General features: G+C 46.7%; 1 protein-coding gene across 1 annotated transcript; it reads right to left on the reverse strand.

The window, feature by feature from the left end:
* Positions 1 to 14421: 14421 nt before the first annotated feature.
* REST (RE1 silencing transcription factor) lies at positions 14422 to 36188 on the reverse strand. The gene is made up of 4 exons (XM_056111421.1): positions 35854 to 36188; positions 32345 to 33251; positions 22973 to 23056; positions 14422 to 16426 (listed from the first exon to the last, which is right to left on the reverse strand). Exons 2-4 carry the CDS (start codon positions 33237 to 33239, stop codon positions 14553 to 14555), a joined length of 2853 nt encoding a protein of 950 aa, XP_055967396.1. The 5' UTR covers positions 33240 to 33251; positions 35854 to 36188; the 3' UTR covers positions 14422 to 14552.
* Between the last annotated feature and the right edge of the window lie 35901 nt (positions 36189 to 72089).

Here is a 72089-nt window from a genome sequence, read left to right on the forward strand (position 1 = left end):
CCGACATGGCAGCACTGAGAAGGATGAGAAAGGAGAGGCCGACAAAATCTCAAGGCCGACCTAGGCTGCCACAACGAAGGAAGACAAAAATGATCGTCTGTACTTTCAATGCACGTACGCTAGCATCAGATGCATCCATCGAGGACCTGATGGTACAAGCGCGAATGATCAAGTACGACATCACTGGTCTGACCGAGACAAGAAGGCACGAATCTCACCATGCCGTTTTCGACACTGGAGAAGAATTGTTCCTCGGAACATGCGATAAAAGAGGTGTTGGAGGCGTCGGTGTCCTTGTCAACACAAACTTGGCCAAGAGCATGGATTCATTCGAATGCCTAACAACCCGAATCGGACGTTTATATTTGAATAGATGTGGCTCATTGCCTGCAGTTTCTATCTTCGTTGTCTACGCACCAACATCTCATTATGATGAAAGAGAAATCGAGAAGTTCTACATGGAGCTAGAGAAGTTCTATAAAGAAGACCACACCTTCTACAAGATCATTGTGGGTGATTTTAATGCCAAGATAGGACCGAGAAGATCAGCTGAAGAACTTCACATCGGGACCCATGGCCTAGAATGGAACGAACAGGGTGAGAGACTGTCAGAGTTCATCATGTCGACCAAGACCATCCATGGTAACTCACAGTTCCAGAAGGCAGAATCTAAACGATGGACATGGGAGTCTCCCGGTGGACAATTCCACAACGAAATAGACCACATCATATTCAATCGACGGTTTTGCCTGACTGATGTCGCTGTTGTCCCAAAATTTCGAACGGGATCGGACCACCGTCTCCTTCGTGCAAAATTCTACTTCACAGAGCGGGGAGAAAGGGCTGCAAAGTTCAAAAAGAGAACTCCCAGAATGACCACCAACTGGGAACTCTTTGGTACTATTGCGGCAACATGGGAAGATGCCATTGTTGACAACATTGACGAGGAATACGATCGACTGGTTCAGCACCTCCATGAATGTGCGAGGAACGCCAAGAGAGAGATAGCCACAAAAAGTCGCCTATCTTCGAAAACTCTTGAGCTAATTCGCCAGCGTGGTTTGGCGCATGCCTCAGGCAACCGCAAGCTAACGTCCGAGCTTGCAAAGCAGTGCAGAGATGCGATCAAGGAAGACCTCAAAGAGAGAAGAGCAGAAGTACTGGTAGATGCGGCAGAAGCTGGGAAAAGTATTCGTAAGGCCCGCCTGTCCTTCGCCAACTATAAGACCAAGATGACTGCCCTCCGACGTCCTGATGGATCCATCACATCCTCCAGAACGGCAATGGAGAAGATTATCCATGACTTCTACTCAAATCTCTTCGATAGCCATGTCCACTTGCCAACATACCAAATTCCACAGGATGGGTATGTTGTTCCCAACGTTCTCCCTTCCGAAATCCGACACGCCATTTCGTCGGTAAAGAAACAAACAGCACCCGGCCCAGACAAGGTCAGACCTGAACACCTGAAGAACCTGCCGTCAGTACTCATCAATACACTGGCTCGGCTCTTCACTCGCTACCTGTCTGAATGCAAGGTTCCGTCCCAATGGAAAACCAGCAGGACCGTACTACTGTTCAAGAAGGGAGACATCCATGACACTGGCAACTGTCATCTACAAGTTGTTCACTCGAGTCATCCTGAATAGGATTGGCAGAACATTAGATGAAGGACAACCATGCGAGCAAGCAGGGTTCCGCAAAGGATTCAGCACCATCGACCATATCCACACAATAACCAAGCTCATTGAGGTTTCTCGGGAGTTCAAGATGCCGCTCTGCTTAACGTTCATTGATTTAAAGAAGGCCTTTGATTCTGTTGAGACGGAAGCGGTCATTGAAGCCCTAGCCAATCAGGGCATTCAAGCCCAATACATCAGGATCCTCCGTGAGCTGTATTGCGGATTCACAACCAGGATCTCACCATTCTACAAAGAAGTGATCGTTGATGTCAAGAGAGGGGTGCGGCAGGGTGATACCATTTCACTGAAACTCTTCAGTGCCACCCTCAAGAACATCATGCGAAGACTGGAATGGGAAGGAATGGGAGTGAAGATAGATGGTCGGCAACTACACCACCTCCGCTTTGCTGATGACATTGTTTTAATAACACCAAACATCAGCCAAGCGGCACAAATGCTGGCCGACTTTGACCGTGAGTGTGGAAAGGTAGGACTACAGCTGAATCTTACGAAGACAATGTTTATGAGAAACAGCCTTGTTCCTGACGCCCCATTCGCTCTCAATGGAACGACCATCTCTGAATGCAACAGCTATGTCTACCTAGGTCGAGAGGTCAACATGACAAATGACCTTGGCACCCGAGCTGCGCAGGAGGAAGAGAGCGGCTTGGAACGCCTTCAAGAACGTCGAAGAAATAGCTAAGAGGACGAAGAACCTCCGGCTCCGGGCACATCTCTTTGATTCCACTGTTCTTCCTGCATTAACATATGCCTCAGAGACCTGGGCCCTACGCAAACAAGATGAGAACGCCATTCAGGTCTCCCAAAGAAGAATAGAAAGAGCTATGCTTGGAATATCACGTTTCACTCAAATGAGAGAACGAATCCGGAGTTCTGACATCCGTCGACGATCAAGGATCAGGGACGCTGTCTCATTTGCCAAGGTGTCGAAAATCAGATGGGCTGGTCACGTAATGAGATTTAAAGACGACCATTGGACTAGAGCTGTTACTGATTGGATTCCACGGGATGTCAAGAGACCGCGTGGCCGCCCACCTACCAGATGGTCAGACTTCTTCGTCAAGATCATGAACGATCGGTTTGAGGCCCTTCATGTTCCTGGAGCGAACAGATGCCATTGGGCTACACTAGCACGCGACAGGGACAAATGGAGACGTTACTGGCGCCCGCTTGAGCAAATCAACGACTAACGGGAAGTTAAGTGATTAAGTGAAGTGATGAAAGGGGATCTTGGTCCCTTCCAGGCACACAAACAACATTTTCTTCATTTTTTTTGAGCCACGCCCAAGGATGTTCAGAGGTTACTCCTGGCTCTGCACTCAGAAATTACTCTTGGTGGTGCTCAGGAACTATAAGGGATGCGGAGGATAGAACCCAGGTTGGCTGCATGCAAGGTAAGCGCCCTACTTGCCGTACTATCTCTCCAGTCCCCTTCCCAATTTTTTAATAAAGCTTTCTACTGAGCCAGAGAGACAGAACAGGGGGTAAGTCACTTGCCTTGCATACAGCTATCTCTGGTTTGATCCTTGGCACTATATGATCCACCAAGTACCACCAGAAGAGATCTCTGAGCACAGAGCCAGGACACAGAATGTATGGCCTAATCCTCAAACACCTAAAGCTTTGTTTTTCTCAGGATAATCAACAGAAATGGAAATATCAAATGAGGACAACTTTTTCTTAAAATATCAGATTTTTTAGGGTGTTTGCTTTGCACATGACTGACCCTGTTCAATTCCTAGCATCCCATATGGTCCTCTAAGTACCGCCAGGAGTAATTCCTGAGTACATGAGCCAGGAGTAACCCCTGAGCATCGCTGGGTGTGACCCAAAAAGAAAAAAAATCAGATTTAAAAAATAAAACACTCATGGGCCAGAGCAATAGTACAGTGGATACAGTGCTTGCCTTGCAATGCAGTCAACTAAGGTTCAATCCCTGACATCCCATAGGGTCCACCAAACACCGCTAGGAATAATTTCTTTTTTTTTTTTTTGCTTTTTTATGGGGGGGGGGGGGGGTGTCACACCCAGAGATGCACAGGAATTACTCCTGGTTCATGCACTCAGGAATCACTCCTGGCGGTGCTTGGGGGACCATATGGGTTGCTGGGAATCGAACCTTGGTCGGCTGCGTGCAAGGCAAACGCCCTACCCGCTGTGCTATTGCTCCAGCCCCAGGAATAATTTCTAAGTGCAGAGCTAGAAGTAAGCTCTGCATGCCCCCCTCAAAAAATAAATAGTAAATAAAATACTCAGAACCAGATAAATAGTACAGGAATTAGGGCACTTGCCTTGCACAAATTGGATCTGATCCTGATTAGATCTTTAGCACCCCTTAGTCCTCTGAGCATCAGTGACCACCATATTCTCAACCCTCACAGTTGAAGGGTCCAAGACCTCCTGAACACCACCTGCGACAGAACACACACACACACACACACACAATCACACAGACACAATTTTTCTCTAAATAAAGCTGCTATGTAAAGCTGAGACTGAGAAATGTGTCGAAAATGGGGAAATGTGTTTAGCATGGGAACTTGGACAAGAGACTGTTAGCAAAGGAAAACAATGCTTAACAGTCCCATTTTCTCACCAACTCTCCCTTCAGCTTGGGCCAAGTCACTTCTAGGTACAGTTGCTCCTTTGTTCATTGGAAGTTGCTGGGTTTTTTTTAACTAGATGGAGGGGTATAATTAGGTTTGTATCCATAGCCACTGCTGAGTAACAATCCCCACCAAAAGTAGTTGACTTTTACTAGGGGGTAGGGAGAGCTTTGAGTCACACCCACTGATGCCCAGGGATTACTCCCAGCACGGTGCTCAGGTAGCCATATGTAAGGCCAGGAATTAAACCCAGGTAGGCCACGTGCAGGCCAAGCACCTTACCTGCTGTACCATCTCTCTAGTTCCAAGAACACTGACTTTAAACAAGTAATTGCTTGAGTTTGGCAGTTCACTCTAAGACCACATTCACTGACATCACACCATGTCAGGCACTTCTGAGATGGTTCTGACATCTGGAAAACCAAGGCCTTCCCTCGGCCTCTTCTTCAAAGTTGTTCACAAAACACCCATGTTCAGAAAAGCATGAGACTAGAATGTGCAGACTCTGGAGGTCTATGCAAGTCACAGTGAAGATTCAAGTTCACTGGAAGGAGTATGAATATTTGTGGCAATTTTTAGCCACCATAAGGTTCAGGGGCCCTCGGGCAGTACAGAGCGTTAAGGCATTCTTGCACTCGGCTGACCCCAACTCAATCCCTGGCACCACACACATGCACACACACACATACACATACACACACACGTGCGCGCACACACATGTGCACATACACACACACACACACACTCACACGCTCACAGCACCAGCAGGAGTTATTCCTGAACAGAGCCAAGAATATCCACTGAGCAGCACAGGGTGTGGCCCCCAAGCCCCAAACCAAAATCTACCATGGGAATCCGGTACATACAGGAGCACCTATGTATGAGGACAGGGCAGGCTGTGGAATTCTCATTTCACCAGATCTTTCAGAAATACTTTGATGTTGGGAGCTGAAGAGAGAGCACAGTAGATAAGGTGTTCACCTGGGTTCGATCCTCGGCACCCTATATGGTACCCTGAGCCCTGCCAGGAGTGACCCTGCCAAGAATAAGCCCTAAGCATTGCCAGGTGTGGCGCAAAATAAAAAAATATTTAACTTTGGTGTTGTGGGGACTGGATAGTATAGTGGGTAGGGTGCTTGCCTTGGACAGTCAACCTGGGTTCAATCCCCATCACCCCATATGGTCCCCTCCCCACCCTATCAGCCCTCCAGGAGTAATTTCTGAACAGGAGCCAGAGGTAGTCCCTGATCATCACTGGGTATGACACCTCCCCCCCCCCCCCAAAAAAAAAAAACCTTCGGTGTTATGTTTCTATGTGATTGGGTGGTAGTTGTTTCCCCCCCCCCCCCCCCCCAGGTTCTTGGCTCGGAGACACCTGGCAATGTTTGGGGGACGATGTGGTGCTGGGGATGAAACGCAGGACTCCTGAATACAAAATGTGTTCTACCCACTGAGCTTTCTGCAGCCCTGTGTCTTCCTACTTCCGTTCCATTGCTGTAGTGATGAGCAGGGTTTGCAGGTACCAGGCTCTGCTGACGGAAGTTCACGCTCCTTTAGCTGAACTACTCATGGCACGCAGGTTCTGGCCATAGCATTTTGGGGTCACTGCTGCACTCGCACACATGCTCACACTTCTTGGCTGCGCTGCTCGCTGGTCAGCTTTAGTTGGGCTGCTCACTGGTTGCATGCACCTAGTTGTGGTGCAGCTGGAAACTGGTTTTTGTGCTACTACAGCAAAGCAGCCCAGATCATGCACAGCGCACGTGCTGGCACCAGGGATTGATTCCATGATACAGTCTCAAGGCATGCATTTTTAGCCACTAGGCTCTTCCTTGAGAAGTCTCTGTGTACCTATTACTTGGGTAAACTTTAAATTGAAGCTCAAACCCTACCCCAATGCTAGCCTCCCTTCACCCTACACCAAGGAGCAGTTATGTCATCTCAGGAAGTCAGTCATCTAAGAAGTCTTTGTCATGGAAAAGGTTACAAAAACACAAAAACAAAGAATCCTATTAACTCCTCAAGAAGGAAAAAAGGACTGAGGTTTGAAGAGGAATCGAGGCCAAGAATCTCGAGATCTTAACTCTTCTAAAAACCTTTTCTGGGGCATCAGCGATAGATAGTACAGCAGGTACAGAACATGCCTTGCACACACTGACTGGGTCTGATTCCTGGCACCCTATATGGACCCCCTTCAAACATCGCAAGGAGGGGCTACAGAGATAGCACAGCAGGTAGGGCGTTTGCCTTGCACGCGGTCAACCCAGGTTCGATTCCCAGCATCCCATATGGTCTCCTGAGCACTGCCAGGAATAACTCCTGAATGCAGAGCCAGGAGTAATCTCTGTGTATCGCCAGGTGTAACCCAAAAAGAAAGAAAGAAAAAAAAAATCATTCAACAAGCGTCAAGACTTAGAAACTGTTTCAGGCTAGGGTGTGGCTAGGTTCAAATCCAAGAATGTGTGGTGCCCCAAGCACTGTGGCAATGAACTGTGGAGCAACAAGCCAGGAGTAGCCCCCCAGTATCCCTGGGAGTGCTCCACCTCAAGAATTGTTTCAGGAACGCGATGGCCACTCAAAACCTCTACTGCAAACTATAACACCCTGAAAGAGTGAGCAAAAGGGAATGCCTGCCACAGAGGCAGAGTGGGGTGTGGGGGTGGGAGGGCTACTGGGATCAGTGGTGGTGGAGAATGGGCACTGGTGGAGGGATGGGTACTCGATCATTGTATAACTGAAACCCAAGCATGAAAGTCTGTTAAGTCTACAACTGTACACCTCATGGTGTTTCACTAATAAAATAAATAAATAAAATTTTTTAAAAAAGAATTGTTTCAGGAACAAGGGATGTGACTGAGTGCCAGGCCTTGGGTTTGATCCCCTCACTGCGTGGTCCCCTATGCACCAAGGGATAAAGATAGCCCCAAGGGCCCTAATCATCACCAGGAGTACCTCCCGGCCCCCAGAGTGACTTCAGTACCCCTTTCAGCATTAATCACCTACCAACATTTCTCAATGTCTGTCCTTGCCTTCTAAGCCCATACTAATCCTGTTAAAGCTAAGCGAGACTAAGGCGAACAGTGTGTGTTTAAAAACAGAGGTTATCATGCAGCCCCGTGTATTCCTACACCATCCCTTTAAATCAATGCTTCACGACAACTCTGCACTGGTGCACAGAGATCTCACAAGTTTAATTTGCTAAGCCTGAGACTTACCATTCGCTTGTTTGAATAACGTCAACAGGGATCTTTGAGTCAGTGCCACTGACAAGACAGAATCAAGACATTTCTAGTTCTTAAGCCTCAACACCAACAAATAAAACTTTGGTTTGCTTTTGGATCACACCAGGTGGTACTCTGGGCTTACTCCTACCTCTATACTCAGGGATCACTTCGTTGGGTCCCTCGGGACCAGATGGACCCATCAGACCATACCCAACACACTCTGCCATAAAAACGGTTCAGCTCCACAACTGAACCTCATCAAACTGCCGAATTCCAGCTCTGAAGCTCCTGGTCACCTCAAAACTTCATAGTACTGTCAGTCCCGTAGGATCGCACAGCAAATCTGATGGGAAAGTTGCATAGAAGACCATCACACTCAATGAGCCTAAACAGTAACAAAGGCTCAAATAGCACCAACCAGCACAGCAGCTCCTCAGACAATGACATCACTGCAAGATATAACAATCATCACAGGCTCTTCTTGATCTAAGATTTAATAATTCCATTTTTCTTGTAACAATATTACATAAATTTGATTGCAAGGGGGGCAAGCTGGGTGGTGACTGTGAAACTGCACAGGTGGAAGAAAGGGCATGCTGGTGGTGGAATTGGTTTGGGAACATTTATTGCCTGAAACAACTATTATAAACTGTTAGATCACAATCTTATTAAAAATTTTTTTCTTACAAAAAAAAAGACATACTCCTCCCCAAATTTACCCTCTAAAAGATCAGTATTCAAGAGGAGAGACCTACTACACTATATTGCAATCTTGGAAGGTGGCGTACAATTTATATCCAAAAGTATCGAAGTCAGAGAGGTAGTACAGCGAATAGGGTGCTTGTCTTGCAGGACGTGGTCAACCTAGGTTCAATCTCCAGAATCCCCTGTAATTCCCAATACCACTGAGCAAAGAGCCAAAGGTATGCCCAGAGCACCCGTAGGTGTGGCCACAAAACAACGAAAATCAAAAGGAGGAACCTTTGAACATAAAACCATCTGGGGCCAGATAGTATAGCAGGTAGCTCGCCTTGCACATGGCCAACCCAGTTTCAACTCCCACACTACATATGGTCCCCCGAGCCAGCCAGTCCCTGAGCATAGAGCCAGGAGTAAGCTCTGAGCACTGCCAAGAGCAAAAACACAAACAAGAAATCTGAATTAATCCCACTGGTTAACGTGGAAACTCTCATGGAACTAGAATTAGGAGATAGGCTCCCAGCAGAGCTTTTAAGTATGATCAAACCAGAGTTGGCCAAATGCAGTAAGGCACCTTAAACCGAGTATTATCTCAAAATCGCTCCACATAAAGGTATTTTTGAATGTATCGTATAAGCCCAGTTTCATTGTCCTGCATCTTTTTCTCTTTAATTTTTATTAGTGAAATACCATGAGGTACAGTTGTACACTTAAAATTTTTGTGCTTGGGTTTCAATTAAACAATGATCAAGTACCCATCCCTCCACCAGTGCCCATTTTCCACCACCACGGATCCCAGTATCACCCCCCCCCCCCCCCGCCCGCCTCTGTGGCAGGGTATTCCCTTTTGTTCTCTCCTTTTGTGTTCTGTGGTTTGCAAAAGAGGCACTGAGTGGCAATCATGTTTGGTCTATAGTCGACTTTCAGCATGCTTCTCCCATGCTTCTCCCATCCTGGGAGGATCCTCCCCCCAACACCCTTTATTTGGTGCTCCCTTCTCTATCTGAGCTGCCTTTTCCCCTAGCATGTGTGGCTGCCCTCCAAGCCATTGAGCAAAACCTCCTGGTACTAATCTCATCATTGGCCTGTATCGTAACCTGAGTTATGTACTTTTATATTTAATCTCTTCTTAAATCACTTTTACTGAGATACTGGGGATTCACAGTACTTTGAATCCTACTTTCCACGCATAGGTACCTCAACCCCACCTGGGCCCACTTCCCTCCACCAGTATACCCCAAGGAACTCTCCCAGTCAGCCCCTCCAAGTAAGCTGAGTTCTATAAAATCTTCAGTTCTGATGACTTGTAATTCCCTTACTATATGCTGGGGGTGGGGAGAGAGACAGTAAAGGGGGCCCACACCTGAGAATTCTCTAGGGTTACTCCTGGCTATGCTCAGGGAAACATATGGATGCCAGAGATTGAACCCAGGTTTGCCGCATGCAAGGCAAACATACTACCCACTGTAATTTCACTCTGGTCCCTGTATTGTTTTTTTATAGTCTCACATATAGGGGTGTTTTTCCCCAACTGTGGTGGCAGTGACACCTACACATATAAACAAAGTTACTGATATGTACACCTCTAGAGAAGTCCATGTTTGGCTCTCCCCTCATTTAAACAGAACCACCAGAACTGGTTCCCTTTTTGAGTCAGGAGTAAGCCCAACAGTGCTCAGGACTTACTCCTGGCTCTACCCTCAGGGGTCACTCCTGGCAGGCTCAGAGTGTGGGTCAGCAATATGCAAAAAAAGCTACCCTATCCAGTTACTCCTGCTCCAGTCCTAGTGGGGGCATTTTAGGCCACACACAGCCACGTCTTAGGTCACTCCTACTACCCATGCTTGGGAGATCAGTTGTAGTACAGGAATTGAACCAGTGGTGGTTGGATGCTTAGCTAGCCTCTATGCTATTTCTCTGATTCTCTAGTCCTTTGTGGTTTTCGCCATGCTGGGATTAGAATCCAGGGGCTGGCCTGTCCGTCTCCCGATTCAAGTGATTACAGGGGCCACATTTGGTTGAACCCGGACCTCCAACATACAAAGCATTTTCTCGGTCTGATGAGCCATCTGCGGGCAAAGCCACAATCAGTTCCACTTAATTGACAAATCTGGTAAAAGCAATCTGGAAAAAGTTGGGCATCTACAAAAGATAATGTTCCAGGCTCCATGAAAACCACATTTCCTTTGTACAGAAACAGTTCAGGAGCTCTAGAAGTTCCCTCCCTTTAGGAGAGCAGGGCCAAGACCTATTACTTGAGTTGGCTTCTGCTTGCAAAGGCATCAGAAATAAGCATTCGCCCATGTCAATGACAGTACTTGATAGGATACCTGATGTGATTCAACTTACTTCCACTTTAGGACATCTTTTTCACCCCAACAATGTGATAAAACTTCCTAACACCAGGCCTGCTAACAGTGAAAACATAGTACAGGGAGCAGAGCACTTGCCTTGAACACAAGGTACTCCATACAGTCCCCCAAGCCTGCCAGGAATGATCCTAGAGCTCAGAGTCAGGAGTAAGCGCTGAGCACCACCAGATATGGCTCCCCCACCCCCCCCAAAAAAAAAAGATGGGGGGAGGGGGAGATATTTGCAATTGCAGTAAAATTAATTGGTGTACCAATAATAAACAAAGGCATAAAAGGCTTTTTAAATCTTTATTTCAACATAACTATGCTTACAGAAATACACTCATACTGGTTAATAGAATGCAATTTAAGTTTAACTTATCCTACACAATTTGGACCAAAACCTTGGTACATGGTTTAAGCTTTTTAAAACAACAATTTCCAATCTGATTTTTCATCTATTACAAATGTATATAAAAGATCCTCCATCATATGCTGCTAAAGCCAGCAGCAATAACCTTGAGAAATTAACCTTTGGTTTGTCTCTGAAAAGTAACATGTATTGCACTGTAAAAGTTTATAAAATTGGTGCAACAAAACATTGCTGTAATGTTTCAATGCCAGTTTACAAAGTTCATTAGCTAATGGATGATGAAAGGGTGGGGAGAGCCTATGTACATTATGGTACTGTAAAAGCTATCTCATTTAGTTAATATTGCATGTAGATCACAAGTCTACACAAACCAAGATTCAGATAATTCCTTGAATCTGAATTAATACTATCAGCTCAGTTCATCTGCTGAGGTCAACAAGGGAACTTCACACTGTTTTCCTAATTTATACAAAAAAGAAAATTTTCTTCCCCAGCTTTTCAGCCCAGAACTGATATACTACAGGCAAGGCATTCGTTCCTTCCATTGTCAACATTCATGGGGTAACATCTGATGAGGTCTACTTGGGTTCAAATTTGTATTAGCACACAGATGCAAAGTAGTCCCCAAAGGTAAAGACCACGTGACTTTTCTAAAAAATAAAATGGTCCTTTCTTGGAAGACTAGAGCAAAACATCCAGCCAGTTATAAAGAAGCCCTATCAAAAAGATGTAGCCACTTGTACATTACACCTCAATTTTTAAAGCCCCCCCAAAAGCAGCTCTGAAAAGAGGAAAAATATAACTTAAAATATCTTGAAAACCAATGTGAATATAGGTTCAAAAGATAGTTAAGAGTAACATTTCAATAAGACTACCTAAGATTAGGCTTATAATGTATTCTACTATTTCAAGTTTATCTCTATTTACTAAACATCAATTTACAAATAAAATGTTTGCTCTTTATTCTTATATCAAAAGGGAAAATGCTAATTTTAATTCTATCCAGTAGAGGGGACAGCAAGAAAACACAAATATTCAAAAGGTTCCATGCAAATATCACATTTTTCAAATGGAAGAACTCCCAACTAGACCAGAAGTTCATATTACTAATATGCTTTTCATTGAAGCAATTTTCAATAAGTACAAATACATGGCATTAAGGTTCAGAACCTAATATAGGCCTGACAAGTCCTTATTTTCTGGAAGAAAGGCCTCAAGTCTCACTCAATTTCCAGTAACAATCTTTTTTCACATATCAATTTCGTAACAAGGGATTCTCAATTTCCTTCATATTTTTTTAGCATTCTAGTCTTAAAAATTAGATATGCAATCTGCCCAATTTCCTACAAGTTATTTTTTTGTAGTATGAAACTGTTTTTCTTTTTTTTCCCTAAACTGAGTCCCAATATCCAATCTGTATTAACATGAATCTTTTTATATTTAATGTAAAAGGTAACTTACATAAACTGTACCATGAACATTAAAACTAGTTGTTAGAAAGACTTAACTAGCTTTATAACTTAAGTTTTAAAACATAAATATTTGCAGCGTGATCTTCTGTTGACAATGATTGTCCGAGCCAAGAATTTACCTAAAATTAAACATCATCTACAAATTCTCATTCATGCAAACAAAACACACACCATCAACACACAACTTACTCCTCACATCTAGAATCTTCTTTACATCTTTGGCCTCCCAGTCAATTCTAAGTTCGTATGTCTTTTAACACAAACTTCACTCTGATGTTTAACCAGTTACCTACCCACACTTCCCTAATCTCCCGTCACGCTGCCCAAAAAGGAAACCTGCCTCAAACAGATCACCAAATCAAAGAAAATAAAGTACAAAAAGTGGTTTCTTCAAAATACTCATGAGACAGAATTATTCACGATCCCCTACTGGGATCAAACCTTACTTGACTGCAACGCTTAAGTATTATCCCAAAAAAAATCCTCTGCTGGGCTCATGTTTTTTTGGCAACTGGCCAAACATACCAAAAACTGTGGGAGTGGACACTATTATACAAAATGCCCTCTGCCAGGTTCTCAACTGATAGCTGCATTTCCTCGAGGCCTCACATATCAAAAGAGACTGTCCCGCAGACAGCCAGGACACCCACAAGGCTGTGGAGATCCCTGAGAAAGTGTGATCTGTAAGCCTGGACTGAATGTAAAGTCAGTTCACTACTCTTTTTCTCTGGATTTGTATCAGGGAAAGCAGCGACTGGTGTACCAGTGCTCAAACTACCTTCCTCATCCTAGGTTTTCTACGTGAAAGCTATGGCTTTAGAAATCTCTCAACTAATGTTCTGAGGAATTTTGAGAAAATTATGTCTTCTAAATCCAGGTCTGCAGTTTCAAAATAGCACTTAGAATTTCATAATCAGCTGAGTACACATCGTGTGAACACCAACCATCTATTTTTAAAAAGTCTTAAAAAGTTTGCCTAAAAATATGACTTAGCACTATACATTTAGGAAGTACCTGTACCAAAACAGGTTAAAAAAAAGTTCTGATGGTTGATATTTGAGATTTAAAAAAAAAATAACAATAGATAGCCGCCGTGGTTTGTTTATTGCAAAGTTCAGACTTAGAGCTATGACTGTACTATCATTCATTTAAAATAAATAACATGAAATGAAGAGTCTAGCATCAATAGAGGATATGAAAATCAAAGGATTGAAGCTGCATGTTTCATTTGCTCACAAACTTGCACACACCAATATTCTGCAAAAAAGACAATTGCAGCAAAAGAAAAAGAAAACTGCCCTTTTGCAAACAAGACTAAAAGCACCCCCTCTCCAAAGAGGCCAAAATAAACATGCATATATATGTATAAAGTGTTACTATTCAACAGAAATGCTATCTCTAGAAAAAAAATTTAACTGCATAGGTTAAAAAAAAACAATGTGCAACATCTTAAGCCATTAAAGCACCAAAAAAAAAAAAAATTAAAAAAAACCACACACCAAAATCATAGTTTTCATGACGATTAAAATACACATACAAGAAATATTGATCAAACTCAGGAAGTAAATACCTGGACTGATACAATGTCCACTGTTGGGAGAATTTTTCTTCAATTTAAATGTCTCTTCTTATCTCTAAAAAAAATTTTAAAGTGCTAACTTTATATAAAGCAGGCAAAATTTTCAAGTAATTTGCTATTTTAAGTAGGCCAATTTTCTTAGAGCTAAACAATGAACTAAGAATAAACTAAAATGGGACAAGAAAGAGAGACATAAGAAACTAACCGATGACCGCGGGACCAGCAGTAGCATGCTGCAACACCATCTCAACCTTCTCATTCACTGAGCTAACCGACTTAGGTGTCTGCTGGCTGAAGACACTCCCTTTGATTTGCTACAATGTGTGTATCGACAGTCATAAGAGCCAGAAAGGCGGGGCGGGGGGGAGAGCGCTACCTAAAGGGGGTGGGGGGTGGGAATTAATTAAAACATTGAACACTAATGAGAGCGATATTTAAAAAAAAAAAGAGAGAGAAAATCCAAAGGTTGTCGTCTACTACAGTAAATGAATACAAAATGTAAGAGGTCTTACAGAGGAAGAGCGGAAGCCTGGTCCACAGTGTAATCACTCCTGCCCTTTAGCTGCTTTCTCTAGGAAGTACACATTGACCAGGTGGCGATTGAGGTGTTTGCTGTAATCCTTCTCCTTCCGGAAGGACCGGTCGCAGAAGATGCACACAAACGCTCCCGCGGCGCCCCCCTTGCCCGGCCCGGCGGCAGCGGCGTCAGCGTCGTCGTCGGGGGCGCTTTTCTCACTCGCGTCGGGCGGCACGGGCCGCGCCCCGTTCAAGCCCGAGTCGTCGCTGCCCTCGGACATGTTGTCGCTGAGGTCGCTGCCGTCGTGGCTGTGGATGCCCTCGTCCTCGTCCATTTCCTGGGCGTCGGTGGCGCCCGTGGTGGCGGCGGCGGGCGGGGGTGCGGCCGCCCGCTTGGCCGCGCCATCCCCGTTCTCCAGGGGCGGGGTCGGCGGCGAGCCGGGTTCCGGGGCGGGGGCCGTACTGGCCGGGTCATTCTGGGCCTGACTCTCGACGGCGTCCACTTCCATGTCGGCATCCACTTCCGGGTCGTCAGCGGGCACCGGGGCGTGGGGCACCGCCGAGGGCGGTGCAGCGGGCTGGGGCTGGGGCTCAGCGGGGGCGGCAGGCTGCACCTCGCCCGGCGTGCCCTGACCCTGCGCGCCCTCCGGCCTGGCTTCCTGCTCTCGCGCGATCTGGGCCTCAGCCTCGGCTTCCTGCTCTCGCGCGACCTGGACCTCGGCTTCCCGGCGGGGCCCGTCGGGCGCTGGGGGGGCCGCAGCGCTCTCCTTCACCGGTACCAAGCCCACCTCCCCCAGGACCTGCTCCTTCCGGGGCATCTGACTCGGCTCGCTCGGCTTCTCCTTCCTACTCTCCTTGCGAGGCGACTTTCTGGGAACGGGCTCGGTGGACGGTGGTGGCGGCGGCGGCTCCATCTGGGCAGGCGCATCCTGCCCTCCGTCCATGGGCGCCTCCGCGGGCGGCTGTGCGGGCGCCGGTGCCAAGGGTGCCGCGGGCAGCGCGGGCGGCTCCGGCGCAGACGGCTCCGGCTCCCTCGGGGCCGGGGCCGGGACCGGCTCCGGCTCCGGCTCCGGCTCCCACTCCGCCGCCTCCTTCTGAGCGGGCCCCTTGGGAGCGGGCTTGCTGCCCTTCCTACCGGATTTGCCCTTCAGCGGCTTCTTCTTCGCGCTCCTTTTCGGCTTTTTCGTCTCCTCCACCTTGCCGGCAGCCTTTGGCGCTTCCTGGCTGTTTTTGGGTTTGCTTTCGGCCTTCTTCTTCTTCTTCACGGCCGGTTCCTGCTCGGGCGCTGGCTCGGGGCAGGGCTGGGCTTCGGCTTCCAGCTTCCTTTTGCTTTTCTTGGTTTTGCAGCTTTTCTCTGGGTGACTCCTGGGAGGCGGCTCCGGCTCTTTCGCTTCCAGGGCCGACTTGCGCGTTCTCGTGGTCACTTGGGTCGGGGCGTGACCAGGTTTTTTCTCTTTTGAGACATCCCTCTTCTCCGCTTTTAAAGACTTCTCATTTTTCTTCCCAGCCACATCCCCTTTTATTTTTGCCTGCTCCGTTTCTGGCTTCTCACTGGGGGCGTTGTTGTTACTGGGCAAGTCGGCCTCCCGCTTTTTGGTTTTCTTGAGTTTGACTTTTGAGACATCCATTGTTTTGTTGGGACAGGTAGGATGCTTGGACTTGAAGTGATACTGCAGATTACACTTCTTGGAAGCTGCATAGTCGCAGACAGGGCAGTTGAACTGCCGTGGATTCACATGCAGCTCTACGTGTTTTTTGAAGTTACTTCTATCTGCTGTTTTGTAGTCACAGTGCGGGCAGTTAAGAGGTTTAGGGCCATTGTGAACCTGTCTCGCATGGCGGGTTACTTCATGCTGATTAGAGGCCACATAACTGCACTGATCACATTTAAATGGCTTCTCACCTGAAGGTTAACGAGATATTGAGACACACATTAGGAAGTGAAGAGTTTATGAAAACGTAATTTACAAGGAAAAAAAAAGAAAAACACTTCACTGAAAAGACTGTACCATGCACCTTACAGTGATCCATATTTATTTGTATACCCCATGATGTTGACTCTCAAAGCAAACGAAGAATCATCCTGGTAAATCATCACCTGGTAAAAGTTCATAGACTAAGGCTCTCTCAAGAGCTAAAGAACAGTGGCTCATTAATAAGTATACAACAGTAACTGTGTTAAGCTCTCTATAAACTTTGGGGCAAGAATACAAATTTCACATCTCTTATCCTTTGTTTAAAAAAGGTATGAGTATAATCACTAATCTTTTCAAGGATAAACCTAGATTTTCAAAGAAATATTTCATACTCTATACTCGCAGACTTTTGTAAAAAGTTTTTAAGCACTGCTATGAGCCTCATGGAGTGAAAGGGCTTTGATATTTACTTAACCCCTTTGCACAGTACAGCAAGAGTTGAGTCAAGCTTTATTCAGCAAAACTTAAACAATGCCAGAGTAACTACTTCTTAGGAAAAAAGCTGATCTTTCCTAATCTTACTTCAAAACAGGGAAAGGAACCAGGCAAATGACATGGAGCATACAAATAGACATGGTACGTAATATTTGTATATTACGTATAAATAAGCATACAAAGTCATAATCACAGGTACATATATAACCAAAATGACCCCCACCCCCAAATTAAAGGCATAAGAGTAACACATTCTATCTGAATACATACCCATCTAGATCACACTTTAGTAAATATTACCAAATGGTATCCATACCACACTGGTCCAATGGAATGCATAGTAGGAAAATGGAAATTGACATTTATGAAAATTCATGTCAAACATTCTCAAATTCATATCAAATTTTACTTTTTTCATAAAGCAAAGCCATTCAGACATTATAAAAACCATGTAGTTCATAAGCTTTACATGATTAGAAAATGTCTGATGATAAAATTACTCAAAAGCAAAAACATATCCAGGTATGTAAGTCAAGACTTGTAGAATAACTGGACTTGCTTTCCATATTATCAATAGGATCTGTAAGAAAGGTTACTAGAACATATTCTTTGTCCCTCTGTACTTGGCGCTATCTTGTCCTCTCCAATGAATAACTTCAATAGAGGTAAACATTTATTTAACACAAACACAGCATGGAGAAAACTGATTTCGTAATAGTTAAAAGTGTTTGTCAGGGAGATAAGATGGCTCAATGGGCCAGTGCAGGCCAAAGAGCAGTGAGTAGGGCACTTGCCTTGTGTGTGGCTGACCTAGGTTCAATCCCCAACATCCCATGTGGTCACGAGTTACACCAGGAGTGATCTCTGAGCAGAGCCATGAGTATCCCTGAGCATCTCCACGTGTGGCCACAAATAAAAGACAATAGTCAAGCTGTTCTAGCGTACAAATACCTGAAGATAAAGTAAGGGTTCTACAACTATGTAAATCTTTGCAACACCTCCACCAAGAAAGAACAGGAAAGAGGAAGGATGTCAGTGTTCCAAGCATTACAGAAAAGATCCTCTTAAAATCATTATGTAGGAACACCAACACGAGGGGGGAAAATGTCTGTAGGTTCACTAATACCCAATTTTCTTTTTCATCAATCCCCCAACCCACCAGCAAGCAAGCACATCAACCCAAGAGAGTGAATACCATAACTAAGCTTATGACCCCAGCCAACAACAAAAGGGGAATATGGGGGTGGGGGGAGTAGCCATGCCTGTTTCCTGTTTGCAACTTACAAACTATTGGCAGTCAATGAAAGACAATAGCTTGGTTCTTTATTTACACGATTTTATTTCATAAAGAGGTAGATTCTTGAGCCATTTTCAAAGTTGTAATGTTTGTAGGCGGGCGGGTTTTGGAGGTACTTTTGTTGCTTTTTTTTTCAATGTCAGGTCTCACAAGGTCACATCCCACAGCCAGTTGTTTTTGTTTTTGAGGTTTTTTCTTTTTTTTTTTTTTGCTTTGGGGGCCACACCCAGCATTGCTCAAGGCTCTGCATTCAGGAATCAGTCCTGGCGGTGCATGTCAGGGATCAAACCCGGGTTGGCTGTGTGCAAGGCAAACACCCTATCCACTGTACTATCACTCTAGCCCCCACCCCAGCCTGTTTCCAAATAATTTTATTATTTAAAATTTTATTAATTATTGCTCCAGCCCATTTAAAATTTTATTATTTTAAAAAAATCAAGCTGATTAATTTTATAATTTTAAAATCTTAAAAAGAACGAAACGTAATTTGTCATATGGATAGAACTGGAGGATATCATACTGAGAAAACTCAGAAGTAACGAGATAGATACAGAATGATCTCTCACAGGTAAGGCTTGAGGGATACACAGCAAGGTAGCAACAAAGGGGCAAAGAAAACTTGAGAGAACTGAGACACATAAATGAGTTTGGGGGACAGCCAATGGGAAAATGGGAGAGGAACTGGGAATATTTGGGGAGGAAGATACGCACAATGGTGGTGTGACCTCGAAATTACATATACAGGGAAACCACCACTGATATTGCAAATCACAGTATATCAATAAAAATAAAGTCATGAAGTACAATAAAATTAACCAAAAACATTTTATCCTCTCCTAAACCTATTTGTCTCTTGATCAACAGATTCAAACTTAAGTATCTTAGGAGTACTACATTTAGAAATAAAAAACCTCAATTTTTTGCGGTATTTAACATACAGATAAACTGAATAGTTACTACTCATTAAGACAGATTCTACTCCCCCTAGTATCAGGAACTGAAGGGGAGGAGTAGCATATGCTAAAAGTGGGCCACCAAAGAATGACACTCCTAGTCCTTCATTAACAAGACTTTAAATACTCAGGGAGGAGGCTGGAGTGATAGCACAGCGGGTAGGGTGCTTGCCTTGCATGCAGCCAACCCGGGTTCCATTCCCAGCATCCCATATGGTCCCCTAAGCACTAGAGTCAGGAGTAACCCCTGAGCATCACTGGGTGTGACCCAAGAAGCAAAAAAAATAAGTAAAATGTAAAAATGAAAAACAAATACTCAGGGAGATAGTTCAATAGGCTATCCTTGTGAAAGGCTTCTAGTATTTGCTGAACTCCAAAATGGGCCAGAAAGATAGGTCAATGAGCAAATCACAAGCTTTGTACTCAGAAGGTCGAGGTTCAATACCCAGTACTGATGGTCCCCAAGCGTTGAGTGGTAGCAACTCCAGAGCTGGCTATAGGCCGTAAGCACATCAGATGTGGCTTTATTATGTATGTATTTAGACAACCATATTGATATAGCACTGTCCCCCCGTTATTCATCGATTTGCTCGAGCAGGCACCAGTAACGTCTCACAACAAATTGTGAGAGTTGTTGTTACTGTGTTTGATATAATGAATACGTCACGGGGAGCTTGCCAAGCTTTGCCGTGTGGACGAGATACTCTGGGTAGCTTGCCAAGCTCTCCGAGAGGGGTGGAGGAATCGAACCCGGGTTGACTGTGTCAGCTGCGTGCAAGGCAAACGCCCTACCCGCTGTGCTATCACTCCAGCCCATATTTATATAATGTAGAAAAATTTTAATGAAATGTCCTATCTATGTGTATGTATATATCCGTATATACATACAGACATATGTAAATATATACACATACACACATATATATAAAAGATAAAAATTTTATAAAACAAATATAAGCCAGAGAGATAGCAAAGCCAGTAAGCCATCTGCCTTGCAAATGACAGACCCAGGCTCATGGTGTGCTGGTCCCAAGAGTGATCCCTAAGCAAAGCCTGCTGTGGCCCAAAAAACAAAAAATAAAAATTATTTAGCAAAGATTACTAAGTGACAGAAAACATCATGAAAAATGACAAAAAGTATTGTTGATTCAATTAACCCAAAAAGAAATGGCATCATTCCTATCTCTAATGTGACCCAGAACACTCATGAACCAGCTATATGTGACTTCAAATGAGACTATGGAAGAGAACTCAAGCATATAAATCTCCAAGAGATACAAGGTAGAACTGAGAAAACTTAAATAACATAAGCAAGTAAGATCAAACCAAAAGAGAAAACATTCTACAGGAAAAACAGCCGCGTTTCTTCAATTGTTATTTCCTCCCCACATTTGCAATGTGATAAAACAAACTACACCTCTGGATAGTTATGAAGAAGAAAAATCAGTTAAATCCTGTTAAGTCTTTAAATATTTAACCAAAGGGCTAAAGCTCTAGCTAAAAGACATGATGAATACCCCTAAGAAACTTGAGAGAGTATTCAAGTCACCCTCAGAACTTGCAACCAAAAAATGCCTCAAGTAATAAAATCCAGTTTCTGATTAAGTCACCCACCTCAATTGCTCAGGAAATGTAGAAGGTACACTAAAGTTTATTAACATGATAAGTATGCTCAGCATGAAGCTGAGTATAGCCTTATACTTAAAAATTATTGGGTGGGAGCCATAGTCCAGCGGGTAGGGCCGTTTGCCTTGCATACAGCCGACCGCATTCCGTATGGTCCTCTAAGCACTACCAGGAGTAATTCCTGAGTGCAGAGCCAGGAGTAACTCCTAAGCACTGCTGGGTGTGACCCAAAAGAGAAAATATATATATATATATATATATATATATATATATATAAAAGTCAGAGACTCTTTAATAACTGCTAAAATCAGAAAATGTATCAAAATTCTTAACCAGGGCTACAGAGAGCACAAGAGTAAGGCAAGGTACTGCCTTGCAAGTGACTGACCAGAATTCAATCGCCTGCATCACATATAATTCTGAGTACTACCAAATATGAATCCAGAGCCCAGAGTCAGGGATAAGACCAACCACAGCTGGGAGTGGCACCAACCCCCGCCCCGCAAAAATTCTTAATCAAGGCCAGACAGTACAGTCGTTAAAGCACTTGCCTTTGCATGTGGCAAGACCTAATACAAATCCCCGGCACCAAACATGGGTCCCTGAGCACCACCGGACCATTCAAAGCACAGAGCCAAGTATGTCCCTGAGCACTTCTAGGTGTGGCCCCAAATTAAAAAACAAAATTTCCTTATCACTGACATTATATAACATTCAATATGAAATGCAAGCTAAGGGCTGAAGCGACAGCACAGCAGGTAGGGTGGTTGCCTTGCATACAGTTGACCCAGGTTCGATTCCCATCCCATATGGCCCCTCAAGCACTGCCAGGAGTAATTCCTGAGTCAGGAGCCAGGAGTAACCCCTGCGCATTGCCAGGTGTGACCCAAAAAGAAAAGTAAATAAATAAATTGAAGCCTGGGGGCCATTCCCAGTCACACTTTGCCCTCCTGTGGTGCCTTCCTTGAATGCAGTCGACCCCAGCTTGATCCCCGAGACCACAAGTGGTCCTCTGAGCACCAAATGGAGTGACCCCTGAGCACAGAACCAGGAGTAAACCAGATACAGTCCCTTGGTCACTCCAACCAAAGAACAGCTTTCTCCCTCCTAGAAGTACTGTGAATACAAACTTATATTCCATTCCAAAAGTTTCTCTAAAGGGCTGGAGAGTGAGTACAGCAAGCCTTGCACTCAGCCAACCCAGTGGTTCAATCTCTGGCATCCTATACACTCAATTAACGCCGGGAGTTAATTCCTGACAGTCAAGAGGAGTAACCCCCCTGAGCATCACCAGTAAGGCACAAAAAGAAAAAACAAACAAAAGTCCAATAACAGACTCATTAAGAATATCCATTCAGAGGGCCAGAGATACAACAGCAGGTAAGGCACTTGCCTTGTCTATACAGTTGACCTCTGGCTTTAGGGCACCCTATAACCTCTCACAAACCCCACCAAGAATGATTTAGCACAGAACCAAGAGAAAGCCCTAAGCACTGCCACTTATACCCGCCAAACCCCCCAAAAGGAGTCCACACTGTACAGAAGATAGGGCACCTGCATGCGGTCTGAGTTCGACCCCTAGCACCCCCACATGGTCCCCTGAGCCACCAGGAGTGGTCCCAGAGCACTGAGCCAGGAGTATTGCAGGTTGCAGTGCAAAAGCAAAAACAAAACAAAGAATTTTTATTTAGGAGCCTGAAATGTAACTCAATGCTACAGTGGTAGAATGTAACTCTCACATGCCTCAGGCCCTTGAGGTCCCGAGCTCTAACACATACACAAATGAAATTAAGTATGAAATAACACAATATAAAATGTCCATTAAGGGGCCGGAGAGGTAGTACGGCAGGTGGGACATTGCCTTGCATGCAGCCAACCCAGGTTTAATCCCCAACACACTGAGCACTGCCAGAAGTAATTCCTGAGTGTAGCCCCGGAGCACTGCCAGGTGTGACCAAAAAAGCCAAAAAAAAAAAAAAAAAAGATATTTATAAAAAATAAAATGTCCATTTAAATATAGCTCCTCAGTAACGGAGAATGCTGACTTTGGAGTGTAATTCCTAAATCATATTAAAGGTGTAATCATAATAATAACTGGTCTCAGGTCTAGAACTTCCGGTCTAGAACTTCCTTGTAGAGCAAAGTTCCCATTTTTTACTAACCTGAATGAGTACGCATATGTCTAGTTAGATGAGTCTTCTGAGAACTTGAATAATGACACAGTTCACATTTATATGGGCGTTCTCCTGTTTAAAAAAAAAAAGTTTTGTTTTTAAGTAACTTTAAAACGCCAGTACAACTGTCACTAACAATCAATCATTGAGAATATTTCACCAGAAATATTTTTCAACATTGAGCATTATTTCACCTGGAATTTTTTTCTCATACCTGATAAAACTGTCAATGTCTATTATAAATAATGTAAATGAACTAATTCAGATTTCACAAACTAAACTTTACTAACCAATCATTGGCTTTCTGAATTCTCAAAACACTTTCCATTTTCACAGTAGCGCTACATATTACACACTAAACATCGAGTCATTATCTTGACAAGGAATCAAGCAATCTTTAAGAATTATCTTTTTTAAAAGTACAGCAGGTAGAGCACTCGTCTTTCACATGGCTGACCCAGGTTCCATCCAGTGTAGAGTCCTAAGCACCCAGGTGAGGTCCAAAAACAAAACAAGCAAACAAGTATAAAATAAAGAATCTACCATGCGGGAGGAAATCTACTCAGGACCAGAGAGACAGTTCAGTGGGAGAAGTATATCTGCATGGAGGAGGCCTGGGTTCCTCTATACTGGAGCAACAAACCAAGCTGAGAGCAGCCTCTGAGCAAAACCAGGTGAGACACAAGTCAGGCGAGACAAAAGAAACACGGAACTTCACTTTGGTTTTCTATTTCTATGTTAATGTATAGCATAGATAATGTAAATGATTAAATTTAAAACTCACCTAACTATACTTTGTTAACAGAACAACAAAATATAAAAAGTTAAGAACTAGGGGCTGGAGCGATAGCACAGCAGATAGGGCTTTTGCCTTGGGATGATCTTGAAGAACTTTATAAAAATAAAATTTAGTATCAGGCTGGGGGGCCAGCCCATATATGGTCCCAAGCATCACCAGGAGCAATTCCTGAGTATGGAGCCAGGAGTAACCCCTCAACGTCACCAGGTATGACCCAAAAACCTAAAATAAATAAAACTGAACAATACAAATCTTAGGCTGGGGGCAGGAAGGGCGCTTGCCCTTGCACCAGGCTGAACCAGGTTCAATCCCCAGCATCCCATATGGTCCACTCGAAGTAATCCCTGAGTGCAGAGGCAGGAGTAAGCCCTGAGTATTGCTGGGTATGACCCAAAAAACAAAACTGCGCTTACTAACAACTGGTTCAAGGGTCACGCATGGCAGTGTTTGGGGGTGGGGGGAACTATATCTGGTCCCAGCATGTCACAGAAGCAGTCCCATGCAGGGAAAATGCCTCGACCTCTATACTATCTCTCCAGCTCCAGGAGCAAACACTTGGGTCAGCCTATGGTTCAAATAGTATAATGAAACAGTTTTATAAAAACAGGTGAGTGTTGGGGCAGGAGCAATAGCACAGCGGGTAGGGCGTTTGCCTTGCACGTGGCCAACCCAGGTTCAATTCCCAGCATCCCATATGGTTCCCTGAGCACTGCCAGGGGTGATTCCTGAGTGTAGAACCAGGAGTGACCCCTGTGCATCGCCAGGTGTGACCCAAAAAGCAAAAAAAAAAAAAAAAAAACCAGGTGAGTGTTAAAAACTAATTATACTCACAAAGCCATATGGACTTAAAGCATTGAAAAAAATTTTTGGCGTGGGGGGAGTGGGGCGGGCGATCACACCCGGAAATGCTCTTGCTCTGCAATCAGGAATTACTCCTAGCAGTGCTGGAGGACCGGGACCAGGGATCAAACTCAGGTCGGCTGCATACAAAGCAAAGCCCCATCCGCTGTACTACAGCTCGGTTCTGAGCATTGACAATTTAAATTTGTTATTATCTAATCGTAGCCATAGCATATGAATAACGACCATGGGCAAGTAATTTGGGAGATCAGTTTCCTCATCTATCAAAGTGACCTTTCTCTAGAATTTAGAGAACTTAAGATAATACTTGCAGCGAAGCATTTAAAACTGTGCTTGCAACAAAGCAAAGCCCTCAATAAATCTTTTTGGGGCCACACCCAGTGATGATCAGGGGTTACTCCTGAACTCAGGAATCACTCTAGGCCATGTTCGGGGGACAATACTGGATGCCAGGGATCAAACCCAGGTTGGCCCCATGCAAGGCAAGTGCCCTCCCCACTGTTTTGTTGCTCCAGCCCTAAATTAGTTATCTAGTTATACACGTATTACATGTATTTCTATCTCCTGTTACATGTATTTATATCTAACAGGAGATAGAAATACATGTATCTAACAAAGCAGGAAAAAAGAAATCCTGCGAAGGGAGGGGGCTCATGCTGAAGCTGTATGCCTTGCATGTGGAGGATGTGGGTCCCCCACAAAAAAAGTGATGAATGGGAAATACACTAATCTATAGTTGGTAGCTATTAGATTTTAGATCAGCTGTAAATAACTCATGGTAATACTTTGAATTTGGGGGAAATGGGGGTGTTGGACCACACCCAATGTTATTCAAATGTTACAGTGCAGTACAAGATCAACCCTGGGCCTCTACGTGCAAATTAAGACTACTACCCCATTAAACTAGCTCTCTGATCCCTAACCGGGGATACAGGTAAATACAATTAAATGTGTTCCATAAGGAAGATAACTTATTTTTAAAATTCTAAGACACATAAGTGGCCAACAGAAATGCAACCTATCAGAGGACCAGGGCGGGAGTATAGCAGGTAGGGTGCTTGTCTTACAGCTGCCCTGGGTTTGATCCCCAGTACCCCATTTAGTCCCCCAGAGCCCTCCAGGAATGACCTCTGGGCACAAAGCCAGGAATAAGCCCTAGCGCTACCAGTATGACCCAAAAAACAAACAGAAAAAAACAACCTATCATTAACAATAAGGATAATGTAAGTCAAACCCAGGATGAGATAAAGACTTGACACCCACTAAGATGGCTAAAATCAGAAACAACAAATGTTAGTTAACAAGCATTTGTTATGATGTGGAGAAACTGGAACTCTTCTATGCTGTTGCTGGACTTGTAAATAGTACAGGCACCTTGGGAAAAGAGTTGAGCATGTCTTATAATGGTTAAACATAGTTACCATTCAGTCTAACCATTCCACTCCAAGGAATATACCAGACAGAAAATAAAATTTAGTCTGCACAAAGAACTGCATTTAAGAAATTCATAGTATCTATTCATAATAGTCCTGAAGCGGATATTCCAAATGTCAGTTAAATGAAGAATGATAAATAAAAAGTCATATTTCCATACAAGAAGACTATTTTGGGGGAAAAAAAAAGAATACTATTTTGGGGGGCAGAGAGTTTTCCTTGCACATGACCATCCTGGATTCAATCCCAGACACCCCATATAGTCCCATCTTGCCCCCACGCCACCCAGCACCCCTGGGAATCACCAGGAGTTATCTCTGAGTTTAGAACCAGGAGTAAGCCCTGAGCACTGCCAAGTGCAGCTCAAAAAAGAGAAAGCAAAAAATTCTGAACCTCTAGTTTTATGTAACCTTTAACAGTAAAAATGGGTTACACTTACCATGTTTCCCTCAACGGATTGTTCTGAAGATTATCACAGAAGGAAAGGAAAAAAACACATAATACAAGGCACACAAAAAAGAAACCCACTAAGTATTTCGGTAAATTAGACTACACAAATAAAATAACTCTTGACTCTCCTTTATCATCTCTACGCTTCAGTTAACATATGTATTTTTCACACAACACGCGTATGCCTGGGATTGAACCTGAGCCTCCTGCAACCAAAGATTAGACTAGCTAGCCCACTGTGCTATAATCCCACATCTACAAAATCAATTTTAAACATTAAGCAAACGGGGCTGGAGCAATAGCACAGTGGGGTAGGGCGTTTGTTTGTCTTGCAGACGGCCAACCTGGATTTGATTCCCAGCATCCCATATGAATATGGTCCCCTGAGCACTACCAATAGTAATTCCTGAGTGCAGAGCCAGGAGTACCCCCTGTGTATCACCGGGTGTGACCCAAAAAGCAAAACAATAAATAAATGGACATTAAGCAAAATAAGTAGCACTCAAATGTAAAATGAGGTAAGTACACCCAATACAGCTATGTGAACCTTATTGTGGTCATATCAAAATTATTAAATTAGTGTAGGATGGGGGAGATAAAAGTATACAGGGGTAAGCTGCTTGCCTCGCTGGCAGGCCAACCAAGGTTCAATCCCTGGCACCTCATATGGTCCCCACAACATAGCAAAGGGTGACCTCTGAGTTCAGGACCAGCCTGATCATGCCATGACCTGAAATGCAAAAACAAGAACTTGACATGGAGAAAACGTTACTGCATGATGCTATAAATTAACGTCTCAAAGCAGCAGGCCCAAGCATGTGGCTGGGGACAGAGCAATGTCTTAGAAGAAGGCCCTATATGGCATGATCACTGAAAGTGAAGCACCCGAACCATCAGTCCCGACAGTGGGTCAATTATCACCAGGCATGTCCCCCATGGGGGAGCAAAAGAACACATGCCTTGATAAAAGGTACAATCCTGGGCATCTTCTGCTTCGTACCCCTGAACACCAAGTAGGGAGTGGCTAAAAAATCCAAAGTAATGCTATGAGGCCAAAGCACTAGTACAGTGGGTAGGGTCTTTGCTCTGCAACAGGCTGACCTGGATTCAAGTCCTCATGTCCCATAGGGTTCAATCTTTCATATCCTGTACGATCCCCCAAGCATCTCCAGGAGTAATTCCTGAGTGAAGAGACAGGAGTAATCCCAGAGCACTGCTGGGTGTGACCCAAAAAGCAGAAAGATAGTAATAATTAACAAGCCCAATTTGTTTTGGGGCCACACCCATAGGTGCTCAGGGATTACTCCTGGCAGTGTTCAAGAAACCATATGGGATGTCGAAGATCAAACCTGGGTCAGCCAGACACAAGGCAAGCGCTGGGGTCACACCTGGCGATGGTCGGGGGTTAATCCTAACTCTGGCTCAAGAAACCACTCCTGGTAGTGCTTGGGGGGCCATATGGGAACCCGGGGATCAAACCTGGGTTGGTGGGATGCAAGACAAAATGCCCTACCTGCTGTACTATGGCTTCAGCCCAATTTTTTAAGATAAAGGGATTAAACATCTAGTAGTAGTATGCTCAACTTGACTGGCAGTGACCAGTTATACAAATATTACACACACGTATGTAAGTGGGATGAAGCAATAGCACAGCGGTAGGGTGTTTGCCTTGCAAGCCGCAGGCCCGGCCGAGCCGGGTTGAATTCCTCAGCCCCTCTCGGAGAGCCCCACAAGCTACCAAGAGTATTTCGCCTGCATGGCAAAGCCTGGCAAGCTCCCCGTGGCGTACGACATGCCAAACACAGTAACAACAAATCTCACAATGGAGAGGTTACTGGGCCCGCTCGAGCAAATCAATGAACAATGGGATATATACAGTGCTACAGTATATAAGTAAAAAATTTCATCAAGGTAGATCAGCGATGACTAAATAGCAGACCGTCTGCCTTGCATGTGTGCAGCCAGGAGTTCAATCTGTGGCACCACATGGTCACCTACCTTGGCACCACTTATAGAGGCGTCAGCTGAGCAGCCCCACCCCCCTAACAAAAATCATGAAGATACACACATAAACATCATGTACTTTACTCTGACAGCAGCTACTACATGAACACTCCATATTACTACTACTATGTAAAGTCCCATCTTTAACATAAAAGAAATACTTAAATTAGGGGCCTGACATACCACAGCAGGAAGGGCACGTGTCTGGCACTCGGTAGACCCAGGTTCTATCCCTAGCTGGGCTTGACTGCCAACACCCCGTATGGTCCCTTATGCCCCAACCACCTGGCAGAATCCCTGAGTGCAGAACCAAAGTTAAGTCCTGAGCACTGCTGGGGGTGGGCCCAAAAATAAGCTTAAATGAATGCCAGAGAGGTAATTCAACTGGCTGAACCTATGCTTTATATGCTAGAGAGGCCTGAGTTCTATCCTCTGACATGATCCCCCCCAAAGCCAGGAACAAAAGTGATCCAAATTCAGAACACAAAAAAACACACACAACATGAACGTAAAGTACATATTGATGAAGTTACATACGCTATCTGGGGTTAGGATGCTTCAGTCCAATAGCGTCTCAACTACTTAGTGGTTAATGGGGTATGATTCCCAAATAACTTCATTCCCTAGGCTCTGTATTTCTGCAATGTTTAAACTTTATGTTCAAAATAAGATGGTTTCAAATCCAAACCATAAAGACAATCAACTACTAGTTATTATTAATTTCAAAAAAGTCTACAAAATCTCTTTTAAAAAAAATATTTCGTTCTATTTATGTTTTCATGCCTCCCAAGCAGTGCTGGAAAGGTCCAGCGGGTGCTCCTGGCTACTCTATGCCAAGCAGATGGCAGGGACGCCCCCCCCCCCCAACATGGCGCTGCGCAGGGCCTGCTGGGCAAGGGTATAACCAGTCCACCTGGAATCTCAGGGTTCTCCAGGGCTACACACAGAAATGGCTGGGGGACCATAAGATTCAATCAGCCTTGGCCACAAGCAAAGCAAGCACCTCAAACGCTGGAACTTCTCTGCAACCCCAACAAAATCTTTAGATTTCAAAGCTTTCAAATGCCATCTGCACGTCCGGAGCAGTGCGTTTGCCTTGCATGCGGCCAACCTGGGTTCGATTGCCGGCATCCCCTACAGTCTCCCAAGCACCGCCAGGAGTAATTCCTGAGTGCAGAGCCAGGAGTAAACCCCTGTGCATTGCTGGGTGTGACCCAAAAAGAAAAAAAAGCCATCTTCTAGGGAAGGCTTAGAAATCTTGCTATAGATGTCTTTCTTGAAGTCTGTATCGGAGCTAGAGCCATAGTATGGCGGGTTAAGGAGCCACCCTGCAAGTGGCAAACCCAGGCTCTCTCCAGCACCCCGTATGGTTCCTCCTCCACCAAACACCACCAGGAGTGATCCCTGAGCACTGAGGCTGAAGTTACTGCTGAGCACTGCCAGGTGTGGCCCAAAAACACACAGAAAGAGTCTACTGATTGTGTCCCACTTGTGGGGTTCAGTCCTGGGGTTCAAATTCCTGTAAAGTGACCCAATGCAAATAGCACCCAGTTTCTTTCATTAAGACTCAAAGAGTACACAGACCTAGTTTATCTTGGGGGGGGGGGGGGCGCTGAGGGCCTGGCAATGTGGAGGGGCTGTCCACACACCACAGTACTTAGGGATACTCCAAACGTACAGTACCAGAGGGATCCTGTGAGCTCTTTTTGGTCCCTTGATCATTTCACTTTTTGAGCCATCAAAGGTGCCAAATTTGGGGGGCAGGGGGACACCAGCGGGACTGCACAACACTGTGAACTGTGAACTGAACTCAGAGCCTCACACATACAAAGAAAGTGTCCAACCACTGAACCGACTTTCCAGTTTTTAAAGATCCCAATTCTTACCCCCCCCCAAAAAAGGGGGATTACCAAAAAAAAGCAAACTACCAATAGTTACAATGTTTTGACAAAATTGAACCCCCCCCTTTAAGATATTTAATAGAGAACTTCAAAGTGAATGATGGGAGAGGTATGAGAAGGAACCTTGGAATACTTGTGGAGGGAAGCTGACACCATTGTTGATGAAAAATTATGTTAAAAACCCAACTATGGGGGCTGGAGCAATGGCACAGCAGGTAGGGCATTTTCCTTGCACAAATCCAACCCAGGTTGATTCCCAGCATCCCATATGGTCCCCCAAGCACCGCCAGGAGTAATTCCTGAGTGCAGAGCCAGGAGTAACCCCTGAGCATTGCTGAGTGTGACCCTCGCCCCCCCAAAAAAACCCCAACTATGAGTAACTTTGGAACTCATGGTGCTATAATAAAATTGGAAAAAAATTAAAGTGAGTAATTAAGGCGTGTTGGGGGAGAAATGAGTGAAGGATTTCTCTGAGTCAGGGGCTGGAGAGAGTACACTTGCCTTGTACATGGCCAATGCAAATCTGACCTCCGAACCACATATTGAAGGTTTAAATTAAGCACCACCAGGAATGATCCCTGAGCATACGCAGGAGTAAGCACTGCGCACCACCAGATATGGCCCAAGAAACAAAACCAAGGAATTTTTTTTTAAATAAGGATTAATTCATTAAAATTGACTGTGATGACGCTCATTTAACTGAATATACTAAAAGCCCTGAATTGTGACTTTAAATGAATGAATTGTGTGGTAGAGGTGGCCAATTTCAATAAGGCTGTACTTTTTTAAAAAAAAAGAAAATGAATTGCTAAATGTGATAAAATATTGGTAATTCTGAGTATAAGGATTAAGTTCATGTGTACAGTGCAGGATTCTCCCATTCTGAAATGTTTAAATTTGTCACATTTTTAAACACTTTATTTGGGGGACTGGAGCGATAGCACAGCGGGTAGTGCATTTGCCTTGCACGCGGCCGACCAGGGTTCAATTCCCAGCATCCCATCTAGTCCCCTGAGCACTGTCAGTAGTAATTCCTGAGTGCAGAGCCAGGAGTAACCCCTGTGCATGGCTGGGTGTGACCCAAAAAGCTCTAAGTAAATAAATAAATGTAAAACTTTTTTTTGACAGTACATTAATGCTTTCTCTGGAAAATATTTCAAGTGTGGTAATCACACCAAACTTTAAATAATTAAATTCTCACATTCTTACTCTGGAGACTAATTGTTCCATTCAGGAACAATGACACACAAAAAAAGTAAAAGGAGCTTTAAGTAAACGTTAACATCCTACTAAATGAAATTCTGAAAGGGTTAATCATTGGGTTTTCCTTTTTGTCTAAGCTCTCAATTCCATTAGGAAACTATACAGATACTATCAACTAAATCTATAGCTTTTTTTTAAAAAAAAGTCTAGTTTAGCTACATGAACTACACAAGTTCTTAGGCTATTTTATTATGATCTGCCTTGGCTGCTCTTTCAAGTAAGTGTTACTTACAGACATGTTTCTTCACTTAATCCTCAAATCCTGTATATTAATACCCACCTACCCCCATAGAGAAATGAGGCCAAAAACAGACCTTCAATAATGTCTAAAGACAAGAATTATGTGGCTGGAGAGAGAGAGTACAGCAAGTAGGATGCTTGCCTTGAATGAGGCTGACCGTGGGTTCAATCCCCCACATCATCCCTTATGGTCCCCCAAGCATCAACAGGAGTATTTCTGAGTGCAGAGGCAGGAACAATGCCCAGGGTGGCCCAACCCTTCCCTTACCCCCCCCCAACCCCAAGAAAAAGAAAAAGAAAAAAAAAAGGTAGAACCAGGATTTGAACCCAGGGTCCCAGAAAACCCAGTTCTTGGAACTGGACTACCCACAGAACCATCTCAAGGACAGCACAGATGTACCCTCTTACCTGTGTGCGTTCGAACATGTTGAACATAATTGTTCTTTCTGTCTGAAAAGTAGTTGCATTTTCCACATGTGTACACTTTCCTTGGAAAATGGTTTCTCAAGTGCTTCCTCCAGTGATACTCGCTTACTGTGGTGTAGGTGCAGATGATGCACTTGTACACTCGCTCATTATCCCCGGCTCTCGTGTGGTGTTTTAAGTGAGCAGTGTAGTGATCGTATCGATTGGTATTGTAGCCACAGCGATCACAGCGAATGGGACCCTTGGAGAAATCCCCCTCTTCCCCTGTGGATGCGCCAGACTCCCTTGCTTTTGCCTGCTTCTCTGCGCTCTCCTCCACAAAAAACTTCTTGGCACTATGAACTCGGATGTGATGCACAAACTGCTCCTCGGATTCGGCTTCATACTGGCACGGCTTACATCGGAAGGGTTTGGTCTTCAGGTTCTTGCACTTGTCCTCTGCTCCAGGTGCTTCCGGGGGGACTTCTTTACTTGCGCTGTAAACTTCTGGGGCGGCGGACACCTCAAACACAGGCTGCGGTTCTACCACACTGAGTTCCAAACTTTGAAGCTCCACGTTGCCCAGTCCACTGGGCTCACCTTTTATTTCAGGAGACTCCTCCAGTCCCTCCCCATCACTGTCGGAGAAGTTGTTATCCCCGACAGGCATCAACTCGGCCATCTGCCTTTCTTCGCCAACCAGGTAATCACAGCAGCTGCCATTGACTTCCCCAGTGAGGGCCACGTTTGCCAGCATGATGAGCTGCGGGGCGGCTAGTTCCGCTTTAGAGAGGTCGTGCAAGTCATACATGTCGTTAGACAGGGCCATGCCGATGTTGCCGCTGCCAGGGAACAGCCCTCCTCCTCCAGACGCCTGCCCCATTACCTGGGTGGCCATAACTACTGTGTTCTGAATCAAAGACAAACAAGTTTAAACACATCTCTGGCCTAAAACCAAAGCAGCACCCACAACGTCTTGCAACTTAAAAAAGCAAAATAAATAAACCTTCTAGCATAAGCTTTACATTCAATAAGCTTCACTAATGACTAAAAAGAACCCTTCAGAAGAGTTCTGTAATTGTAATTTTCCTCTGCAGTACAGTCACAAAACGTCTCTCTTAGCCTTCCCCCAAATTCGGTCAGCTGTTTTGACAAAATTCCATCATCAACTCCGATCTACCACTGGCATGCCTTTCCTCAAGCACTTTTAATTGTTCTGGCCTTCTTCAAAACTACTCTGAAGGCCAATTAAAATGACTTTTTAAATTAAATATAGGAACAGAACACTCCTATCCCTTAAATCCACCTTTCAACAGTTTACTGGTCTGCACGAGAAAGGGGAGAAATCTAAAAGCCATAGCTGGCCTTTATTAATAGGCACAATCACGTCTGCAAAAGAGAATCCTGTAATAATTGGCCGAGCAAATTGAATTTCATATGAACTCAACCGACTCCGGATGAATAAGCTACTGTGGGGGAAAAAAAATGCTCCACTTTGTATCTACTTTTTTCAATGAAAAAAAAAAAGTTAAAAAAAAATAACTACACAACTCCCCTCCTCTTTTTTGTGCATGTGAATAATTTTGGTGCACTCCAAACTTGTCGCAAAAAAAAAAAAAAAAGACTGAGAAAGACTCTGAGCCCACCCACCCGCTGCAAACAATCGTTGCAACTCAACTTGTCCTCAGCAACTTTTCTGGCGTGGTGCTGGCGGCGGCCTGCCTGCCTGCCTGCCTAGTGGAAGCCATTACAAGATCACCTTCTTCTTGAAAACACGTTGGGCTTTTTGAAAGAAAAAAAAAAGTCGGCCCCACGTTACTCGCTTGCTGCTCTCAAACGAGGTGTTCTCCTCCTGCACATCAGGATTAGTCCCCCCCCCAAAAAAAGCAGCGGGCACTAAAACTTTCAAGAAACAAAAAAAAAAGCACAAAAAAAAAAAGAATCCGTTTCGCCCAGGTGCACAAGCAAACCGGGAGAGCAGCACGTAGCAGCAACGGCAGCAACAAGGAAAAAGGCGCTCGGATGCCATCACAGCGACCCAAACGGAGGGCAAGCAAAGCTGCACCAGGGCTCGGGTCCCGGGAGCCCCCGCCCTGGCCCCTACCTGCCGGCGGGCCCCGGAGGAAGGAAATTTGCGCGCGGGTCTCGCCGGAGCGTCGCGCACGGGCCCCGGGAGCCCAACGTGTTGCACGAATTCCTCCGTGCTGCTGCCACCCGCGCCGGGCCCGGCGGCGGCATTCCTGCCTGAAATAGGCATTCGGCCATTTTCTCCAAATACCCGACACAAAGCGGCTCTTTGCAAACTCGGGCGCTCTCGCTTCCTCTCGGCTCGGCCGGCTCGCGGCCCCCACGCTGCAAGCACCGACTCCGCTGGGGAGTCGTCGTCGGCCCCTGGCCCCGGGTCCCGGCCCCGCGAGCTTGTCCCCGGGCTTCCCAGCGCTTGAGAGAGGAGAGAGGATGATTTAAAAAAAAAAAAAAAAGAGGGAGGGGGAAAAAGAAAAAAAAGAGATGGACATATCTGGGGTGCCGTTGGGCCGAACCGAGTCTTCCCCAAGTCGCTAGGGCCGCCCCACCCCCACCCCGTGCCGGACACCAGCAGCGCCCCCCGCCCCCGCCCCCAGCCCCCGTGCGGGAAAGAAGGAATAAAAGTTACCGCGCGTCGTCGCCTGCCGGCCCGGCTTGTCCCGGCGGCCCCGGGCTCGCCCTCCGCGCACGGCCCGCCCGGGACGGGGCTCCTCGGGCGCCCTCCCGAGGCCTCGGGGGCCGGAGCGCCGGCCGGGGGGTCCCCCCGCTCGGCCCGCGCGCGCGCGCGCCCCGGAAGTTTGCGAGCTCACTCCCGACTCCGGGTGCGGGCGGCGGGGTGGCCGGGCGCCCAAGGCCGCGGCGGCGGCGAGGCGGCCCGAGCGCAGAAATCGCTGTCCAGCCCCATGGGCGGACCCGCCCGGGCCCCCGGGGCTGACTCAACCCGCCCGGGCGCAACTCTCCACGGCGCCTTCCGGCGACAGGGAGAGGCCCGGGAGGGCGGGGAAGGGGCGCCGCGAGGGCCGGACGGACGGACCGACGGGGGGCGGCGGGGGAGCCGCGGGCCGACCGCGAGCAAGTTTCAGGACCCGCGCCCCGAGCAGCGGCGGCCGCGCCGCCGCTTCCGCACCCCGATTCCCCTCCCGAGGCGCGGCCCCGCCGCCGCCAGCGCGGAGGCGGCGGCCCAGCCCGGGCAGCGGCGGCCCAGAGGGGGGTCCCGTGGCGCCGCACCGCTCCCCACCCGACGCCCCCGGCCCAGCCCCCGAGCCGCGGCGCTGTAACCCGATCCCGCCCGGCGCGGCCGCCGCAGCCTCGGTATCTGCAAATCAGCCCTGGACAGCGCCTCGCACCGCGTCCTTCCGCGCCCTCCCCCTCTTCCTCCTCCTCCTCCCCCCCCCCTCCTCCTCCTCCTCCCGTGGCCGCCGCCGCCGCCGCCCGGACGGCCCTCCCCCACCCCGATCGCACCCCCCGCACCCCCGCACCGCGCTTACCGGCCGGCCTCCGCGAGCACGCACGGACGGCCCCGAGGCGCCGCTCCTTCTCCGACTACTTTTCTTTGTTGCTGGAGTTTCGGGGGAGGGGAAGGGGGGAGGGGGGAAAAGTTAGGCGCAGGGGCCGGAGAGGCCCGGACAGGCCCAGGAGCGGTGCCGGGGAGAGGGCTCAGGCCGCCGGTCCTCGCGGGGCCGTCCCGGCCGCCGCCGACGCCGGGGTCTGGGTCCCGGGGCCTCGGCGGCGCTGGCTCTGCTGCTGGGCTGCGAGCTCACGGCAGCCACACATTCCAGCACAGGAGGTTGCGCCGCGCACCCGGCCCGGCCCGCGCCGCCGCCGCCGCGCCGCGCCGCGCCGCCGCCGCCGCCGCCGCCGCCGCCCGCCGGACACGCCCCCTCCGCCGCCCGCCCGCGCGCGCCCGCGGGACACGCCCACTGGGCCGCTAGCACCGCCTCCTGGCACGCCCCCTCCGCGGGCGCCCGCCCGCCGGACACGCCCACTCGGCCGTCGGCCCCGCCCAACCGGCCCGCCCCGTTGGCCGCCCGCGGGACACGCCCACTCGGCCGTCGGCGCGCGTGGCCGCCGGCGCCGCCCGCCCCTTGGCGTCGGGGGCTGTGCTGGGTCCTGACTCAGCTTCCCGGGCGCGCTGGGGGGAGCCGCGGGGAATCCGCCTGACCCCCTCGCTCTTGCCCCTCGGGTCAGGGGAGAGGCGAGACCCTCTGCCTGTCTTGATTTCTTTTACAAACAAACAACAGAAAAGTCCCCCCCCCCACCCAGCCCCGGCGTGCCTGCAAGAGAATAGAGCTGTTAAAAGAAACCTCCCGTGCTCTTTAGAAACTATTGTCACGCGCCTTTCAAGCCTAAAGCGCTCGAAAATACTCTTCAGAATCTCTTTAAGGCTCCACCCGGAGCCGCCCTTTACCAATTAAGCTCGCTTTTAAGCCTCCACGGTGAAGATACATTTCAAATTTTAAACAAATAAAAGGAGGAGAAAGCAAACAGTTGGTGAATTGCTGGAGAAAACGTTTTTTTTTTTCCAGGAGACCGTGAAGTCAAAACAATTAAAAGGAGAAGTGAGGGAGCCAGCCCTTCGACGTGGCGAGGTAGCCAGCCCTCGCTGCGCCTTCAAAGCACGGTTTCGGTGGAGCAATTACCCCCAAATTACCGAAGCGAAAGAGACGGAGGTGGGACCGGGAAGGCGCCTGGCGACCACGTGCGGGGGAGGTATCTGACTTCCGTTGGTAACTTGGAACGTTGCAATCAACTCCAAAGAGAGAAAAATTAATTTCACGACCCTGTTCTTCGCCAGACTTTGATACTTCACACCGGTCTTGTCCTCAGAACAATAAAAACTGACGCTGAATCCCTCGATTTCATTGAAACCTTCAAAGCCCTCTCTAACTGATCTTCCAAATAACAGTTCCTAGTGGGGGGTTTTCTTCAAATTTTTGTAATGCACATATGTATTTCTCTCTTCACTTTCTAGCTTACATGTTTTCAGTTCGGGAGCTATGGGCAACCAGAGTGGTAAAATGAACTAAGAATTAGGAGACTTTCAACAGAGAGAAAGCAGAGGGAGAGGCCGGAGCGAAAGTACAACGGGTAGGGCGACTGCCTCGCACGTGGTAGACCCGGTAGACCCGGGTTCCATCCCCAGCATGCCATATAGACCCTCCAGCACCGCCAGGAGTGCTGAGTGAGGAATAACCCCTGAGCATCGCTGGGTGTGGCCCAAAAACAAAACAGAAAGCAAAAGGAGGAAAGCAGTCCGTGGTGAAAACACAAGCTTAAAAACCATGTACTAGGCAGGAAAGATAACGGCTAGGGAGCAAGCAAGATTTGCATGCGAAAACCTGGCGTTCTGTCCCCCAGAAATGCCCTTTGTCAGCAATCACAGAACAAAGCAGAATCATCCCCAGCACCCTTGGGTGAGCCCCCCAAAACAAAAATATTTTGTGAAGGTTATGGCTCAGCCATAATACACAGCATCATATGTATGAGGACCTGGGTCGCTTCCCCAGTAACAAACAAAATCTATTGGGATTTTTTTTTAACTCCTCCACCTTTCCCAGTTGCCCCTCTTTCAAGTTCCTTTATTTATTTATCTTACGATAAGGCTTCCAGACTCCTCAGTTTCCTAGTCTACTCTTCAGGACTCTTCTCTGAGAACCAGGCAATCCATTAGTAATTAATGGAGTAGTAGATGCAAGCAAGCTAGTAACGACCCAAAGGTGCTTCACTACCAATGTTTTTGATGATAAGTGCAAGCTGCCCCCATAGTATCAAACTTGCAAAGTAATCATTTCATTAAACCAAAGAAAGGAAAATTCTTTTTGCCTTTTACAAATTATTCTACACTTATTCCTTTTACTTTTTTTTTTTCTTCTTTAAAATTAAACTCACTTAAACTTAGGGAGGGCTTTTGTCCTGCGCAGGACCAGCCTGGATTAGATCCCGAGTGTCCCATGTGGCCCCCTGACTACCACCAGAAGAAATTCCTGAATGCAGAGCCACAAGTAACCCCTGAGAATCTCAGGGTGTGGCCCCAAAGTAAACAAACAAACAAAAATACCCAAAAACTAAATATTTGAAGTTAAACGACTCTTTTAGATGCTCAGGGAACACAATTCTGGTAACATACACACACACACACACACACACACACAAATTAGAATAAACTCTTTCCTTTCTTTGTTTAATGTGCAAATTAGCAAAAACAAAACATGTCCTTTTAAGCTTACTAGCTGAGTGTCCTTCATTTCCTCAGTCTGACTGTTCACTGGAAATGTTTATTAATTGTGAATTTATTCCCACATATTGTGATGCAAATAGAAAGGCAAAGAGGCAGCTGCATTCACTTAAAATTAGCAGAGGCCCTTGTTCATGGGATGGCATATTCAGACTGACCCAAATTATCATGACGTGAAGGTCACAGGTCAAACTCAAGGCCAAGTTACAAATCAATAGAAAATTTCCTTGGGGGAAGCTGCTGCTATAGACTTGAATTCCTGATTGTTTTTCAAAAAAGGCCATATTTTACTTTGCTGCATCCAAAGATGCAGATCCTTCAAGATAAAGGCTTTGAGAAGTGCATCATGAGTTCTGCTTTTAGGAACATGGATATTTTTGCTACATATTTAATTCATAAGTATTTTACTTTAATTATAATACGTTCTTCATAAATATTTTTCTCTAGAGACTTAATTCAAAATTTTGGTAAAATATTATTTCTGAACATCCATGTGCATGTGATTTCTAACTGTATTTTATTTCTTTACACAACAGCTTGAATTTGACCAAACCTACATTAATGTTACACTGTACTGTATATTGAAGTTCAGTAATCTGCATTCAGTGTTGCATATATTGCATATTCAGTGTTGCATATGATTCAAGGTTTGTGTTGATTAAAAGTTGGACATAGGGCAGAGAGATAGTATAGAGGGTAGGGCACTTGCCTTGCATGCCATTGACCAGGGTGCGATCCCTGGTACCACACGGTTTCCCTGTACTTTGTCAGAATGGATCTCTGAGCACAGAGGCAGGAGTAAATCACAAGCTCCTTTGGGTGTATCCCCTCCCAATACACCCAAAGAGAGGGAGTTGGGGGATGTAGTTCATTAGTAAAACACTTGTCTTGCATAGAAGGTGCCCTGGGTTTGATCCCTGGAACTACAGGAAAATTAGAAATGGAAAAAACAGGCAGAAAATATCATCAGTATTCTGGAGTAGTTGCTGGATGTCTGTGTTCCATCTTAGGAACTGGAATTTTTTTTTTCCTTTCTTTTTGGGTTACACCCAGCGTTGCACAGGGGACAGGGGTTACTCCTGGCTCATGCACTCAGGAATTATCCCTGGCGGTGCTCAGGGAACTATATGGGATCCTGGAAATCGAACCCAGGTTGGCCATGTGCAAGGCAAATGCCCTACCCACTGTGCTATCACTCCAGTCCCAAGGAACTGGGATTTTTTTGGCAGGAAGTGGGCTAGGCCTGGCATTGCTCACTCTTACTCCTGCCTCTGTGTTCAGGAATAATTCCTGGCAGGGGACCCGACAAGGCTACACACAGTTCTGGTTATTGGCCCTGATTGGCCACTTGCAAAGCAAGCTGCCTACCCACTGTACTATCACTCTGGCCCCACACATTCCTATTTGAGGGGCAGGAGAGACAGTACATTGGGCAAGGCACTTGCCTTGCACATACCCAACCTGGATTCCATACCTGGCACCCAATACGCTTCCTTAAGCCCATCAGAAGTGATCCTTGAGCATAGCCAGGTGCAGCCAAAACACAATTTTTTTTTCCTATTTCATCAATGTTGTTCTAGAATGCTATTTTCCCCTGGAGGCTGCTATATAAGGAGCTAAGCAGCCTCCAATCCTGAAATTTTAGCCTCACCTTCTATAATTGCAATGCAAATAATATGACTCCACAAGTCAAGTCGTAGCAGAAAGGAAGTACAGGTTGACTCAGAAAGACCAGGGTGGAATCCTGGCTTTGCCATGTAGAGCTAGACCTTAAGCAAATCTTTTCCTCTCTCAACCTGGAGGTCTTAGTCTGGAGAGTCTTGAATAATAATATTTGTAGGGGTTGGGAAGGACAGGGAGGGGTGTTTGGGCCACACCAGGCAATGCTCAGGGCTTACTCCTGGCTCTGCACTCAGGAATTATCCTGGTAGTGCTTAGGGGACCATATGGGATGCCAGGAATTGAACCCAGGTCAGCCACATGTAAGTTAACGCTTAGTGAACCCCTGTACTCTCTCTCTCTCTGGACCCAATACCATTCTGATAAGGCTAAGGTAAAAACTACATAGGATTTTTTCCAGTAGCCTGGCAGTCACACCCACAAGCTGCCACTGGCGCCATATAATCTCATTAACGGCCATGATCCAGAGACTCAATATAAATCTCTCGAAAGAGAGCACAGAACAATACCACATCGCCATGCCACGGGACCCCCGCATCAGGCTGTCTCATTGGGGTTAACCCGGAGGGGGATGGGTGAGTTCCCCTCCCTGCTCCAGTAGAGCCAGCTTAGGTAGCTGAAAATCTCCAGAACTCAAATGTCTCCATGCTCATGGTCGCTCTCCACATGTTCAAGTCGAACCTCACCCAAGAGAGACTCTATTTCTGGAGTCCTGTGACATCTCATACTTTTCACCACTAATATTTCAAGAGCAGCACACCACATTTGATGGGGTTTAAAGTAGAAGGCATGGGGCCAGAGCAATAGCACAGCGGGTAGGGTGTTTGCCTTGCACGTGGCCAACCTGGGTTCGATCCCCGGCATCCAGTATGGTCCCCCAAGCACCGCCAGGAGTAATTCCTGAGTGCAGAGCAAGGAATAATCCCTGAGCATAGCTGGGTGTGACCCAAAAAGAAAAAAAATGAAATACAAAAAAAAAATAAAGTAGAAGGCAACCAACCTGAGGGGAAATATATTTTTACAGAGATATATGTATTTGTAAGCACACAAGGCTCAACCTTTAACATCACGTTAGTAATTTCTTATAGAAAGGCTTAATGGTTCATGGGTGAAATACAACAGTCTTCACACACTTTCCTCTTAAGGAAACTTTTTTGGATCATTTTTAGTGTATTACTCATAACAAACAATTTGAAATAAATTACTTTGGTTCTGCTTTGGAAGCAGGGGTTGGGATTCATGATAGAAACATCTGAAATTTAGTGGTGGGAAGGTGTAAAGGTGTAATGGTGGTGGGATTGGTGTTAGAAGATTAACTGTAATCAAATATTGTGAACTACTTTATAAAAATAAAAATTTTAAAAACAACTGCATAAGATTATAATAACTACAGAGAGAGCTCAATGGGTACAGTGCATCCTCTGTATGGAGGAATGCAAGAGGATCAGGTTTTCTCTCTATCATCACATGATCCCCCAGCACCACCAGAAGTGACTGCTGAGCACTGAGTCAGGAGTATTTCTGACCAACAGAGTGAAATTGTTCTATTTCATTTTAAACTATAATGTTTTAAATGTAATTCTTTATAATTAAAATTTTGTAATTAAGGCCGGAGGGATTGCACAGTCAGGAGGGTGTTTGTTTTGCATGTGGCCACTCTGGATTCAATTCCCAGCATCCCATATGGTCCCCTGAGCACTGCTAGGAGTGAACCCTGAGTTCAGAACCAGGAATAAGCCCTGAGTATTGTCAGGCATGGCTCAAAAATACTAAATAAATAATTTAATAATTAATGTAGAATCATAAAATTAAATTTTTTTCATTAAAATTTATAATTTGAGGGGGCTGGAGCGATAGCACAGCGGGTAGGGCGTTTGCCTTGCATGCAGCCGACCCGGGTTCGATTCCCAGCATCCCATATGGTCCCCTGAGCACCGCCAGGAGTAACTCCTGAGTGCAGAGCCAGGAGTAACCCCTGTGCATTGCCGGATGTGAGCCAAAAAGCAAAAATTACAATTTGACTTTTGGTTTAATGATTCTCTTACTAGGCCTAATTTATAACTTAAATTTTATCATAGACATGTAAGAATAGGAAAACAGTCTATATAGGAAGTGGTGGTATTTAATAATGATGGTTTCAGGTATTGATGTGGATCTCTTGGATAAGAAAGGGTTGCTTTTAATCCTTTAAACTATCTTTCTGGACCATTTCCATATTTTAAAAATTTCTTTTCTTTGGGTTGGAGATCAAACCTAGCATCTCACATACACTTTCTGATTTTCTGAAGAGCAATCTCTGCACAGAATCTCTATATAGAAGTTGTGGAGGTGACTCAGAGCTAGTATGTATGTTCTGAATGCCTGACAAAAGAAAAACAAGAATCTTGTATCAGAACTCCCTTCTTTGTCCCTCTCTTCATCTGAAAGAGACAGGTTGAGTAAGTAGGCTGACTGGAAGTCTGTGAGTAACTCTCACTGTCTTATTCCTTTCTCTTGCACTGTCTAACACCAATCTTCCAGAAGTTCCCTAACCCAGATTAATTTTTCTTTTGTTTGTTTTGGGCCACACCTGGCAATTTTCAGGGGTTACTCCTGGCTGTGCTCTCAGGAATTCCCCTAGAGGTACTCAGAGGACCATATAGGGTGTCAAGGAGCAAACCTAGGAGGCCATGTGGAAGACCAATGTCCTGCCCACTGTACTCTCTCCAGCACTGTTTTGTTTAGTTTAGCTCTTTTGAGTCACACTCAGTGGTGCAAAGGGTTTACTTCTGGCTCTGGGCTCAGGTATCACTCCTGGTGAAGCTCAGGGGGACTATATAAGGTGCAGAGGATTGAGCCCTGGTTGGCTGCATGCAAGGCAGCGCCCTATCCATTGTACTGTGGCTCTACAAAATCCCACAATCTTGTGCTGAAAGCATCTGCTGGTCCAGTTATTTTCATTAGACTCTGTGTGTGTGTGTGTGTGTGTGTGTGTGTGTAATATATATTATAATGTATATGTACATATGATAGCACAGCGGTAGGGCGTTTGCCTTGCACTCAGCCAACATGACCGACCTGAGTTCGATTCCTCTGCCCCTCTCGGAGAGCCCGGCAAGTTACCGAGTGTATCTCGCCCGCACGGCAGAGCCTGGCAAGCTCCCCGTGATATGTACATACATATGTATTGTTTTTGGAGGGGTGTTTGGCTTTGACGCCATACACAGGAGTGTTCAGAGTCTATTCCCTGTAAGGTACTCCTAGTTGTCTCCTTGTGGTCCTCAGGGGATTGAACAGGAGGCCTGGGTTCCACCCTCAGCACTACACAGTCCTTGAGCATCGCCAAGACTGATCACTGAACACAGAGCTGGGAGTAGCCAGCTGGTGTGGCCCCCCCAAAAAGAAACAAAAAGTCAGGAGTGAGATTGCTCACGTGCTGCAGCTCCCAGTTCTGTGCTCAGGAGGTCCTGCCTGCTGGTGTTCAGGAGACCAAGCATGGCCATCAAGGGATCAAACCCAGGCCTCCACAGATAACGCATGTGATCTGCCCATGGCATCATCTCTCTAACCTCTCAATTTTACTTATTTTTGTTTGTTCGTTTGTTTGGGGAGGTGTACCTGGCAGTACTTACGAACTTCTCTCAGCTCTTGAGGGACCTGTTTTGGTGTCAGTGATCAAACCAGGGTTGGTTATATGCAAGGCAAGCACCTTAACCCCTGGCAGTACCAGAAGTGACTTCCGGGCAGAGACTCAAGCTGCCACCCTGCCCCCGCCCCCCAAAAAAAGTTACTTATTATGAATGCAGGGAGACGACTCAAAGGGCTGGAGCACACATTTTGCGTGCAGGAAGCTTGGGTTCCATCCCCAGCATAGGACAGTCCCCTGAAACAACCTTCCGCGTCACCGCACCACCAACTATGGCCCCCAAATGCCAAAAAAATCTGTTCCTTATTTTCAAGCCCATTAGAGACACTAGTGAATTAAACTTTCCAACACTTCACCAAGAGCTACTTTTGGTATTTTTTGGGGGGAGGCCACACCCAGCAGTGCTGTGGATGGCTCCCAGGGCTCCTCCCTTTGAACCCTCTCCCCAGCTCCTGCTGCTTCTTTTTTTTTTTTTTTTAAGTTCAAAAATTTGCTGAGTCACATGAGGAGGTTCCTGGGGGAAAAAAAGGTCGAAAGAAACCAAATATACAACTGGTTTGCTGCCCTCCAGGTTTGATTCCTCCACCCTTCTCCGGGAGCCCAGCAAGCTACCGAGAGTATCTCACCCGCATGGCAAAGCCTGGCAAGCTACCTGTGACGTATTCGATATGCCAAGCACAGTAACAACTAAGTCTCACAATGGAGACGTTACTGGGCCCGCTCCAGCAACTCCACGAACAACAGGAGAACAGTGCTACAGTGCTACAGTGTTTTGCTGTCCTCCCTCAGTTAGGAATAAACTAGATAGCAGTGAATACTTCATGGTGCTGCTCTGGGACTTAGCTTCCTCCTTAACTGAGATGAAGAGCCTGGAGAGAGCTGGAGAGGCCCAGCACATGCTTCGCACACAGGAAACCCAGAGCCCTGACACCGCATGGTTCCTTGAACATGCAAGGAACAAAAGGAACGGGAGTTGGAGTAGCTTTCCCACCAAACAAAACAAACAAAAACCAGGAGTGGGGTTGCTGGGGACTTCTCAGCCCTCTACCTTATTTTTTTATTCTAAAGTTCAGTCAGCAGAGGGTAGGGCATTTGCCTTGCCTGCGGCTGATCTGGGTTTGATTCCCAGCATCCCATACCCCTGCGCACCGCCAGGGGTAATTCCTGAGTGCAGAGCCAGGAGTAACCCCTGTGCATAGCCAGGTGTGACCCCAAAAAAAGCAAAATAAATAAACAAACAAATAAATAAATAAAGTTCAGTCAGTCATTCAAGGAACACTCTTTAGGTCACCATTATCTCTTGCTTTAACTAATCAATCACCCTTCCTTTCATTCCTGCTTCTCAGCATTCCTTTATTCATCTAGTGACCTTTAAAAGTCAACTTTTAGGACTGAGGAGATAACTCTAAGGGGTGGAGTACATGCAAGGCCCCACATGCCCCACTCCACCCCATTATTGCAGGCCTGCAGGCCCTGAGCACTGCCGGCAGGCATATATATATGAAGGTCCCTGGTTTCCTTCACCCACAGCTCCTAGCATTGCCAGGAGTGACTCTCCAACACAGATGTGGGAGTAGCTCCTGAGTGCTGCCTGGTATTGCCCAAAGCCCTGCCGACCACACACCACACACCACACACACACACACACACACACACAGTTAAAAAGCCAACTCTGGAAAAAAAAAAAAAACTATAGGGGGATGGCTCAAAGGACCAGAGAGCATGTTTCTGTGTTTGGGAAACCATCGCATGGTTCCCCCAAGCACCTCCCTAGCTCCCCAGGGTATGGTCCCATAAGAAGACTAGACCCAAAAAATCATCCACTCACATCACTCCTCTGCTAAGATCCGTTCATGGGTGTCAGCACGACCAATGAGGCTTGTTGGCCCTGGCCTGGCCCTGGCTGCCCTGGCGGCCCGTACTGGCCATTCCCAGGCTCATCTTCCTTTAGCGTGCGCTGTTCTGACTATAAGGTTCTTCAGAACCCAGCACCTACCTATCCTCCAGAAACTTTTTTTTTTTTTTGCTTTGCTTTTGTGGTCACACACAGTGATGCACAGGGGTTACTCCTGGCTCTGCATTCAGGAGTTACTCCTGGCAGGGCTCAGTGGACCATATGGGATGCTGGGAATTGAATCCGGGTCGGACGCGTGCAAGGCAAACGCCCTACCCACTGTGCTATTGCTCCAGCCCCCCTGCCTCCCCCCCCACCAGAGACATTTAGCTGGGGAATTTTTTTTTTTAGTGGAGAGTGGGTGAGGAGGAAGTGGAGGAAAGTCCATGCTTTTCTAGAAATGGGCTTAGAACTGGGCACTGATATAATTGATGCGGTCCATTAAGAGCTGACCTGGGTTTGATCCCAACAGCACATATGATCCCTTGAACACAGAGCCAGGACTGATTCCTGATTCCAAACAGCTAGGCCTGTTTACTGGAAGCCAGTGACTTGCTAGAAAAAATCCCTTCCAAAGCTACTGTCCTGTAAGTGGCAAGTGGGCATTGAGGGGAGCTGTTAGGAATGGGCAGCATTTGCATGGGTTGTTCCTCTAGATAAATAGCCTGTGGCCGGTCTATGCAGTCTTTCCTACTTGTGGAATGGGGCTATGAGTAGAGGAACTATTACTGCCCACCCTGAATAAATGGGTAGGCGTGGTAGGCCTTTTGATTACTTTGTTTTGGGGGCCACTCTCAAAGATGCTTTGAGGTTATTCCCAGCTCACAGCTCAGGGGTCACTTCCTCTGGTGCTACGGGACCATGTGGTGTCAGGGACAAACCTGGACCTCATTGTCACAAAGCATAAGTTCTAGCCCTTTGGGCTGTCCTGCTGCTTTCTGTCTCTGTCTCTGTCACTGTCACTGTCATCCCATTGTTCATCAATTTGCTCGAGCGGCCATCAGTAACATTTCCATTGTGAGACTTGTTACTGTTTTTGGCATACCGAATACGTCACAGGGAGCTTGCCAGGCTCTGCCGTGTGGGCGCAGTGCTCTGAGTAACTTGCCGGGCTCTCTGAGAGGGATGGAGGAAGCGAACTCGAGTCGGTTGTGTGCAAGGAAAGCACTCTACCCGCTGTGCTATTGCTCCAGCCCCCTCCTGCCCTCTACCTTTTAAATTTTTATTTACTATTGGTGGTGTTGAGGGACCATATAGGATGCTTAGAGATCAAACCTGGACCAAGCACTTTCAAGGCAAGCGTCTTACCTGCTGTACCGTTCCAGCCCTCACAGCTTTCTAAGTAAATTTCTTTCCATAAAAACTCTTTTGTGGGGCTGGAGCAATATAGCACAGCGGGTAGGGCATTTGCCTTGCACGCAGCAGACCCAGGTTTGATTCCCAGCATCCCATATGGTCCCCCGAGCACCGCCAGGAGAGATTCCTGAGTGCATGAACCAGGAGTAACTCCTGTGCATCGCTGGGTGTGACCCAAAAAAGCAAAAAAAAAAAAAAAAAAAAACAAAAAAAACCACCTCTTTTGTAAAACAAAACAAAAAAACTCTTTTGCTTCATTTAAAAAGAGAGAGTTGTTGGGTACCAGAGATACACTAACAGACATTAGCTTGCTCATGTAGATCAGTTCTTACGTAGATCAGTGATACCTGCAAGACACCACTGAAGTCACCGGGTGTCACCGCAAAAGCAAAGCAAAGCACCACTTATTAATCTGGAGAAGGAAGCTCTGTTTTTCTTGAATCACCGTTGGTAAAACCCAGTTTGAGGCGACTCACCCAGCACGACATAAGGTCCCCAAGGACCATAAGGAATTAATAATGCCTGCACGCCTCTGATTATGTCCCCAGACTCCACCCCTCAAAAATAAAACCATTTCTCAAAAAAAAAAAGGACACATTTTTCTCTTCAGGTTGGTATCTTGTGCTATATGTTTTTCCTTTTTCATTTGCGCAGATATCTAGCTGTTTCGTTCCATTAACCATGTGAGAGAAGTTGGCATTTTTGTGCTGTGCAGAGAGAAATAATAGGGGGTTTAACACAGGAAACAGACCTGGCCTGTGTCCAGTCACAGTTTCTGAAAGGGAGGACAAGGTGAGAGGAAGAGTTTTGTAAAACCGTGGAAGGTTTTGTAAACAGTGTACAAAGGTCCAGGCTTTCCTGGCCTCAAAATCCTTCACCAAAGGGCAGGAGTGCTTTGTGTGTAGGAGAGCGTGTTTGACTGTCCCCCCCACCCCCCCACGCTGCAGGAACTGACCCTTTCAGCACCAACTGGGAACCGCCCCAGAACAACAAGCAAATCTTCCAGCTCAGAGGAAACCCCAAGACACCCCCCCCCCATGCTCTTGTGTCCTTCCCTACTTTCTACTCTTTGGATCCCCCATCCCATCAAAAGCATAAGGATCCGTTGTTCTGTTCTGTGCTCTCCAGTCAAGGGTCAGCAGAGCGTCACGGAGTGCTGGTTACTGAGTGACCCGCTCTCCCTTGGCTTTAGGGTATGTTTAAACGTCCCCTCCAACCGCCCCGGCTTATCATTCTGGCCTAGGGCTTTGATTGCAGACCTTGACCTTGCTTTTTCCTTTCTCACAACCTTAGAATTACCTGTGACCTCTGCCTAGAGTGGTCTTTGTCCTTCCCCTCTCCCTTTTCTCCCTCCCTCTTCCTCCCTCTTTTTCTCCCTCCCTTCCATCCTCTGCTAGTCCCAGCCCAGGGGAAGGAGTGGGGAAGGAGTGGGGTCCTCAGGGTTCAGGGGTTTATCTGTTTGCCTTCTTTTCTTTTCAAACCTCCAAGTCTCAGCGCTGGGGCTGGAGCGATAGCACAGTGGGTAGGGTGTTTGCCTTACACAGGGCCGACTCGGATTCTATTCCCAGCATCCCATATGGTCCCCTGAGCATCGCCAGGGGTGACTCCTGAGTGTGGAGCCAGGAGTAACCCCTGAGCATCTCCGAGTGTGACCCAAAAAGCAAAAAACAAACAAACAAACAAAAAATACCCCAAATCTCAACATTGGCAGGATTTCTTCAGGAACGCCCTTGGCCCCCCCCTCTGATTTTGTTCTTTTGGACACAGCCTGCAATGCTTACGAGTTACTCCTGGCTCTGCACTCAAGAATTACTGCTGGTGGTGCTCTGGGGAACATACAGGATGCCTGGGATTGAAAACCCCTTTCTTACAGCCGTTATAAATGCTAATAGCAAACACCCAATCTTCATCTGAGTGTCTGTCACAAGTAATGTTTATCCTTTACTGTAAAAGCATTTGTGTTTTCCTAGACTACCAGGTTTTAGAACAACTTTTTGTTTGTTTGTTTTGGGAGGATCACACCCAGTGGTGCTTAGGGCTTACTCTTAGCTCTGCACTCAGAAATCACTCCTGGCAGTGCTCAGGGAACCATAGGTGATGCAGGGGATCAAACTGTGTCAGTCTTGTGCAAGGCTCAACCTGCTGATTGTGGCTCTGGACCCAAAATTTTTTTTTTAGCTTATATCTAAGTTTTCAAAGTTTTTTTCCAGGATCATCTTGTTGTAGGCATATAAGAGTGGGACCCTTCTTAACGCACTACTGGGGAATAATTAAATTTAGGAAGAGATTACCCTGGAGTAGCCCAAAGCCATAAAGACTACAATCTTTGGAGATACAAATCCTGAGCTCTTTGGAGAGGTGAAACTGGGGCAACACCCAGATGCAGAAACCAAGGTCCCGAGTTCCCCCTCTCCCACCCTCAGCTCTGCCAGGAGTGATCCCTGAGTGCAGAGCCAGGAGGAAGCCCTGAGCACAGCCTAGTGTGGACCAGAAGTCAAAATAACAACAACAACAACAAATAATGTACTTTTTATTTTATTTTATTTATTTTTAATTTATTATTTTTTGGTATAGCCGTACCGGCTATACTATCTCTCCAGCCTGTTTGTTTTTATTTTCTACTTCCCTTTACCGTTGTTGTAGGGATGAGGGTCGGCGTGTGTCTGTCTGTGGTGCTCTCTCTGGGCACCACATCTGTCTTGTGGCACCATGAATCCTAAATGGCAGACAAGCTGGGTTATATGTTAATGTGTAGATTTTTGCCTGGTAATAAATGAAGGAAATGTTTTCTCACCAGCAGAAAAATACAAGTGGATAAAGTCTCATTAACCTGTAGGATGCTAATTAGTTTTGTCCTCTCTCTCTCTCTCTCTTTCTCTTCTCTCTGTATATTTATATAGCTTTAATTATATATTGTAATTAAAATATTTTAGTTTAGCTTATCAGGTAGCAAATTAATAAAAAGCACATATATTTCTATTTTTGGGGAGACTGAATTTGGGGTCATATCTGGCTGTGCTCAAGGTTTATGCCGGGAATTGAACCAGGGTCCAGCAGCAAGGTGTCCCTGCACTCTCAAAGCATGTGTCATTCATGGCAAAATCTTTGTTTCCCAAATAGTCTTTAAAACCATTTGGGAGCTTCAAGGGATGGTACAGGGATTAAGGCATTTGTTTGTTTGTTTATTCATTTTTGGCTTTTTGGATCATACCTGGCTATGCTCAGGGGTTACTCCTGGCTCTGCACTCAGGAATTACTCCTGGCTGTATACTGGGGATCAAACCCAAGTTGACTGCGTACAAGGCAAACACCCTCCCCACTGTACAAATGCTCTGGCGTAGAGGCGTTTGCCTTCCATGCAGCTGACCTGAGTCACATCCCTGCCACCACAAATGGCTCCTCAGAACACTGCCAGGAGTGACTCCAAGTACAGGAGCCAGGAGTAAGCCCTGAGCATCTCAGGGCATGGCCAGAAAACAAGCCAAAAAGACATCTAAGTACAAAGTTAGCGGCATGATGAGGGCATACAATGGGGTTATGGAGCCCAGAGCTGCTTCATGAAAGCTCAGGAAAGATCCTCACTGAAGTGGCTCTTTTTTTGGGGAGGGGTAAGAGGGGTCCAGGGATTGTTCCCAACTCCCCACGAATCCATGCAAAGGTTTCATGTGTGGTGCTGCTCGCGGATTAACTGGGCCACATCATGTGGTACTCAGGGGTGTCAGGACTGTACCCGGATTCTTCGGGGTCCGTGTAGTGTTGGGAATTGAAGTGGAGTTAGAGCTTGTAAAAGCATCTTAGCACCCTTGCAATCTACCCAGTATTGACAGTGACATACAACTGTTGTGGGTCACCTGTTGTAGGACTCCTGATTGTGTCCCCAAGAGGTATAGGTGACAGTGGGAAGCCTGGGGGGGGGCAGCTTAGACAAACAGTGCTTCAACCTGCCCCACCCTGAAGGTCTAGCAGCGACCAGGACTTGTAACATCAGCCTCCGGCACCTATGGCCCAGGTGCTTACATTCCCACAGGCTCCCCAGGCAGCAGCCAAGCCGTGCCCAACGCCCCCTCTTTCTGCATGGGCAGGAATGCCCCCCCCCCCCCCCTCCAGTCTCAGGGAGTCTTTGACTCAGGCTAGAATGAGGAATTGCTCTTTGCAGGAAAGGAAGAGCAGACCTAATTTTAGCACCGTCGTTCCAGGAGCGGCACCTTCTCTAGCAGAAAAGAACTTGGTGGGGGGAGGGGGGCATTTAGTGGGGGAGAGGGAGGAGAGAGATACAGATATTTAATCCAGAGAGAACACAGATTTCTCCAGAGCGCACAAAGGAGAGAGAGGGAAAGAGAGAGAGAATGGGAAGGGGGGGGTTGGGAGGGTGAGAGAGAGAGAGAGAGAGAGAGAATTAGTCTTGGTGTTGTCACTGGCATAGATTCTTGGTCCTTTCATATTCTTATCAAGACCTTTGGATTCTCCATAGCTTCTCCTTTTCTGGGCGGTGCCTCAGTTTCTGCATATGGGCCATGGCTTGTTTTCTTCGAAGAGCTTAGGATTTGCATCTCAAAGGGAGGTGCTCTTCCTGCTTTGGGGCTACTTAAGATTTAAGCAATTTCTTTAGTTTTTCTCTTCCCAGGGAGCTCCTTACCGGCCCCCACTCCTCTCGGAGTTCCTACCCCACACCCTCCCCCTGCTTTTAGCGTTTCTCCACCACTGCCTCCCTTGACTCTTGACCTAAATCTGAGCTTGATTGTCTTCACCTCCTTGTGATCCTAATAGAATCTCACCCATCCTATTTCGTTTTAGTGATGTAGAGGATCAAACTCAGACACTGAGGCCATCACCCTCCAGTAATGCATTTTATTATTTTAAAATTTGGGGTCACACCAGGCAGCGCTCAGGGGCTACTTCCAACTGAATACTTGGGTGTCCCTTCTTGTCATACTCAGGTGACCACATGGTCTTGGGAATCAAATCCAGGGCCTGACACATGCTAGGCAAATGCTCTGGCGTAGAGCCATGTCCCTGGCCTATAATTCATTTGAAAAAAAAAAAAATCGGAACGGAGAAAGAACCAGTTTATTATGGAATCCAGGTAAGTTCCTTTGGGAAATTTTGGGGTGGGGGGAGGGGGAAAGAGGGGAGGCACACCCAGCAGAGCTCAAGGGCTTACTCCTGGCAGTGCTCAGGGGCACAGATGAGGTGCTGGGGAACCAAGTTTGCAAGGCAAGTGCCCTGCCCACTCTAGTATCTCTTGGATCCCTAGAAAATTCTCTTTTTCTTTTGTTTCTTTCCCTCTCTTTGTATACTTTTTAAAAAAAATTTTTATTAGTGAAACACCACGAGGTACAGTTGTAGACTTACAAATTTTTGTGCTTGGGTTTCAGTTATACAATGATCGAGTACCCATCCCTCCACCACTGCCCATTCTCCACCACCACTGATCCCAGTATCCCTCCCACCCCCCCCTAGAAAATTCTTTAGATTCCGTTTCGTCTTCTTCCAAACTGAAATTCTGGGGGGTTGTATCTTTGCGTATCTTCCATACGTAGAGCAGAGTCTGCATCTGTGGGCTAGGCTTGAAGGAATTCCTGAAATTGCCTTTAACAGCCAGAAGGGTGCGGCTGGAGGAAGACCTCAGGGAGATAAAAGACAGGTGAGGGCTTTGTTGTAGTTATCTGGCCGTGCCCCAAGTGGCGGCTTGTGGGTTGATAATGACTCCGGGCTAAAACTTCCTTCCTCGGAGAAAGGCAGAGCCGACCAACTGTCCTTGTGTCTTTGGTTAAAACGCATCCGTGTCTCTGCATTTACTGAAGCTCTTCATTTTGGGGGGGAACTGGGGGTGGTGGGAGGAGGGAAGACTTCGGGGCCACACCCGGAATGTTGCTTCCAGCTGTGCTCAACCCATTTAATTCTTTTTCCTGGCCTCATGTAACATTCTTTTTTATTTTTATTTTTATTTATTTATTTATTTATTTGCTTTTTGGGTCACACCCAGCGATGCTCAGGGGTTACTCCTGGCTTTGCACTCAGGAATCACTCCTGGCGGTGCTCGGGGGACCATATGGGATGCTGGGAATCTAACCTGGGTTGGTCATGTTGGCTGCGTGCAAGGCAAACGCCCTACCCGCTGTGCTATTGCTCCAGCCCCCTTTTTAAATTTTTTTTTAAATTGAGAGCAGTGGTTTTGGCGCGTAGGAGTGAGGGTGACCATCTGGAGTACAGGGGATATGGCCACATGCAAATCAAGCATCTAGAGCTGTACAATCTCCCGCCCCCAACTTATCCACTTACCATAAGGTCAGGACTGGGCCCAGAAGGCCCTTGAGAATTGCGAGACAATGCATTGGGGGCTGGAGCGATAGCACAGTGGATAGGGCGTTGGCCTTGCATGCGGCTTAACCGGGTTCGAGTCCCAGCATCCCATATGGTTCCCTCCACACCCCCCTCCCGAGCACCGACAGGAGTAATTCCTGAGTGCAGGAGCCAGGAGTAACCCTATGCAACGTTGGGTGTGACGACCAAAAGAAAGTGCGTTGGATGACTTGGATGACTTGCAGTGGGATTAGTCACACGAGTCCAAGAGAGCCCAAAGCACGCCCCTGTCTTCCTCGTTTCAGTGGGCCTTGCAGGAAACGGAGGAGAGCTGGCACCTGCAAAGGTCCCTTGGCTCCTGGCTCCTGGTAGGAGAGTCGCAGGCCGGGAGCCCGACCCGGTGGGGGAGCTGTCCCAGCTCCGCACGCGGTCCTGAGGAAGCGGAACCGGGAGGACCTGCAGAGGGCGCCCCGGCCCGGCCCCCGTTTTTCGCCCTCGCCGCCTGCAGCCCGGGAAGGGGCCGACCTGGTCCCGCACACAGGAAGCCGGCAACGCCTGCCCCGGGCGAGATGCGACCTGCCCGCCAGCTCCCAGCAAGCAGCGCCTGCACCGCCGCGGTCCCTCTCAGCTGCCTCTTTCCACACACACAACCTTTGCTCCTGTGTTTCTCGGAATTCCAGGGTGCTGGAAGAGCCTGTGCCTGGAATTGTAATTCCCTTGCCTATTCCAAGTAAATGTGCTTTGAGGGTAAGGCAACCACCGGTTGATTTTTTTTTTTTTATTGACAGACCCTTTTTTTTTGTTTTTTGGGGTCACACGTGCACAGGGGTTATTTCTGACCCTGCACTCAGGAATTACTCCTGGCGGGGCTCGGGGACCGTATGTGATGCTGGGACTCGAACCCCGGTCGCCGTGTGCAAGGCAAACACTCTACCTGCCATACTATCGCTCCAGCCCCTTGACAGACCTTTTAAGAAAGAAGTATCAGGAGTTCAGTCTTCTAACTGGATGTTTGTTTTTTGAGATGAACATTACTTTCCATCATCTTAAAATTTCCTTTTTTCACGAGATCAGGATACATCAAAGATGAACATTTTACTCCAAATGAAAATGTTCCATTATCTTATTTTCTGTGGCTTGACAGTAGAGCACTTGGTCTTATACGTGTGTGAGGCCCTAGGTTGAATTCCCAGCACCAGCGTTACCAGCCACCACCTAAAGATGATTTTATGCTTGTCCTTATGAAGTTTTGCGCTGTTGACTGAGCAGACTCCCCCCAAGGAGCCAGTAATCTCTGGGTCAGGCGTGGGGGTGGGGGGGAGTGGCTGTCTCCAGTGGCTCCCGGGCACCATCAGTGATTGTCTGGCTGTGCTCATGTCTGCGCATTGCTAGAGGTCCCTTGGGCAGCTCCTTTGAGCCATCACCAGCCGTCTTGAATTATGCTTCCTTAGTCTTCTTTCTTTTTGGTTGGGGGCGGGGGGGAGGTTCCCGGAATTGATTTCAGGTTGACTGTGTGCAAGGCAAGCACTATCTCTAGCCCCTTCTTTTACTCCTTCAAGTTCCATTTGAGAACATGGTAAAAGGTAAAGGTAAAGGCCCTCCCGTTGATCGTCGATTTGCTCGAGCGGGCCCAGTAACGTTTCCATTGGAGACTTTGTTGTTACTGTGTCTGGCATATCGAATTGAGAACATGATTTTTTTTTAATTTTAATTTTTTAATTTTTATTAGTGAAACACCATAAGGTACAGTTGTAGACTTACAGATTTTTGTGCTTGGGTTTCAGTTATACAATGATCAAGTACCCATCCCTTCACCAGTGCCCATTTTCTACCAACACGAATCCCAGTATCCCTCCCACCCCATTCCCCCCCCATCCCACCCCGCCTCTGTGGCGGGGCATTCCCTTTTGTTCTCTCTCTCCTTTTGGGTGCTGTGGTTTGCAAAAGAGGCATTGAGTGGCAATCATATTTGGTCTATAGTCTACTTTCAGCATGCTTCTCCTATCCTGGGAGGATCCTCCCAATACCCTTTATTTGGTGCTCCCTTCTCTATCTGAGCTCCCTTTTCCCCTAGCATGTGTGGCTGGCCTCCAAGCCATGGAGTAAACCTCCTGGTACTTATCTCAGCTATTCTTGGGTGTTAGTCTCCTATTTTGTTACTTTTTGTTCCCCGGATGAATGCAATCTGTCTATGTAGTGCCACTCGTATGTAAATTTCATGACTTCATCTTTTCTAACAGCTACATCGTACTCCACTGTGTAGACGTACCAAAGTTTCTTTAACCAGTAATCTGTTCTCTGGCACTCAGGTTTTTTCCAGATTCTGGCTATTGTAAACAGTGCTGCAATGAACAAACAAGTGCAAATGCCACTTTGACTATACTTTTTTTGCCTCTCTGTGATATATTTCCAAGAGTGGTATTGCTGGGTCAAATGGGACATGATTTTATTTATTTATTTATTTATTTAATGAATAAACGTGAGGTACAGTTACAGACCTACAAACTTTTGCGCTTATGTTTCAGTCATACAATGATCGAGTACCCATCCCTCCACCAGTGCCCATTCTCCACTACCAATGTTCCCAGTATCCCTCCCACCCCACCCTCCACCCCCTCTCTGTGGCAGGTGCATTTCCTTTTGCGCTCTCTCTCCTTTAGGGTGTTGGGGTTTGCAATGCAGGTATTAAGTGGCCATCATGTTGAGAACATGATTTTAGAGTCCAAAGAGCTGAATTTAGAACTCAGCGGAGGATGCTAGAGAGATAGCACAACAGGTAGGGTGTTTGCCTTGCACATGGCTGACCTGGGTTTGAGCCCTGGCACCCCATATGGTCCCCTGAATACAGAGCCAGGAATAACCCCTGGCTGGGTGTAAAAAAAAAAAAAAAAGAACCCTGGGGAGACTTTTTTTTCTCATATTTAGTGTGAGACTGATAAAGCTTTCTTAAAGTGGTAAGAAGAGGAGCTGAGAGAGTACAGGAAGTAAGACCACTTGCCTTGTGGGTGGTCGATCCTGAAAATCCTGATTCCAATCCTGGCACCACATGTGGTTCCCTGAGCCAAATGTGATTCCCCCCCCCCCCCCCCCCCCCCCCCGCCCCACCAACAGGTGTGGTCACAAAATAAAAACAAACAAACAATAGAAAGGTAGTAACAAGAGGATTAAAACTTTAGGTCATGATCATTACTCAATAAAGTTTAATCCCCTTCTCTGGCACTGCCTAAAATATATATATATATATATATATATATTTTTAATTTATTTATTGAATCACTGTGGGAAAGGTTACAAAGCTTTCAGGTTTATGTCTCAGTCATGCAAATATCAAACACATTTCCCTTTACCAATACTTATTTTTTATCCTGAAGAACCCCAATAAAACCCCACCCCCCACCCCTCTCCGTCCCTGTGAGGCAGATGAATTCTAGTTAACACTCTATCTGCTTTGATTAGATTCATTGTTTCAATAAGATTCACCACTATTATTTAGAGTTTACCCCCCCCCCCCAATCAGACATGCTGAAAAAGCATTGTGAAGTGATTTGCTTTCTACAGCTGGGTTCAAGAATTAAATGTTGGTTTTGGATTTCTGCTATTTTACCTATTGACCCTGGAAGTATTTCTACTGAAAGTCAGATAGTTAAGAAATTGGTTTCTGTGTTCTGGAGTCGTGGCCGTGCTGGAGAGCCGCTCGCGGGGGGCAACCGGTGGCCTCAGTAGGGCGTGAAGGGCGGAGCGAAACGCCCCCCTTCCCATGAGGTTTTAGTCACCCCCACACTCCCGGCTCATACCTGCTGTCCACAAGGCTCCCATGTGGCTGCCATCTTTCTTTCCAGAGAGGAGAGGGCGAATGGGGCAACACCCTTTCCCCTCCGGCAGACTTGATGGGCTGGATCAACGCATAGTCCGTTCACTTTTCTGCTCCAAGCTGCTGGGTTCTGCATTAAGTCCTTGTGCTTCTGGGGCCATGGCCGTGCTGGAGAGCCGCTCACGGGGGGTGACTGGTGACCTCGGTAGGGCGTGAAGGACGGACCGGAACGCCCCCCGACCCATGAGGTTTTAGTCGCCCCCACTCCCCCGGCTCATACCTGCTGTCCACAAGGCTCCCATGTGGCCGCCATCTTTCTTTCCAGAGGGAGGAGGGCGGAAGGGAGCAACACCCTTTCCCCTCTGGGCTGAAATGATTGCCTGGATTAACGCATAGTCCTTTCACTTTTCTGCTCCAAGCTGCTGGGTTCTGCATTAGGTCATTGTGCTTCTGGGGCTGTGGCCGTGCTGGAGAGCCGCTCGTGGGGGGCAACTGGTGACCTCGGTAGGGCGTGAAGGACGGACCGGAACGCCCCCCTTCCCATGAGGTTTTGGTCGCCCCCACACTCCCGGCTCATACCTGCTGTCCACAAGGCTCCCATGTGGCCGCCATCTTTCTTTCCAGAGAGGAGAGGGCGAATGGGGCAACACCCTTTCCCCTCCCTGCCTAAAATATATTAATCCTTCAAGAAGCATTGCTGGCAGCAGTGGAGATAGTGCAAAGGGATGAAGCCCAGCACAAGTATGCACAGGGCTGGGTTCAATCCCTAGTCCCACATGACTTCTCACATCAGTGGCCTTCAGCACTGCTGGGAAAGGAAAAACAGAAAGGGGCTGGAGTGATAGTACAGTGGATAGGGCGTTTGCCTTGCACGTGGCCGACCTGGGTTTGATTCCCAGCATCCCATATGGTCCCCGAGCACTGCCAGGAGTAACCCCTGAGCATCACCAGGTGTGACCCAAAAGAAAAAAAAAAAAGGAAAAACAGAAAAAGAAACATTGCTGGATGTGGAAGATGGAAATGGTTTATGGACGACAGCTCCTAGCCTTATCACTAGCATTCCTTTTTTTTGGTGGGGTGAGGGTTTGTTTTTGAGTTATACCCGGCTATGCTTAGTGCTTAGTCCTGACTCTAAACTCAGGAATCACTTTTGGCAGAGCTTAAGAGACAATATGGGATGCTGGGAATCGAGCCTATATTGACCATGTGCAAGGCAAGTGCCTTATTTGCTGTGCTACTGCTCTGCCCCCACCCTTCTTTTGTTTGTTTGTGTTTGGGGTCACATTTAGTGGTTCTCAGGGATTATTCCTGGCCCTACATTCAGGTGTCATTCCTGGTGGTGATCGGGGCAACATGAGATGCCATAGATTAAACCCAGGTGGGCCACATGAAAGGCAAATGCCCTACCCATTGCACTGTTGTTCCAATACCCCAATTTTTAATTCCTCAGTCAAGATTTGCAATATTTTTAATTAATTAATTAATTTTATTTTCTGCTTTTTGGGTCACATCCGGTGATGCTCAGGTTTTACTCCTGGCTCAGGAATTACTCCTGGCGGTGCTCGGGGGACCATATGGGATGCTGGGAATCGAACCTGGGTCGGCCGTGTGCAAGACATCACCCTACTTGCTGTACTATCGCTCCAGCCCCAAGCTTTGCAATATTAAGAATCGCTTTGCTGGGCTGGAGCAGTAGCACAGTGGGTAGGGCATTTGCCTTGCATGCGGCCGACCTGGGTTCGATTCCCAGCATCCCATATGGTCCCCCGAGCACCGCCAGCATAATTCCTGAGTGTAAAGTCAGGAGTACCCCTATGTATCTATTGCTGGGTTTGACCCAAAAAGAAAAAAAAAAGAACCACTTTGCCAGGGATGTGAGCACCTTCCACGCAAGTGTAAGGCCATGAGTTTAATCCCCGGTGCCAACCTTTGAGCTGAACTATGTCCTGGCCACCTTGCTGTTAGGCATGCCTGATGCTGCAGCAGCTAAGTGTGCAACCTTTGGCACATGACCACTTGTATACAAGCATCAACACTAAAATGTGCAGCTGCCAATGAGCACTGCTGTTGGGACTCAGGGCTAAGATAGACAGAATGAGGGAAAAAGCAGAAAAAGCAGAAAACAGGACCCCAAATCTCAGAGAAAATGGTGCTGATATGGAAAACCATTGAGGCAAGGGTCCTGTGACTGCTTATCTCTGTTTTCCCCCAAGAAATAATCACTTGAGGAATAAGCCCATAATAAAGATGTTTGTCCACATACATTGAGACATTCCTATATGTAAATAGTTTTAGCTCGGATAGAATAGTGGCATGAAATACAGGAATGTTGTTCTACTGCCAGTGATGTTTAAGAATCAAAGCAATAAATACTGAACGTGGAGGACTGCAGGGGCTGTCTGTCCAAAGTGCTGTTAGTCCTCTGACTCCACGCTTAGGGATCACTACTGGCAGGGCTCAGAGACCATAATATGTGCAAGGATCAACCAGGGTGGGTCAAAGCTGAGTGCAAGGGGCACTCTGTACTATCTCTCTGACTCTTCTGATTATTAGTATTATTTTTGGCTTTGAGGTCACACCCAGAGATGCTCAAGATTTACTCTTGGCTCTGCACTCAGGAATTAAGCCTGGCAGTGCTTGGGGGACCATATGGGATGCTGGGAATCGAACCCAGTTTAGCCATGTGCAAGGCAAATGCCCTATTGCTGCACTATCACTCCAGCCCTTTTTTTTTTTTCTGTTCCGGGCCATACCCAGTGGTGCTCAGGAATTACTCCCAATGTGGCACAGGGGACCATATGGGAAATTTGGGTTGAATGCAAGACAAGAGCCTACCTGCCGTACTATCTCCTTGATCTCATTGTCTCATTTTCTTTCTTTCTTTCTTTTTTTTTTTTTTTTTTTTTTTTTTTTTGCTTTTTGGGTTACACCTGGCGATGCACAGGAGTTACTCTTGGCTCTGCACTCAGGAATTACCCCTGGCAGTGCTCAGGGGACCATATAGGATGCTGGGAATCAAACCCGGGTTGGTAGCGTGCAAGGCAAACGCCCTACCCTCTGGGCTATTGCTCCAGCCCCTCATTTTCTTTCTTAATCCTCTGCTGCATGCCTCTGCTTTGACCCAGCTCACCGGGGCTGTGTGCAACCCATGTTCATTGTATCCAAGGAAGTGAAGGGAAGGAAAGTGGGGGAGAACCCAATCATGATGCCTGGTATTGCTACTCCCACCTCAGTGAAGCCCAGGTGGCCCCTGGCACTGCAAGCGACACTCCTCCAAAAGAGAGCCAAAATGTCACTTTGCCCGCCCGGGGGGATCCAGCAAAGATCTGAACTGGAACCGTAGAGAAAGCAAAATCATCCTGCTGTAGCATTGCCTACAGCCTCTGCCTCTGTTGAGATGGATTTCATGGACGTGGGCAGCCTCCCAGGGTGTCTGAGAAACTGGGGCAGATGGGAGGAAGAAATGCCACAGAACAGATGTCTTGGAGACTATGACCTCCAAACCCAGCTTACTGTGAATGGAGCAGGCATTTGGCATGTTGTTTGGAAGTAAACACTATAGGCAGGTAACTTTTGATGGCTACCAAAGTAAAGATGAAGCCCCAGAGCTTTTCGTGAAAAAAAGAGATTTTGACCAAAAGCTCATCAGCATCTGTTTCCTGGGGTTGGGTATTTCCTGGTTTGCAAACACACTCCTTCCTTGTACCTCTTTTCAGATGTAGTACCATCTGTTTCCCATTCCCCGGTTAATCCAGACAGTCCTTCCTGCCAGTGCAGAGCAAGCAGTTAGGAAATACCTACTGTGTGCATAGTGCTGCTTTGGGTAATAGGAAAACTGCACCATAGAATTGGCACATTAATGCAAACCAGAATGTACGTTGTCACCCCGTGCATGACTTTTTTAGTATGAATCTTCTGACCATCAGGAAAACATTTCTCATGAGTTGACCAAGAATTGGATAGACACTGGGGCTGGGGCCCAGAGGTAGAGCTTTTGCTTTGCATGTGTGGGGCCCTGGGTTCATCCTCTCTACACTGCAAAATAAACTATGCTAGCAAACAGTTGGATAGACCTGTGTTTTATGGTCTTGGACTACGAAGCTTCACTTATTTATCTTGTTGTTAATATTGTAAAATTGATTCAAAATTCTCTTTTTTGGGGAAGAAGCATTTTATTCATCATTATTTGTTTTTTTGTTTTGGGGCAAAAATTGGCTCTGTGCTCAGGGACCACTCCTGGAAGTACCCAGGGGACCATATAGCATGCTGGGGATAGAGCTGGGATCAGTCGTGTGTAAGACAAACGCTTGATTCTCCCTCTCTAGCTCCTAAAGTACATGATTTGCTTTTATTTTAATGTATATGTTTCTCAAAAAATGATTTTGTATTATACCTACATTTATATTTCTAAAATTGGGGCCAAGGGGGCTGGCGTGATAGCATAGCGGGTAGGGCATTTGCCTTGCATGCAGCCGACCCGGGTTTGATTCCCAGCATCCCATATGGTCCCTTGAGCAATGCCAGGGGTGATTCCTGAGTGCAGAACCAGGAGTAACCCTTGTGCATCTCCAGGTGTGACCCAAAAAAGCAAAAAAAAAAAAAAAAATTGGGGCCAGGGGCTAGAGTAATAACACAGTGGGTAGGGCGTTTGCCTTGCAAGCGGCCAACCTGGGTTCGATTCCCAGCATCTCTTATGGTCCCCTGAGCACCACCAGGAGTGATTCCTGAGTGCGAAGCCAGGAAAAACTCCTGTGCATTGCTGGGTGTGACCCAAAAAAGCGGAAAAAAAAAAATGGGTCCAGAGAGATAGTAAAGCAGCTAAGGTACTTGTCTTGCACATGACAAACCTGAGTTAGATTCTAAACACCCTATATGCCTGCCCCAGCCCACTCACCAAGAGTGATTTGTGAGCACAGAGCCAGGGGTAATCCTGGCTCAAAAAATAAATGATAAATAAATAAATAAAAGATACTAAATATGCCCAAGTTCTTTTTTGTTGTTGTTTTTGTTGGGGGAGGGGTGTGAACCCCCAGCGATGCTCCTATCTCTGCACTTAGGAATTACTGCTGGCATTACTCCAGGGACCATCCAGGACGCCAGGCATCAAACCCAGGCCAGCCACGCACAGGCCCTATCTGCTGTGCGATGGCTCTGGCCCCTTGAGCCCAAGTTCTAAGGACCCCTGTTGGGTTACTCTTCACATGTACCTTAATAACCATCTGTTTAGTCTTTTTTGGTGTGAGGGGATTGTGGCTAGACCCATTACTGCTCGGTGGCTACTCTTAGCTCTATGCTCAGGAGTGACCCCTGGAGATGTTCAGGGGACCTTTATGCATAGTCAGAGACCTACTTGTCAGGCCTCATGCAAGACAAGCACTGCGTCCTGTACCATCTCAAGCACAGTTTCTACTTTTAGATTACACTTTAATTAAAAATATATCTATTCAGGGCCAGAGATAGTGCCATGGGCAGAACATTTGCCTTACATGTGGCCAACTGGGGTTTGAACCCCAGCACTACCTGTGGTTTCTGAATCTGCCAGGAGCGATTGCTGAGCACTGCTGGGTTTGTCTCCTCCCCAAACACACACACACACACACACACACACACACACACACACACACACACACACAAAGAATATAAGTACAGGAGAGAGTTCACTGAGCTGAGCACGGGCATTGCTGCAGGAAACCTGGCCTCTATCCCAGCACTGTGGGCCCCTGAGCATTACAGGAAGTGCAAGTACAAGTGCAAGTGCAAAAATAAAAGGAATAAATCCTGAGCACAGGTATGGCCAACAAAAGATGACATATGACCCACAAACTGATTTCCTAACTTGCAGGTTGGTGGTGTATAGGACAGCGCTGGCCAGTGGCAATCTTGCCTCAGCCAGATTCCTATCAGGGGTCAGCTGTGCATGAATAAGCACTGAGGCCACTACCCCCCGAGCCAGAGCTGCCTGCTGGCTTCCCACCTCACGGCTAGGAGATGCTGTGTTTTCCCTTCCCCTTCCAAATGAATTGAAGTGTACCCTAAAGAAGGTGGAAACTTAAAAATTTTTCTTGGGGGGGGGCACACCTGTTGGTACTTAGATGTTACTTCTGGCTCTGTACTTGCTCAGTGTCAGGGGACCACATGGTACCAAAAGCAGATGTTCTCAATCTGTTGCAGTATCTCTAGTTCCCGAGTCCCCTCAACACCCATTGTTGTTTGTTTTGGGGCCACACCCAGTGGTGCTCAGGGCTTACTCCTGGCTCTGGACTCAGGAATCATAATATATGCAAGGGGTTAATCCAGGGTCAACTCAGTGCAAGGCAAGTACCCTACCGGCTGTACTATTGCTACAGCCCTTGATTTTTTTTTTTTTTTTTTTTGCTTTTTGGGTCACACCTGGCTATGTACAGGAGTTACTCCTGGCATTGCACTCAGGAGTTACTCCTGGAGTTGCTCAGGGGACCATATGGGATGCTGGGAATCGAACCCTGGTCGACCGCATGCAAAGCAAACGCCCTAACCGCTGTGCTATCTCTTCAGCCCCTTGATTTTTTTTTTTTAAAGAACATAGGTATTTTATAGACTTGACTTGTGCTCTAGCATGAAGCAGGTTAACTTCCTTCCTTCCTTCCTTCCTTCCTTCCTTCCTTCCTTCCTTTGTTTTCTTTCTTTCTTTCCTTTTGGAATCACACCCAGCGATGCTCAGAGCTTACTCCCGTCTCTGCACTCAGGAATTACTCTCTGCGGTGCTTGGGGGACCATATGGGATGCCAGAGATTGAATCTAGGTTGGCCACGTTTGCAAGGCAAATGCCCTACGCACTGTACTATCGCTCCAGACCCAAAGCAGGTAAACTATAGTCATCATGAAAGTATTTCTAGCATTTTATTGAACATTGGAATTTTATTCATAATTGCCTTTAGGCTTTTTTGGGGTTTGTTTCTTTTTTTTTTTTTTGAGCTTCCAGGAAATAAACCCAGGGTCTCACACATGTAAGACAAGTGACTCACCTTTGAGCGATCTCCCTGGTCTCACATTAGAATTGTACAGGTACAATCTCATTTACCATCAGAACAAGCTTGTGACGTAACTTAATTACTAGAACTGTCTCCGTTTTGAAATGAGGAAGTGAAAGACTGGAGAGGTCAAATAACCCGCGAGAGGTCCCACAGTTCAGTTCATTTGGATGATGTTTATTCATGTCTAAAGATGGAGTTTGGCATATGGCTATTTTTCCTGAGTTGTCTGAATACTAGGGCGAACTTCAAATGGAAGCGGTGAGTGGGTGGGAGCAGTTAGCTCCAAGTGGAAGGAAGTACCGATAAAGTCAGAACTTTCGAGGCAATGACAAAGTTGCGTTAGAAAGTAATAAATCTAAGGGTTAGAGTTTTATCTCTCTTCCTGACTAAGTTGATTTATCTCAGCTTTAGCTTTTTTTGTGTGTGTCCTGTCTGTGACTTTTTTCTTCTTCAGATGACTGCTTTTAGAGAAAGGATTGTTCAGGGTTCTTTTCCCTCAGGATCTTTGTATGATTAACTTCTTTGTGTCATTTAGGTCTCCGCTCTCATGCCACTTGGTCAGAAAGTTATTTCTCAATTTCTCAACTGAGTAATCACTCTCTCTCTCTCTCTCTTTCTCTCTCTCTCTCTCTCAGTGAAACCAGGGTTAGCGGCATGCAAGGTAGGCCACCTTTCCCTCTGCATCATCTCTCTGGCCCTATCGTAAGTTTTCTTGATTTCCTCATGACTTCTCAAGCAATTCAAGTTCGATGTTTTCTATAACAATAACAACTTTTGGAGCGAGACAATAGTACAGCAGGTACTGTATTACTTTGCCTTGCATGCAGTTGACCTGGGTTCACTCCTCGGTATCCCATATGGTTTCCTGAGCACCGCCAGGTGTGAGTTCTGAGCACTGCCAGGTGTGGCCCCCCAAAAAAAAGACACACACACACAAAACACCTCCCCTGCTTTTCATCAACCCCCACAAACTTTTGGCACAGTCGAAAAGACTTTGACCTAGTTCAAAGACATTCAGAGGTAATGCGGTTTCTTTACAATGGTTCCCTAACCGCATTTTACTGATTTTAGTTAGTTTTGGGTCCATCCTAGGTAGTGTTGGGGCTATTCCTTCACAGGTTACTGCTGGCTCTGTGCTCAGCAGTGACCCCTAGTGGTGCTGAGGAAGGCACGCTCTTTCTCTCCTGCCCGCTCTCTGGCCCTTTGACTCCTTTTATTTTATTTATTATTTTAACTTTTGTAATTTATGAGTTTTAATAATTATAAATTATTTTGTTTGGGCTGGAGCGGTAGCACAGCGGTAGGGCGTTTGCCTTGCATGCAGCCAACATGGCCCACCCGAGTTCCATTCCTCCGCCCCTCTTGGAGAGCCCAGCAAGCTCCCGGGAGTATCTCGCCCGCAGGCCAGAGCCTGGCAAGCTCCCCGTGATGTATTCGATATGCCAGACACAGTAACAACAAAGTCTCCAATGGAGACGTTACTGGTCCTGCTCGAGCAAAACGATGAACAACGGGAGGACAGTGACAGAACAGTGCAGTGACAGTGACATTATTTTGTTTATTAAATTCATTTTATTTATCTACTTTTCTTTTTTTTATTTTGGGAAAACTCAGAGGGGAATTTTTAAGGATAACTCAAAAGAATATCTGTCTTTTTAGGGGCCAAAGTGATAGAACAGCAGTTAGGGCGCTTGCCTTGCACACAGCTCTCTAGGGTTCCATACTCAGCATCCTCTATGGTGCTCCCAGTCCGCTAGGAGTGATTCCCTGAGTGCAGAGCCAGGAGTAACAGGAGTAAGCCCTGAGCACTGCTGGGGGTGGCCCCTATATGAAACCAAAAACAAGCAGACAGCGCATATGCTGCTTGTGCCCATGTGGCTGAGCACACGTGGACCTGAGCACATGTGTCTCCCGCATCTCCCCTCTTGAGATGTGTACTTTCATGCTTTCGTGTCCAAGGCTGGGATGTGTCTAGGGCCTCTTTCGCCACCCTTAGAGAAGCCTGTGTTCTCTCTTGAGTGCATCACTCTCGTGCTGTCTCCCTCTCTCTCCCTCTCCACACCTTCAAAAACCCTCCAAATAGAATCTATATACTTCGCAAAACAACAACAAAACAAAAGAGCAGACAAAAAGAATGTCTTTTCAGACATTTTATTTTATTTTATGTTTTTATTTTATGCCTTATAGCACAGCGGTAGGGCGTTTGCCTTGCGCGCAGCCAGCCTGGCCGAGCTGGGTTCAATTCTTCCGCCCCTCTTGGAGAGCCTGGCAAGCTACCAAGAGTATCTCACCCACATGGCAAAGCCTGGCAAGCTACTCCTGACATATTCGATATGCCAAACACAGTAACAACAAAGTCTCACAATGGAGATGTTACTGGGCCCGCTCGAGAAAATCGATGAACAATGGGAGGACAGTGTTTCTTTCTTTATTTTATGCCTTTTATTTGTTTTATTTTATGCCATATATTTTATTTTGTGCCATTTGTCTTATTTTATGCCTTTTGATTTGCAACACTATTAAGGACAGGGTTCATGCATACAACTTTCCAACACCACACCCGTCACTGCTTTCAGCTTCCCTCCACCATTGTCTCACTTCCGATCCTTGGTAAAACTCAGTTTTGTAGAGCAGTTCTCAAACTCTAATCACTGGAATTAGACAAGCTATTGTCTGAACATTTTCTTAAGAATACTTTGCAACTTGGGGCTGGAGCAATAGCACAGTGGGTAGGGCATTTGCCTTGCACGCAGCCAACATGGCCGACACAGGTTCGATTCCCAGCATCCCATATGGTCCCCCGAGCACCGTCAGGAGCAATTCCTGAGTGCATGAGCCAGGAGTAACCCCTGAGCATCGCTGGGTGTGACCCAAAAGGCAAAAAAAAAAAAAACAAAAAAAAAACTTTGCAACTTATTTTCTTCTGGTGGTGTGGAGGGATGGGGAAGTCATGGCCAGCTGTGCTCAGGGTTTACTTCTCCTAGTTAAGGGCCACAGGAGGGCTCAGGAAACCCTATATGGTGTCTGCAGTCAAACCTCAGTCAACAGTGTGCAAGGCACAAGTGCCCTTCCTGCTATACTATCGCCCAGACCTTGAACACCTGCAATTTTAAAATTCAAAAGTAAGGCTTGCTCTTCAGGGCCGTGCTTACCCTTAAATACGTATTCTGCTTTCCTTGTCTCTATGTCTTTGCTTGCTTATTTCCACTCTTTTGTTGTTGTTGTTGTTGTTGTTTTTTTGGGGGGCCACACCTGATGCTCATGGGTTACCTCTGGCTCTACCCTCAGGCATCACTCCTGGCGGTGCTCGAGAGACCATATGGGATGCTGGGAACTGAGATCGGACTCGCCAGGTTCAAGGCAAGCATCTTACCTGTTGTACTATGTCTTCAACTCGCTTATTTCCACTCCGGAGAAGCCTGTGTTCTTTCTTTCATTCTTTTCCCTCCTTTCTTCCTTCTTTCCTTCCTTCCTTCCTTCCTTCCTTCCTTCCTTCCTTCCTTCCTTCCTTCCTTCCTTCCTTCCTTCCCTCTTTCTCTCTTTCATCTTTTTTGCCTTTGGGGTTATTCCTGACTCTGCACTCAGGAATCACTCCTGGTGGTGCTTAGGGAACCATATGGGATGCCGGAGATTGAAATTGAATCAGTCCTGTGCAAGGCAAAGGTCCTACCAGCTGTACTATTGCTCTGGCCCCTCCTGTGTTCTTGTGTTCTTATGTTCTTTCTTTCTTTCTTTCTTTCTTTCTTTCTTTCTTTCTTTCTTTCTTTCTTTCTTTCTTTCTTTTCTCTCTCTTTTTTCTTCTTCTTCTTTTTTTTTTGTTTTGCTTTATGGGTCACACCTAGCTATGCTCAGGGGTTACTCCTGGCTCTGCACTCAGGAGTTACTCCTGGCGGTGCTCGGGGGACTATATGGGATGCTGGGGATTGAACCCTGGTCAGCTTCATGCGAGGGAAATGCCCTACTCGCTGTACTATCGCTCTGGCCCCCTGTGTTCTTTCTTGAATCACACTTCTCCCTTTCTCTCCCTTCAAATCTTTCTAAATAAGTTTCAATAGGGACCGAGAAATAAAATAGAACAGCCGTAGGGCGCTAGCTTTGCATGCAGCTGACCTGGGTTCTAGCCCTAGCACCTCGTATGGTCCTGGAGCCTGCCAAGAGTGAATTCTGAGTGCAGGAATAAGCCCTGAGCACAACCAGTGTGACCTTCCTCCCCCCCCCCCAAAAGTTTCAATAAAAGCTATCTTGCTTTAAAAAAAAATTTAAAAATCTGGCTCCCTTTTACTTACTTTTTTGTTTTTTGGGTCATGCCTGTTGATGCTCAGGATTAGTTCTGGCTCTGCACTCAGGAAAAACTCCTGGCAGTGCTCAGGAGAGCATATGGGATGCCAGGAATTGAACCTGGACCTGGGTGAGCTGAGTGCGTGGTAAACAAATGCCCACAGTGTTATGGCTCCAGCTCAAGTCTGACTTCACTTAAGATGCCTTCACATATAACCTTTCCACAGGAACATGGAGGATCATTCATGGATGAAGTCTAGATCCTGGACATATCGCTTGTGACTGTATTCTTCTTGGCACCCCTACTGCAAGATTGAGACAGAGTCTAGCTGTGAGTCTAATAACAGAGGGGAACAGGTTTGGGACCAGTTAATCTCTGTCTATAGTTAATTCAGTTGAGATAAATAAGTTAGTTCTCTCTCTCTCTCTTTCTCAATTTTTTTTTCTTTTTGGGTCACACCCGGCAATGCATAGGGGTCACTCCTGACTCTGCACTCAGGAGTCACTCCTGGCAATGCTCAGGGAACCATATGCGATGCTGAGAATCGAACCCGGGTCAGCAGTGTGCAAGGCAAATGCCCTACCCACTGTGCTATCACTCCAGACCCTCTCAATTTTTTTTTGGAGGGCCAAACCCAACAGTGCTGAGTTTACTCTTGGCTCTGCATTCAGGGATCACTCCTGGTAGACTTAGGGGACCATATGGGGTGCCAGGGATCAAACCCAGGTAGGCCACAAGCAGAGCAAACGTCCTAACCACTGTATTATAATTCCAGCCCTAACCTGATTCTCGTTTACTTTCTAGCAAAGTATTTGAATATTTGAATTTATAATATCTGGGAAAACAATCATTTCAGAGAATTTCCAAAGTCTCTGTTTATGACAAAATCACTGCCTTTTCTGGAGAGCAGCTTTTTATATGCCCTGGGAAGAGAAAAGAAAGGAGAAACTTGAACTTTATTTTGTTAAAACTCCACTAATATGTAAATTGCTTTCCAAGATTGTGAGGTAGTTAATTCTAAGTTAGAGCTTTGACTTGTTTATAAAACCAGCCAGAACTGACCCCCAAGGGTGTGAATTTTCTAATAGGGTGACTGTCAACACTGCAAAAAAATACACTTCTGAGGGTCAGAAATTTTACCACCGGGGCTGGAGTGATAGCACAGCGGGTAGGGCATTTGCCTTGCACGCAGCCAAACTGGGTTCGATTCCCAGCATCCCATATGGTCCCCTGAGCACTGCCAGGAGTAATTCCTGAGTGCAGAACCAGGAGTAACCCCTGAGCATTGCAGGGTGTGACCCAAAAAGCAAAAAAAAAAAAAAAGAAGGAAATTTTACCACCTGCAAAGAAATGCATTAGCATTTTTGATGCATAAGCATTTTTTTGCTTATTATTTTTGAATTTTGAAACTACACCCAGAAGGGCGCAGGGGCCCATGTACAGTGTTGGGGATTTGAACCACAGTTGAATGCAAGGCAAGCCCCTCACCTCCTGTGCTGTCTCTCCAGCCCCAGGGACGGAGCTATATATTTTGTCTGTCTGTTTTGTTTTTGTTTGTGGGCCACACCTGATGATGCTGAGGGGTTCCCCCTGACTCTGCACTCAGGAATCACTCCTGGCAGTGCTCAGGGGGTTGTATGTGGTGCTTGGAATTGAACCTTGGTCTGCCAAGTGCAGTAGTAATATCTTACCTGCTATCCTGTCTCTTCAGCCTCATGCCTGGATTTATTGACCAAGACTCTGTCTCTAGGACTAGCAAATACATTCACTAACTCACCTACAGTGGAAACTGGGCGGGGAAAAACCTCAATGAGGGGCTAGAGCAATAACACTGCAGGTAGGGCAATAGCACAGCAGGTAGGGCGTTTGCCTTGCACACAGCCAACCCTGGTTTGATTTCCAGCATCCCATATGGTCCCCTGAGCACCGCCAGGAGTAATTCCTGAGTGCAGAGCCAGAAGTAACCGTTGTGCATTGCCAGGTGTAAGCCCCTCAAAAAAAAAAAAAAAAAAACAAACCTCAGTGAGCGTTGAGATGCATCAATTATTCCAAATTCCACATTTGGAGGATGGGAGTGTTGGAAGCCACACCCATTGGGGCTCAAGGACTACTCTTTTTCTTTTTTTTCTTTTTGGGTCCCACTCAGCGATGCTCAGGGGTTGCTCCTGGCTCTGCACTCAGGAATTACTCCTGGGCTGTGCTCGGGGGACCATGCGGGATGCCGGGAATTGAACCCGGCTCGGCTGCGTGCAAGGCAAATGCCCTACCCACTGTGCTATGATTCTGGCTCCTCAAGGGCTACCCTTGCCCTGGTGCTTAGTGGTGCTGGGATGGAGCTCCGGGCCTCCAGCATGTAAAGCAAGCACACTAGCTCTGTGATCTGTCTCCCTGCTCTCCCACCGCCCCACCTGCCCCCAAAGCAAGCCCTCTTGGTTAGACCAGACTAGAAACGTGAACCGAGATGAAGACGCTGGGAAGCAAGCAAGAGAGCAGCACCAGGAGCTGGGTGGGTCTGGTTGCTTCGGGTTCTCTTCCCCAGGGCTTCCTGAGATGGTGGGGTCTCTTTCTATCTCTGTTAGGCGAGTACTATGGTTAAAGCTTCACATTCAGCCAGCAGTTCTCTGATGTTACTGCCTCTGATGGAAATGGCCTTGCAAGGAGTTTTTCCAAACCAGCTGTCTGTGGGAGCAATCAAGATCCAGCCCTGATCACGCCTCCATGGGAAAAGCAAAATGGACAGATTAAGGGAACAATTCCAAGAATAATTCTGGCACTCCAGGGAAGACTGGAAAATACGTTTCCTTCTTATTTGGGCAAGGAAAATGCCCCAAGGAGAGTAAAAGTCAGCAAAGACATCTAACCAAGAGCCCGCTTGCCTCTTTTCCTCTGACTGACTCAGGCCTGTGAAACAGCTGAACTATTTGCTACCTTCCTGAGTTTGTGCTCAGCTGTTTAGAGCAGATCTGGAAAGAGAAAACCAGAAGGAAAGAAAGGAAAAAGCAGGACAAGGACTGGAGATGCGGTGAGTGGTCGAGCACTTGTCCTGCATGTCTGAGGTCCTGTTTTCTTTTTCTTTTTGGGTCACACCCGTGTTGCTCAGGGGTTACTCCTGGCTCTGCACTCGGGAATTACTCCTGGTGGTGCTCGGGGAACCACATGGGATGCCGAGGATCAAACCCGGGTAAGCCATGTGCAAGACAAACGCCCTCCTTGTTGTACTATGGCTCCGGCCATGAGGCCCGGGTTTGATTCCCAGCACCACATGGTTTCCTGAGCACAGTCAGATGTTGCCTCTCACCATCCCCCACTGTTCCATACCCCCCTACCCCATTGTCACCACATACACAATCTAGAGTGGGAGAAACAACTACCTTTACAAGCACAAGAATTAAACTAAGGGCTGGAAGATTCCTATCACCCATAGTCCCCTGGGCCCCACTGGGATTCCCAAATATCACTAAATGTGGCACCCACCAAAATCATGGGAAAGGAAAGAAAGAAAGCAAAAATGAGAAAAAGGAAAGAAAA

Source organism: Sorex fumeus, unplaced genomic scaffold (genome assembly GCF_029834395.1).
Source record: "Sorex fumeus unplaced genomic scaffold, SorFum_2.1 ptg000013l, whole genome shotgun sequence".
NCBI lineage: Eukaryota > Metazoa > Chordata > Mammalia > Eulipotyphla > Soricidae > Sorex > Sorex fumeus.

Bases quoted from the DNA above. Each gene is read 5' to 3' on its own strand.
- REST (XM_056111421.1), bottom strand. From the start codon at position 33,239: ATGGCCACCCAGGTAATGGGGCAGGCGTCTGGAGGAGGAGGGCTGTTC. The intron at 23,057-32,344 runs GTAAGAGGGTAC...TTTTTTAAACAG, and splicing joins ACATGTTCGAACGCACACAG to GAGAACGCCCATATAAATGT. The intron at 16,427-22,972 runs GTTAGTAAAAAA...GTTAACCTTCAG, and splicing joins ACATATGCGTACTCATTCAG to GTGAGAAGCCATTTAAATGT.